We start from the raw sequence: 72,089 nt of genomic DNA on the forward strand, positions 1-72,089 counted from the left end.
GAGAAGTGTTCAGCTACATGAACTCTTGATGAGGTAGACATCTTGCTTGGGTCAACAGCACCGAGACCTAGCCCCGCCCAAGTGTCTGTAGCCTCCAATGCTGGGATGCCTTAAGTGAAGCAACCAATGGGGCAGGTATATAGACCCACTCATCAGCAGACAGGTTGCCTAAAGACTTCCTGGGCCCACAGATGCCTCTAGACACAACACTCGACATGACCCTGCCCACCAGAGGGAAAGGAACCAACTCCAGCCTCCAGTAGGCAGGCACTGGTCCCTCCCACCAGGAAGCCTGCACAAGCCTCTAGACCAACTTCACCTACAAGGGAGCAGAAACCAGAAGGAAGAGTAGCACAGTATGGCAGCCTGCAGAAGTTAGTCTACAAATGCAGAAATTTAGACAAAATGAGAGAGCAGAGGAATATGTTTCAGATGAAGGGACAAGATAAAACCCCAGGAGAACAACTGAATGCAGTAGAAATAGTCAATCTACAAGAGAAAGTCATCAGAGTAATGATCGTAAAGATGATCCAAGGTCTCAGAAAAAGAATAAATGCATAGTACAAGAAGTTACAAGAAATTTTTTACAAAGAATTATAAAATATAAAGAACAACACAACAGAGTTAACTAACACAATAACTGAAAAGTACACTAGAAGGAATCAATAGCAGAATAAACGAGGCAGAGAAATAGCTAAGTGAGCTGGAAGACAGAATGGTGGAAATGACTGCCAGGGAATAGAAGAAAGAAAAAAGAATGAAAAGAAATGAAGACAGTTAAAAGACCTCTGGGACAACATTAAACACACCAACATTCACATTATAGGGGTTCCAGAAGGAGAGAGAGAGAGAAAGGGCCTGAGAAAATATTTGAAGAGATAATAGCTGAAAACTACTCTAACATGGGAAAGGAAACAGTCACCAAAGTCCAGAAAGCACAGAGTCCAGGCAAGGATTGACCCAAGGAGGAACATATTGAGAAATATAGTGATCAAATTCACAGAAATTAAAGACAAAGAGAAAATATTAAAAGCAACAAGCAAAAAGCAACAAATAACATACAAGGGACTCTCCATAAGGTTATAAGCTGGTTTTTCAGCAGAAACTCTGCCAACAAGAAGGAAGTGGCACTATATATTTAAAGTCATGAAACGAAAAAACAACTACAACCAAAAATACTCTACTCAGCAAGGCTCTTGTTCAAATTTGACAGAGAAATCAAAAGCTTTACAGACAAGCAAAAGCTAAAATAATTCAGCACCACCAAACCAGTTTTACAACAAATGCTAAAGGAGCTTCTCTAGGTGGAAAAGAAAAGATAACAACTAGAAACAAAAAAAATACAGAATTGGAAAACTCACTGGTAAAGGCAAATTTATAGTAAAGGTAGAAAACATCCACACAAAAATATGATATTAAAACCAGTAATCCTGAGAAGAGGAGAGTACAGATACAGGATATTGGAAATGTATTTGAAATTAATTGATCAGGAACTTAAAACAATCATGTATTTATATAGACTACTATATAAAGACGTCTTGTTAATGGCAAACCAAAACTCTATAATAGATATACACACAAAAAAGAAAAAGGAATCCAAACACAACCCTAAAAATTGTCATCAAATCAAAAGAGGAGAATAAAAGAGGAAAGAAAGAATAAAGACCTAAAAGAACAAATGCAAAACAAAATGGCAATAAGAACATACATATCAATAATTACCTTAAAGATAAAGGGATTAAATGCTCCAACCAAAAGACATAGACGGGCTGATGTATACAAAAAGACTCATATATATGCAGTCTACCAGAGACCCGCTTCAGGGACTTCCCTGGTGGAGCAGTGGTTAAGAATCCGCCTGCGAGTGCACAGGACATGGGTTCAAGCCCTGGTCCAGGAAGATACCACATGTCACTGAGCAGCTAAGCCCATGTGCCACAACAACTGAGCCTGTGTTCTAGAGCATATGAGCCACAACTACTGAACCCACATGACACAACTACTGAAGTCCGTGCTCCTAGAGCCCATGCTCCACAACAAGAGAAGCCACCTCAATGAGAAGCCCACACACCACAACAAAGAGTAGTTTCCATTTGCTGCAACTAGAGAAAGCCTGCACACAGGAACAAAGACCCAATGCAGCCATAAATAAATAAATAAATAAATAAATATCAAATAAAGAGAGACCCATTTCAAATCTAGAGACACATAAAGACTGAAAGTGAGGGGATGGAAAAAAGTTTTAAGTGCAAGTAAAAACCAAAGAAAGCTGGAATAGCAATACTCATATCATACAAAATGGACTTAAAATAAAGACTGTTACAAGAGACTAAGAAGGATGCTACATAATGATCAATCCAAGAAGATATAACAATTGTAAACATATATGCAACCAACACAGGAGCACCTCAATATATAAGAAAAATGTTAAGAAATATAAAAGGAGAAATCGACAGTAAAACAACAATACTGGAGAACTTTAACACCCTACTTTCATCAATAGACAGATCATCCAGACAGAAGATCAATAAGGAAACCCATGCCTTAAATGACACATTAAACCAGATGACTTAATTAATATTTATAGAGCATTTTATCTGAAACAAGCAGAATACACAGTCTTCTCAAGTGCACGTGCAACATTCTCCATGATTGTTCACAAGCTGGGCCACAAAGCAAGCCTCAGTAAGTTTAAGAAAATTGAAATCATATGAAATATATTTTCCAACCACAACACTATGAAATTAGAAATCAACTACAAGAAAAAAATTCAAGAAACACAAACACACGGACACTAAGCAACATGCTACTATACAACCAATGGATCACTGAGGAAATATAAAATACCAACAGACAAATGAAAATGAAGCACAATGACTCAAAACCTATGGGACTCAACAAAAGCAGTTCTAAGAGAGAAGAACGAAGAAGAACAAACAAAACCCAAATTTAGTAGAAGGAAATAAATCATAAAAATCAAAGCAGAAATAAATGAAATAGAGACAAGAACACAATAGAAAAGATCAAAGAAACAAAATCTGATTCATTGAAAAGATAAACAAAATTGATAAATCTTAACCAAACTCATCAAGAAAAAAATGGAGAGCATCCAAATCAATAAAATTAGAAATTAAAAAGAATTCACAATGGACACCATGGAAATACAAGGGACCATAAGAGACCAAAACAGGCAGCTGTGTGCCAATAAAATAGACAACCTAGAATAAATGGACATATTCTTTAAAAGGTATGGTCTCCCAAGGCTGAACCAAGATGAAATAGAAAATATGACCAGACCAATTACAAGAATTGAAATTTAATCTTTGATTTAAAAACTCCTAACAAACAAAACTCCAGGACCAGATGACTTAAAAGGCAAATTCTACCAAACATTTAGAGAAGACTTAACACTAAAGGAACTTCTCTAGGTGGGAAAGAAAAGGTCACAACTAGAAACAACAACAACAAAAATTATGAAATAGGAAAGCTCACCAGTAAAGACAAACATACAGTAAAGACAGGAAATCTTCCATACACAAATATTATATGAAAATCAGTAATCCTATGGAGATGAGAGTACAAAAGTAGAATATTGGAAATGTATCTGAAATTAAGAGTCCAGCAGCTTAATCATGTGTTTGTATAGACTGCTATATCAATACCTCATGGTAACTGCAAACCAAACTAGTCTAAAAAACTGGACGAGTCCAAAAAATTGTAGAGGAAGGGATACATCCAAACCCATTCTATGAATCCACTATCACCCTGATACCACAAAAAAGAATATTACAGGCCAATATTACTGATAACCATAAATGCAAAAATCCTTAACAAAATACTAGCAAACCAAATCAAAAAATACATTAAAAGGATCATACAGTATAATCCACTGGGATTTTTTCCAGGGTTATACTCCAATAAAAAAACAAAAGAATGAGTCAACATCTGCAGATCAATCAATGTGATATACCACATTAACAAATTGAGGGAAAAAAAACCATATGATCATCTCATCTCAATAGATGCAGAAAAATCTTTTTACAAAATTCAACATCTATTTATGATAAAAACTCTCTAGAAAGTGGGGATAGAGGGAACATACCTCAACATAATAAAGGCCATATATGACCCACAGCAACCATCATTCTCAATGGTGAAATACTTAGAGCATTTCCTGTAAAATCAGGAACAAGACTTCCCACTCATGCCACTTTTATTCAACATAGTTTTGGAAGTCCTAGCCACAGCAGAGAGGAAAAAGAAATAAAAGGAATTCAAATTGGAAAAGAAGAAGTAAAACTATCACTGTTTGCAGATAACATGATACTATACATAGAAAATCCTACAAGTGCTACCAGAAAACTACTAGAGTTAATCAATGAATTTGGTAAAGTTGCAACATACAAAATTAATACCCATAAACCTATTGCACTTCTATATATTAATACAAAAGATCATAAAGAGAAATTAAGGAAACAATTCCATTTACCATTGCATCAAAAAGAATAAAATACCTAGGAATAAACCTACCTAAGGAGACAAAAGACCTGTACTCTGAAAGAAATCGGAGATGATACAAACAGATGGAAAGCTATACCAAGTTCTTGGATTGGAAGAATCAATATTGTCAAAATGACTGTACTACCCAAGGTAATCTACACGTTCAATGCAATCCCTATCAAATTGCCAATGACATTTTTCACAGAATAGAACAAAATATTTTAAATTTTGTATGGAAACACATAAGACCTCAAATAGCCAAAGCTATCTTGAAAAAGAAAAATGGAGCTGAAAGAATCAGGCTCCCTAACTTTAGATTATACTAGAAAGCTACAGTAATCAAAACAGTATGATATTGGCACAAAAACAGAAATATAGAGCAATGGGAACAGGATAGAAAGCCCAGAAACAAACCCATGCATCTCAGGTCAATTAATCTATGACAAATAATGCAAGAATATACAATGGAGAAAAAATAGTCTCTTAAATAAGTGATGCTGGGAAAACTGGACAGCTAAATGTAAAAGAATGAAGTGAGAACATTCTCTAACACCATACATAAAAATAACTCAAACTGGATTAAAGACCTAAATGTAAGACTGGATACTATAAAACTCCTAGAGGAAAACATAGGCAGAACACTCTTTGACATAAATCACAGCAATCTTTTTGGATTCACCTCCTAGAGTAATGAAAATAAAAACAAAGATAAACAAATAGGACCTAATTAAACGTAAAAGCTTTTGCACAGCAAAAGAAACCATAAACAAAATTAAAAGACAACCTACAGAATGGGAGAATAATATTTCCAATGATGCCACTGACAAGGTATTAGTCTCTAAAATATACAGACAGCTCATACAGTTCAATATCAAGAAAATAACCCAATTAAAAAATGTGCAGAAGATCTAAATAGATATTTCTCCAAAGAAGACAGATAGCCAAAAGGCACATGAAACATGCCTCAAAGTCACTAATTATTAGATAAATGCAAATCAAAACTATCAATACAATGAGGTTTCACTTTACTCAAGTCTGAATGGCCACCATCAAAAAGTCTACAAATAATAAATTCTGGAGACAGTGTGGAGAAAAGGGAAACCTCCTACACTGTTGGTGGGAATGTAAATTGCCATAGCCACTATGGAGAATAGTATGGAGGTTCCTTTAAAAATCTAAAAATAGAACTACCATATCCTACAATCCCACTCCTGGGCATATGTCTGGAGAAAAACATAATATGAAAAGATAAATGTACACCAATGTTCATAGCAGCACTATGTACAGTAGCTAACAGATGGAAACAATCTAAATGCCCATTGACAGATGAATGGATAAAGAAGGTGTGATATATATATATATATATATATATATATATATATATATATATATACACACAATGGATATTACTCAGCCATAAAAAAGAATGAAATAATACCATTTGCAGCAAAATGGATGGGCCTAGAGATTTTCAGTTAAGTGAAGTAAGTCAGACAAAGAAAGATAAATATCATATGATATCACTTACATGTGGAATCTTAAAAAAATGATACAAATGAACTTACTTACAAAACAGAAACAGACTCACAGGCATAGAAAACAAACTTATGGTTACCAAAAAGGAAAGGTGGTGGTGGGGATAAATTAGGAATTTGGGAATTACATATACACACTATTGTATATAAAATATATAAGAAACAAGGGCCTTGTATATAGTCCAGGGAACTATACTCAATATTTTGTAATAGCCTATATGGGAAAAGAATCTGAAAAAGTATATATTATATATATATATATATATATATATATATATATATGTGTATATATATATATACTTTTATATAAGGCTGAATCACTTTGCTGTACACTTGAAACTAACTATAATTCAACTTAAAAAAAAATTTAAGAAGAGAAATACCAGGAGCCTCTATAGTTGTTGAAACTTGAATTCACCAAACAAAAGAAAATAGCCATTTGCTTAATGAGAACTTTTAAAAACATTTATGATGAAAAATGAACATGAAGTTTAAAGCATGAAAACAGTTCATTTGTCTTGTTAGTACAAACTATGATACTTTCCATAGAATCTTATGTGAAGATGAAACTATTCCATTAGTATTCCAAAAGTGAATGAGATTATTGCTTTTATATTAACACACAGACATTATTTTCATTAAAATTCATAACTATAGAGCCACATAATCTTTTCATTGTATTGTCTCAAATAAATATTTTCCTCTTTAACCAAGTGCTACTGAATAAAAGGCAGATCTGAGTAAATAGAATGTTAGCCAGGTCATACTCATCAATAGATTATATGGAGAGCAATCACAACATTTCAATGGAAAGGAAAGCTAAATTGGAAAACAAAAGAAAACAAAGCATTAAAGGAAGATACATATAAAAAGAATGTGATAATGATGGGGGTGTGTTGCAGTGAGCAGAGATGGGTGGAGGAGAGGAAGAAAAGTAAGAGGAAGGAAGGAAGAAGGGAGGGAAAGGCAGTGGGGGTGGGGGAAGATTGGTAATTTTAAATCAATCCCAAATATAATACCTAAAAGAATAGTTCATTAGAGAGTTATAAGATCCCACAGCCTATCAATATTTCTCTCTTCTCATTCATGTTTATTTGTCAGCTACCCACATAAATCACAAAGATTATGCAGTCATATATCTGGTATAGCACATTGGGATAGGGAAATCAAAGTAAAACAAAACAGTGCATGACAAATTATATGATAAGTTTCTCATTGTGGTTCTGAAATAATCTCTTTATGTCATTGGATCAGTAACATGATATTTTGGGGCCTTTATTTCCTGTGTATTAAATAAAATCAGTAGCATAAATATATGTAGAGACTTTTTAAAGATTTTAGATTATTTTTAAGGTCTCTCTCTCTCTCTCTCACTTTAGGAAAATTCTCACAAAGAAACAGAAATATACTGTGAGACACTAAGTCTTTGGGTGTCTATGGTATACTCTGCTAGTTATCTTATTAACCTGACACACTCACACATACACACACATGCACACAAACACACACACACACACACGTTTCAGAGCCTTCTGGCACAGCAAGCTGCATTAACCATCCAGGATTGACTTAAATATGATTATGCAAGGAAGTCTGCCTTCAGCACTTCTTCATTCTTCTTTACTGCTCATGAAATGAACTACTGCATTCCATGGAGCCCCTTACTGCCCTGAATTTCTACTGTATGTGTGAAGCATTTTATCCCTGACAGCTCTTTTCCTCAAATTGATATTCTCAGGTCACTTTTACACCCATAAGACCCTGCTATTCACTAGTTGATGAATCAAGTAATCCAAAAATCTCATTACTTTGGAATTTTTTAACAAACTTGTAAATTAGCCAATCCGTATATGTAGCATTAGCATGAATATGAAGGAACCCAGACGTGTGCCCTTCTTTGAATACTCTGGGATTTTTTTTCTACCAAAGAATCAGAACACACAACTGAAAGTGAGGGTGAAGTATTCTTCTGAAGAAAATCAACTACAGAACTATCGATTATTTTGAGAGTTTCAACATTTGACCAGAAAGTAAGTATGTAGAGAACTGAAATTTAAGAAAAATTTTCTTCTTTCAAACTGAAGTTTCATTGAACTAGGTGCTGAAACTTTAGGGTTATGATGAAAAGTATTTGATAAACACTTCTAAAAACTTATCTCCTAGGTTTTTATATTCCAACATGAATACTGAATGGATTCACAATTTACATAAAGGACTTATAGAAAGCCCAGTTGTATCCTTCACTTAAAATTGTCTTCCAAGTTAGCATAACAAGTAGTCTAATGTAAACTTATTCTATAAAGCCCATAGTCTACCATAGGTATTCTTTAAATTTCTTAGGCCACATTAACTTTAAACCAGAAAAATAAAGGGTAGCCTTTTAAACGTAGCTTACCAAGGAAACAAACATGTTGTTCTATTAAACATGTTTTTTTGGATCCTAAATTATTTTTAATTTAAATTTTTATAGCGTTAAATGCAGTGCATAATTACTTTCTTAAGTTATGGTAAGTAAGCATAATATAACATTATTCTTGAGTCAATATTTATTACAATACTTTCAATTGCACTATAATAATGTTTTCAGGATCTCATGAAATATATAGGCTATATCTCGCTGCAAGAAATAGCTATACACAGATTTTTTGAATCCCTTCTGAGTATTAATTTAACATTCTCTGTCTCCTTTCATGTGATCAGTTATAATTTTGTGTTACTCTATGCTGTTTCGTCTTATAACTTGTTTAAAAATTGGAAAATTTTTCCAAATTTCTGCATTTTATCTATTATAGTCTTGCAAACATAAACTTAGTGGCAAATAGTTATAATTGTGTTCAAAACAACTTCATAACTAAATTTTGAGCATTGCATGAGGGGCATGCTAATTGACACTTGTTTGGGGACTTCTATTTTTTGTTCACTTGTAAATGTTTCAGATTTTATTTCTTTCCCAGACTTGTCTGCATCCTGTGTGTTTAAAATTGCTAGATAACTAAATTGCAGTTTGTTAAGAAATCAAGAAGACAAAAGATGGTTTGCTGTTGGATCATAATTTCATGGTAGATTAGATGGATTTTGTCATTATTGTTAATAATGCAATCTTTCACTTCTCTGTCATTCTTTCCCTGACAAATTGCTAACTGTTTCTTTTGCCCTATTCTTCATTTATTTGCTGTATTCTACTGTCTTTCTATTTTATGGAAATGTGTGATAACTTTTTACTGCAGCCAACACTTAAATCATTAAGTGAACTGAGTTTAATCAACTTAAAAACAACAACAAAAACAACAACAACAACATCAACAACAACTAGCTTTTAAATTTACATAGGACAAAGTATTGCTTCAGTAGAAGAAGAAAATCTGTGTGTGCCTGGCAACAGATGGTCTTGGTAGTATAACTTAATTCTGATTTTAATGCTGTCTTGATTAATTAAAAGATTTTTGTTTGGATAATAAATTATTCCTCTTAATTGCAGGTTAAGGTTTGAAACAGCTTGATGATCATTTGTTTTTTCAAAGTAGAGACTTAAGATCCAAATTAACTGCCATATGCTAGTTTTGAAACTTTTTTGAAACTCTTAAAAATATACTTTAGGAGATGAATGGCCTGGTCAAGGGCTCTGGGTGAAATTAGTCAATGTTGCTTGAGAACGCTTAGGCTCTGTCAGCTATCTTAGAAGGAAGAATGATCCTGCTGCAATAACCAGGGACATACTAATCAAGAAAGTACTGTAGGGGCTTCCCTGGTGGCACAGTGGTTGAGAGTCCACCTGCCGATGCAGGGGACACAGGTTCGTGCCCCGGTCTGGGAGGATCCCACATGCCGCGGAGCAGCTGGGCCCGTGAGCCATGGCCGCTGAGCCTGTGCGTCCAGAGCCTGTGCTCCGCAACGGGAGAGGCCACAGCAGTGAGAGGCCCGCGTACAGCAAAAAAAAAAAAAAAAAAAAAAAAAAAGTACTGTAGGTTCTATAAGGAATATTTGGTCTGGTTGTCTGTAGTGTAAATGATAGACACTGGAAAAATGGTAAATAAAACACCAAGTTCTTGATAAGGTGATAAATGATCAATTCCATCTGCTCCTTAAGATGAGCTTGGTTACAACTGCCACAATTTAACATCAGTTTATGCTATATATCTTTATGCTTGGATCAGATTGTTTGCAACTAATGACTTGACACCACTAAAGCAACAATGGGATATTTGCTGCAATGGAGACAGACTCAGAAAATGGCAAAATAATTAGGAGTTACTATACTCTCCTTAAGTCTGTATATAAAGCCTTACCATTTCTAGGTGATGGAGAGATAAAAATTACCCCGTGGAAGAGAATTAAATCTGACTTATACATAAAACATATTTAAAAACAAGTAACACAAAACAAAGAACCTCAAATAGCACTAAAGACTGCAAAGGGAAATAAAAGGGCATGAAGGGTATGAGTATTACGTTTCTACAGTCATTTTTTCCATCCATTTTAGCCTATCAAAAATGTTCACACTTTATTTATAGAGAAGGTAGCATTTGTGATTCCCATGACCCCTTCCCAAGACCCCCATCTTGTTTTGGCCACAATAAAAGTGTCCCTGACCTATAGCCTGTTTCTTCATTAACAAAGTTTTCAAAAGCACTAATCTGCTTCTGTGGTCAGATCCTCCAAGTGCTAACAGATCAGGAAAATCTGAACTTCACCAATCTGGATGTCCATTGCTGAGCCTGAAAACAGAGCTTCTGGTGTCAACACTCAGCCCACACAGGAATAAAATAACCATTAGTGTTTATTAATGTTTATTCAGTGCTCACACTTAAATGAACACTATTTCAAGCACTTTTTCTTTATTAACTCATTTAACTCCACAACAACTTTATCAGCTATGCAGTGTAATAATCCCATAACACAGATGAGGAAGCTAATGCACAGACACAATAAGTATCTTTACTAGACAACCTTGATGTAAACATCAAGTACATAGATGTGGGAGAATGATCATTAGAGATAAGCATATTGACAGCAGAAAAAGCAACTGCTGATAGTCTCATACAAGGAAAGGGCATGTAAAAGCCAATAATAATTTCCCATTCCCATTGTCCTTGCTCTTCCCATCTTCTTTTCCCTTCTCTTCACAGAGCACAGCTGTTGAGGGGTACCAGAGAGCTTGCTGAATAGTGGTGAGAGTGGGGAGAGGAGATGTTCTGAGACACAATAGCACTGTGCCTGCCAGTGTCCAAACATGTGAGGTGCTGCACAGGGTATAAAACACCAGACAAAAGCTCTGTAAAATACTCACTAGCACCTGATTACCAAACACTCTATAACAGGGGAAGCTACACAAAGCATGTTGGCAGCCTGGGACACAGCATGCTGAAGGGGTTGTGTGCAGATATAGCAGATGGCAGAGATGGAGGAAATAAAGAGCACAGTTGTGACACTGGTTATATTGAGTAAATAAATAAATACACTGAAGGAATGAAAACCAGTTTTCTCATTGGAGAAAGCACTTCAAAATAGTCAAAGGGTAGAGCAAGAAATTATTCCTGATGTTAGAATCCATACATATAAGTATGTATATTACATAGCTCATTTTCTAAAAGACCTAAAAGTAATGACACCCCATAGTGAATACATCCAGTACCCAGATCTTGGTTTCTAAATACCATCAAGGTTCTTTAAAGAAATGCAACATTCTAGGACTATGAGAGGGAAAGAACAAGAAGAGCTGAGAACAACTTATTGTGGCATATGCTGAATGAATGTCAGAAACATGTTGAGAAGACACAAGAGGCAGGTTCAAAGGAACCCCTTCTGTCCAAATATGGGAAGATTAGAGTATCACAATAAGTAATAATGGCAACATATTCAAAACATTGAATAAAATAGAAATCCATGAGTTCATACTGATATAAATAAATTATGAATAAATGTATAAGTAGTGGGGAAATGGAAAGCTCTACTTTGCAGTAGAATGCCCATAATAGATGTAGAAAAAAATGATGAAAATTGAAAGTCACAGTATGACAATCATCTTAGTGTTAATTGTTTCACGTAGGAGTGGAAAAAGGAAGCTAAGGCTTATGGGCAACAGTTTAATGAAGAACAGAACATCGGTGTACTCTAGGAAAATACTCATCATTTGCAAAGGAAAAAATGTGAATTTATAGTGTAGCAGACAATAACAGGATAAAGCATTTATGGTTAACATTATTAGTGGTGGGTGGGATGTAAGGATATTCAATGCACCCGTTATGAATCACTAAGAAGAACACAGAATCTCTCTCTCTCTCTTTGAATTTCTGCCATGAGGTAATGGTGAACAATCCAGTTAAAAGTCATCCTACAGAATTTAAGACCTATAGACTAAATATCTAAGATACTAAAGACAAAGAAAGGCTCAGAAACTATTGCAGGTTGGAGAGGTCTGTATTAACATAATAATTAAATTAATGGGTGTTTCTGAATGAGAAATTCAACAAGAAAGAAAAAATAGACATAGTTGGACAGCAATACTGTTTTCATGTTGATTTCTTGATTTAGAAGGTTGTATAGTGGTTAGATAGAAGGGCATTTCTTTATTTGGGTGTAATAAACACTAGAATATTTAGAGGGGTTAGGGAAGCAGGTTATGGAACAAATGCAGTAGAATGGAATTTTAATAGTTGGATAACCTGTGTGGAAATGGGAAGTTTTCTGAACTGTACTTACTTTTTTAAAGATTGAAATTATTTCAAAATAAACTATTAAAACAACTATAATAATACAACCCTTAAATTGTGATTTTACTACCAGCAAGGGTCATTTTAAGCATATAGATAAATTTTACTGTATGCCTTAATAACACTGAGGAACATTATTGCATCAACTCATGGTAAAGTTAATAACCATAGGAATAAAACTGAATATGGAAGTTCAGTAAGAAGACCAAATATTAATACTATATTTTTTAAAATACTCACTAAATTTTTAAAACAAAGGAGAGTCCCATTTTTAAAAGGATGATTCAATTTTCTGGAAAATAATTGTACAGAGTAGTTCACCTTTGGTAATGATAGTGAATTAATGAGACATCATTGTAAAAGTTTATAGTTAATTGTTTATACATCAAGACTACAGATTGGATACACATGCTTCTCAAAGTGCAATCCTTGGACTACCCACAATAGAATTATTTGGAGTGCTCTTTAAAAATACACATTTTAGTTCCATCCCAAAATTACTGAATCAGCCCTTAAAGATGAGCCTTAAATATTGGTATTTTAACAAGTGTTGCCTCCTGCCCCAGCCCCAGTTATTTCTTAGAGACCTGAAATTCAAAGAATCCCTGTTATGGTGGCTTACCTAAAACTCGTATTATTAGAAAAGCCTCAGTCTGTGTATCTTAGACAATCCAATTGTGAGAACTAGATTAATTGTAATGCCCAATGTGCCTATTAACGGTTTTATTCTGCTGTGGAGACTAGGTTCTCCATCCGTTTCTCACTATCTTTGGGGGAAGTTAAAATCCATATAAATCCATTTGCTGGTGGACGCAGCAAATATTTTCCACTAATTTTCCCAGTTAAGAAATAGAGGCTAAATAACTTGCCTTGGGCTACACATCTAGTGAAATAAAGAAATCCAGTCATCAGGTGAAGTATTCACCTCTTAGTGAAGTATTCTTCCCACATGAAACACTGCTTTGAATTTTGGAAATAAGTAGTACCTATACACACAAAATAGATCATCCATATATTTTGGACTCTGTCCACCAAAATATTTCTGGACAATATGCAGGGTGTCTACTTCATAATGAGTTATGCTGTCCCTACTTCCACTCCACTGACAAATAAATGCCTCCTGGGTCCCTCCAGCTCTAGCAATTTCTCAACTGACTCCAGTAGGAAACGGTGGAATGGAATTCACCTCATTATGTAAATCAGTCACTTTCCTTTCATGTTTATTTAACCAATGCTAGTTTTTAGCTAGTTTTGCCAAATCAAGCCAGTAGCCAGATCTCCTGAACACTCTATTGATTTTATCCAGTGGTACTGAGGGGTGGCCTTCCTTCATGTCTTATCCCCTTAATCCATATTGTCAAGACTCAATACTGTTCCAGCTTTAAAGACTCAAGATCTGAACACCATGGTAGTAACGTTCGGTTGCCCATTATCTGACGTTCAGTAAGTAACAAATGTTGTTCAGAAGTATCAATACATTTTATAAAAATAAAATTAATATGTTTCTTTGACAAAATTCTCCTTTTTAATTGCTCTTATTCACATTATCTTCTTAAATCCTCATGAAGTGCCTATGGTGTAGGTAAAACATTTTTTTCAAAAATTTATTTTGTTAGGAAATGAAGAGATGGTGACCATGATTATAAAACATTTTATTATAGACTCAAGATTAAAACCAATATCTCTGAACTTCTAACTTGTTGTATTTATAATACAGATAGAGTATAATGATAGGACTTAACTCTCATTCACATATTTATTTGATCTGTAAAAACTGATTACTTGTAATCTGCTAGGATGTAACAGGTGCTGATTATACAATTATTCTGTTAAGGAGATAGACAAATAAATGGTCAGTATGATAAAGAGCCACATTAGAGGGAATGTGCAGAGGGCTGTGACAGACAGAAGAAAGTCTGAGTGGCTAACCCAGACTCAGAGAAAAATATTCCAAAATGGAACAATCTTTCCAAAATTCTGAAAATTTAGTAAATTAGTCAGGCAAAAAGCATGAACAGAGAGAGAGAGAGACCATCAAGATGGTGAAGGAGTAAGACATGGAAATCACCTTCCTCTCCAAAAATACATCAGAAATATATCTACATGTGGAACAACTCCTAAAGAACACCTACTGAACACGGGCAGAAGACCTCAGACTTCCCAAAAGGCAAGAAACTCACCATGTACCTGGGTAGGGCAAAAGAAAAAAGAAAAAACAGAGACAAAAGAATAAGGATGGGACCTGCACTGCTGGGAAGGAGCTGTGAAGGAGGAAAAGTTTCCACACACCAGGAAGTCCCTTCACTGGCAGAGACGGGGGCTGGACAGGGTGAGGAAGCTTCAGAGCCATGGAGGAGAGTGTAGCCACAGGGGTGCAGAGGGCAAAGCAGACAGATTCCCACACAGAGTATCAGTACCCACTAGCACTCACCAGCCTGAAAGGCTTGTCTGCTCGCCTGTCAGGGCTGGTGGGGGCTGGAAGCTGAGGCTTTGGCCTTGGAGGTCAGATCCCAGGGAGAGGACTGGGGTTGGTTGTGTGAACACAGCCTGAAGGGGGCTAGTGTGCCTCAGCTAGCTGGGAAGGATTCTGGGAAAAGTCTGGACCTGTCTAAGAGGCAAGAGACCATTGTTTTGGGATACACGAGGAGAGGGGATTCAAAGCACTGCCTAAATAAGCTCCAGAGATGGGCGTGAGTCACAGCTACCAGTGCAGACACCAGAGACAGACATGAAACACTAAGGCTATTTCTGCAGCCATCAAGAAGCCTGTGTGCACGCACAGGTCACTATCTACACCTCCCCTCCTGGGAGGCTGTGCAGCCCGCCACTGCCAGGGTCCCGTGATCCAGGGACAACTTTCCCAGGAGGAGACACAGTGCCCTTCAAGCTGTTGCAACATCACACAGGCCTCTGCTGCCACAAGCTTGCCCTGCATTCCATACCCCTCCCTCCCCCCAGCCTGAGTGAGCCAGTGCCCCCTAACAGCTGCTACCTTAACCCCATATTGTCTGAGTGAAGAACAGATGTCCTCAGGCAACCTAAACACAGAGGCAGGGCAAATTTGAAACCTGTGTCCCAGGAGCTAGGCAAACATAGAGAGAAAGGGAAATTTCTCCTAGCAACCTCAGAAGCAGGAGACTAAATGTCCACAATCAACTTAATGTACCCTGCATCTGTGGAATACCTGAACAGACAATGAATCATCCCAAAATTGAGGCATTGGACTTTGGCAGAAACCATAGACTTTGGGTTTGCTTTCTACATCTAATTTGTTCCTGGATTTATCTTTATCTTAGTTCAGTATTTAGAGTTTATTATTATTGGTAGATTTGTTTATTGATTTGGCTGCTCTCTGCCTCCTTTTTTAAAATATATATATATTTTTTTCCTTTTTCTGCTTTTGTATATGTTTGCTTCGTTGTGTGATTTTATCTGTATAGCTTTGCTTTTACCATTTGTCCTAGGGTTCTATCTGTCCTTTATTTTTATTATTTTTTTAGTATATTTTTTAGTGCTTCCTATCATTGTTTTCTGTTTTCTTCGCTCCCATCTATGTTTCTTTCTTCTTTTCTTTTTTTTAACATACATTTTAATTTTAATAATTATTTTTTGTTTTTATTTTATTTTACTTTTTTTCTTTCTTCCTTCCTTTTTTTCTCCCTTTTCTCCTGAGCCATGTGGCTGACAGGGTCTTGGTGCTCTGGGTGGGTGTCAGGTCTGTACCTCTGAGGTGGGAGAGCTGAGTTCAGGACTTTGGTCCAAGAGAGACCTCACAGCTCAGCATAATATAAAATGGTGAAAGATCTCCCAGAGATCTCCATCTCAATGCTAAGACCCAGCTCCACACAACGACCAGCAAGCTACATTGCTGGACACCCTATGCCAAACAACTAGCAAGACAGGAACACAACCACATCCATTAGCAGAGAGGCGGCATAAAATCATAATAAGGCCACAGACACCCCAAAACACACCACAGGATGTGGTCCTGCCCACCAGAAAGACAAGATCCAGCCTCATCCACCAGAACACAGGCACTAGTCCCCTCCACCAGAAAGCCTACACAACTGATGGAACCAACCTTAGCCACTGGGGGAAGACACCAAAAACAATGGGAACTATGAACCTGCAGCCTGTGAAAAGGAGACCACAAACACAGTAAGTGAAACAAAATAAGACAGAGAAACACACAGCAGATGAAGGAGCAAAGTAAAATTCCACCAGACTAAACAAATGAAGAGGAAAGAGGCGGACTACCTGAAAAAGAATTCAGAATAATGATAATAAAGATGATCCAAAATCTTGGAAATAGAATGCAGAAAATACAAGAAACGTTTAACAAAGACCTCGAAGAATGAAAGAGCAAACAAACAATGATGAACAACACAATAAATTAACAATTCTCCAGAAGTAATCAGTAGCAGAATAACTGAGGCAGAAGAACAGATAAGGGACCTGGAAGATGAAATAGTGGAAATAGCTACTGAAGACCACAATAAAGAAAACATAATGTAAAGAATTGAGGATAGTCTTAGAGACCACTGGGAAAACATTAAACATACCAACTTTCGAATTATAGGGGTCCCAGAAGAAGAAGAGAAAAACAAAGAGACTGAAAAAATATTTGAAGAGATTAGAGTTGAAAACTTCCCTACTATGGGAGAGGAAATAGTTAGTCAAGTCCAGGAAGAGCAGAGAGTCCCCTACAGGATAAATCCAAGGAGAAACATACCAAGACATATATTAATCAAACTATCAAAAATTAAATACAAAGAAAAATATTAAAAGCAGCAAGGGAAAATCAACAAATAACACACAAGGAAATCTCCATAAGGTTAACAGCTGATATTTCAGCAGAAACTCTGAAAGCCAGAAGGGAATGGCAGGGCATATTTAAAGTGACAAAAGGGAAAAACCTACAACCAAGATTACTCTACCCAGAAATGACTTCATTAAGACTAGACAGAGAAACTAAAACCTTCACAAAGAAGCAAAGCTAAGAGAATTCAGCATCACCAAGCCAGCTTCACAAGAAATGCTAAAGGAACTTCTCTAGGCAGAAAATATAAGAGAAGGAAAAGACCTACAATAGGAAACACAAAACAATTAAGAAAATTGGAACATACATATCGATAATGACCTTAAATGTAAATGGATAAAATGTTTCAACCAAAAGACATAGACTGGTTCAATGGATACAAAAAGAAGACCCATATATATGCTATCTACAAGGGACTGAATTCAGACCTAGGGACACATACAGACTGAAAGGGAAGGGATGGAAAAAAAGATATTCCATGAAACTGGAAATCAAAAGAAAGCTGGAGTAGCAATTCTCACTTCAGACAAAATACACTGTAAAATAAAGACTATTAAAAGAGACAAAAAAGGCCACTACATAATAATCAAGGGATCAATCCAAGAGGAAGATATAACAACTGTAAATATTTATGCACCCAACATAGGAGCACCTCAATACATAAGGCAAATGCTAACAGCCATAAAAGGGGAAATCAACAGTAACACAATCATAGTAGGGGATATTAACACCCTACTTTCACCAATGGACAGATCATCCAAAATGAAAATAAATAAGTAAATATAAGTTTGGGTTTTTTTGTTTTTTTGTTTTTGCGTTACGCGGGCCTCTCACTGTTGTGGCCTCTCCCCTTGCGGAGTGCAGGATCTGGACGCACAGGCTCAGCGGCCATGGCTCACGGGCCTAGCCGCTCCGCAGCATGTGGGATCCTCCTGGACCGGGGCACGAACCTGTGTCCCCTGTATCGGCAGGCAGACTCTCAAGCACTGTGCAAACAGGGAAGCCCCAGTAAATATAAGTTTTAAATGATACATTAAAATAGATGGACTTAATTGATATTTATATTCCAACCAAAAGCAACAGAATACACTTTCTTCTTAAGTGCTCATGGAACATTCTCCAGGATACATCATATCTTGGGTCGCAAATCAAGTATTGGTAAATTTAAGAATATTGAAATCATATCAAGTATCCTTTCCAACCACAACACTATGAGACTAGATATAAGTTAAAGGAAAAAAAATCTGGAAAAAATACAGACACATGGAGGCTAAACAATACATTGCTAAATAACCAAGAGATCACTGAGGAAATCAGAAAATACATAGAAACAAATGACAATAAAAATACAATGACCCAAAACCTATGGGATGCAGCAAAAGCAGTTCTAAGAGGGAAGTTTATAGCAATATGATCTTACCTCAAGCAACTATAAGCATGTCAAATAAACAACCTAACCATACACATAAATCAATTACAGAAAGAAGAATAAAAAAACCCAAAGTTAGCAGAAGGAAATGATTCATAAAGATCAGATCAGACATAAATGAAAAAGAAATGAAGTAAACAATAGCAAAGATCAATAAAACTAAAAGCTGGTTCTTTGAGAAGATAAACATAATAGATAAACAGTAAGCCAGACTCATCAAGAAAAAAAGGGAGCAGATGCAAATCAATAGAATTAGAAATGAATAAGCAGAAGTAAAAAGTGACACTGCAGAAATACAAAAGATAATGAGAGATTACTACAAGAAACTATATGCTAAAAAAATGGACAACCTGGAAGAAATGGACAAATTCTTAGAAAAGCACAACCTTCCGAGACTGAACCAGGAAGAAATAGAAAATAGGAACAGACCAATCACAAGCACTGAAATGGAGACTGGGATTAAAAATCTTGCAACAAACTAAAGCCCAGGAGCAGATAGCTTCACAGGCGAATTCTATCAAATATTTAGAGAAGAGCTAATACCTATCCTTCTCAAATTCTTCCACAATAGAGCAGAGGGAGGAACACTCCCAAACTCATTCTATCAGGCCACCATCACACTGCTACCAAAACCAGAAAATGATGTCACAAAGAAAGAAAACTACAGGCCAATATCACTGATGAACATAGATGCAAAAATCCTCAACAAAATACTAGTAAAGAGTGTACAAGAGTACATTAAAAGGATCATACACCATGATCAAGTGGGGTTTATCCCAGGAATGAAAGGATTGTTCAATATATGCAAAACAATCAATGTGATAAACCATACGAAAAAATTGAAGGAGAAAAACCGTAAAGCTTTGAAAAATTCAACACTCATTTATGATAAAAAAATCACTCCAGAAAGTAGGCATAGAGGAAGCACCTCAATATAATAAAGGCCACATATGAAAAAATCCGCAGCCAACATCTGTCTCAATGGTGAAAAACTGAAACCATTTCCTCTAAGATCAGGAACAGGACAAGGTTGTCCACTCTCTCCACTATTATTCAACATAGTTTTGGAAGCTTTACCCACAGGAATCAGAGAAGAAAAAGAAATAAAAGGAATCCAAATCAGAAAAGAGGAAGTAAAGGTGTCACTGTTTGCAGATGACATGATACTATAAATAGAGAATCTTAAAGATGTTACCAGAAAACTACTAGAGTGAATCAACGAATCTGGTAAAGTAGCAGGATAAAAATTAATGCAGAGAAGTCTCTTGCATTCCTATACACTAATGATGAAAAATCTGAAATACAAATTAAGGAAACACTCCCATTTACCATTGCAACAAAAAGAATAAAATACTTAGGAATAAACCTACCTAAGGAGACAGAAAAACTGTATGTAGAAAACTATAAGACACTGAAGAAAGAAATTAAAGATGATACAAACAGATGGAGAGATATACCATGTTCTTTTGTTGGAAGAATCAACATTCTGAAAATGACTATACTACCCAAAGCAATCTGCAGATTCAATGCAATCCCTATCAAAAAACGAATGGCATTTTTCATAGAACTAGAGGGAAACTTTTCACAATTTGTATGGAAACACAAAGACCCCAAATAGCCAAAGCAACCTTGAGAAAGAATAATGGAGCTGGATTAATCAGTCTCCTGGACTTCAGACTATACTACAAAGCTACCGTAATCAAGACAGTATGGTACTGGCACAAAAACAGAAATATAGATCAATGGAACAGGATAGAAAGCCCAGAGATAAACCCACAAACATATGGTTACCTTATTTTTTGTAAAGGAGGCAGGAATATACAATGGAGAAAGACAGCTTCTTCAATAAGTGGTGTTGGGAAAACTGGACAGCTACATATAAAAGAATGAAATTAGAACAATTCCTAATGTCATACACAAAAATAAACTCAAAGTGGATTAAAGACCTAAATATAAGGCCAGAAATTATAAAACTCTTAGAGGAAAACATAGGCTGAACACTCTATGAGATAAATCACAACAAGATCGTTTTTGACCACCTCCTAGAGAAATGGAATTAAAGACAAAAATAAACAAATGGAACCCAGTGAAACTTAAAAGCTTTTGCATAGCAAAGGAAACCATAAACAAGACAAAAAGGCAACCCTCAGAATGGGAGACAATATTTTCAAATGAAGCAACTGACAAAGGATTAACCTCCAAAATTTACAAGCAGCTCATGAAACTCAATATCAAAAAAACAAAAAACCCAATCCAAAAATGGGCAGAAGACCTAAATAGACATTTATACGAAGGAGATATACCAATTGCCAACAAACAGATGAAACGATGCTCAACATCACTAATCATTAGGGAAATGCAAATCAAAACTACAATGAAGTATCACATCCCACCCGTCAGAATGACCATGATAAAAAAAATCTACAAACAATAAATGCTGGAGCAGGTGTGGAGAAAAGGCAACCCTCTTGCACTGTTGGTGGGAATGTAAACTGATACATCCACTATGGAGAACTGTATGGAGGTTCCTTAAAAAAACTAAAAATAGAACTACCATACCACCCATCAATCCCACTACTGGACAAATACCCTGAGAAAAGCATAATTCAAAGAGTCATGTACCACAATGTTCATTGCAGCTCTATTTACAATAGCCAAGGCATGGAAGCAACCTAAGTGTCCATCGACAGATGAATGGATAAAGATGTGGCACATATATACAGTGGAATATTACTCAGCCAAAGAAACGAAATTGAGTTATTTGTAGTCAAGTGGATGGATCTAGAGTCTGTCATACAGAGTGAAGTAATCAGAAAGGGAAAAACAAATACCATATGCTAACACATATATATGGTGTTTAAAAAAAAAGCAAAACAAAAAAAAAAAACAAATGGTTCTGAAGAACCTAGGGGTAGGACAGGAATAAAAACGCAGACAAAGAGAATGGACTTGAGGACAAGCAAAGGGGGAAGCATAAGCTGGGACGAAGTGAAAGAGTGGCCTGGACTTATAAATACTACCAAATGTAAAATAGATAGCTAGTGGGAAGCAGCCTCATAGCACAGGGAGATCAGCTCGGTGCTTTGTGTCCACCTAAAGGGGTGGGATAGGCAGGGTGGGAAGTAGATGCAAGAGGGAGGAGATGTGAGGATATATGTATATATATAGCTGATTCACTTTGTTATAAAGCAGAAACTAACACAACATTGTAAAGCAATTATATTCTAATAAAGATGTTTAAAAAAAATGAACAGAAAGAGAACCCCAGAGGACCAAGCCAATATCTAACAGGTAGGTTATATGTCCTGCCTACTATAAAGGTTATTATGAAGATCAAATGAGATAGAGAAATATCAATAACTTTAAAATTGTGTGCTTTGTGGGGAAGGGTTGTATATGGGTTTTAACCTGTCTGTAGTGTGGAATATGTGAGTTAGGAAACCAATATCTAATGCCTGATTTCTATCTGTGACCTGCAACAAATCTGTTAATTTTGTGGATTTTAAACCCCTTATCTCCTAATTTGGAAAGTAGAAGTTGGAGTAAAATGTTCTTAAATTTTTTTTTCAGCTTTAGCATTTGGTAGCTATGATTTTAATATGTGATGAAGCCCTTCTAAGTAGGAACAAAGAACAATAAACAAGAGATTTCACTGTGGAGTTAAAGACCTAAAAGGAGAGAGTGAACAGAGCAATCTAAGCATGGAGGAGCAACTTATATCTGTTTTTCCCATTAGCCTTGAGTAGCTTGTTTTAGGCTTTAACTTAGCAAGAGCTAGAAGCCTCTAAGTAACTTTTAGTCAGTCTTTAAAGTCAAACTAATTTTTTCTATACATTTATTATCCTGAGTCAGAGAAAACTGAATTTTACTTAAAATTCATACTTTGAATATTTGTTGTAGAATAAAATTATTAAAACTCTTTAAAATGAATAATTATGAGCACATTAATGAAGAGTTAAAAATTGCACAAAATTTTGAGTTCGGAAGAAGTTTGGTGCATAACATTAAGAGGTATGAGCAATTGGTATATGCTCATTTAAGGATGGCGGTGCTAGTCCTGCCTACCATAAAGGTTATTATGAAGATCAAATGAGATAAGGTACTTGAAATAATGTTTTCACTCTGATCTCACATATTTGAAATCTTGGAAAACTAAGTATTAAGTAAGCAGGAGCTCAAGATATTATCCTGTCTTAAATGTATTTTCCTTATACTTTCTAATAACTGGCATTTCCTTCATATTAACAAAATGAAAATGTTCTGTGGGAAAATTATGTTCCCTCCAACCTTACTCTAAATTATTTAATTAGATAATCAGATCAATTCTATAAGGCAGATAGTAATAATGAAGGCTTGGGATTATCATAGAAATTGAGAAAAGAGAAATTGTAGAACAACTTTTGGTAAGAAGTGGGTAGTGTGAGAAAAATTGTTGTCCTGAAGATCAGAGAAAGGAGACAGATGATGATTTGAAAGGGTCTCAGAATAAGCCTTGGGAGAATAATGAAAACGAACTGAGTATAAAATTTGGCCTAGATTTGTGGTCACTTCTGGTGGATAATATAACCTCTGAGTTTCTTTTAACTGAATTAAGGACTAGTTTGACAACTTGTGAGACTTAGCTTTCCCAGTTTCACCCTATTTTCTTTCTTATAACAAGAAAGCAAAACCAAGGAAGAGGAAGAATTAACTGAATTTGTCTGAAATTATATATTTTTCTTTATAGGAAATATTTACCTGACATGTAACCATAATCTGAGGTAGGCAAGTCAGGTCCATTTCTTTATTTTACAAAGCTTGGTGACAAATTTGGTACAACTGTTCTATTGATTGGCAGGCCAAAAAAGACCTGTCGTTCCAGGGATTTCCTGGCATCTCACTCCCCTGGGATTTCACCTAGCTTCTGAGAGATATCAGTAGTTGTGTTGGTAGTATGCTCTGTCATAAAGTCACATAGCCTGGTGCAAAGACAGCACCATCCCAGGCTTCATAATGTCCCTCAGGTAGGCTTATCCTATGTCATTCTTGGGCCAACCCAATAGGCTCTAGTTTGCCTCCTTAAGCTCCAATCAGTCTCTGGGCATTTCTGCCTCCTCAGCGGAGATGCCAGGAAGAAAAGAATAGACTATTCCCAATAACAGCCCCTCTACTAGCTCCAGATGCCTCTTCCTCATCTATGGGAAATAATCTCTTCAGGTAATTTCAAAGCAGTCTGTCTGCACCTGGGAATCACCAAGGGTCTTTGGCTTTTCAAAAGTCAAAACAGGTGACTTTAATGTTCTATTTTGCCACATGCTTTCTTCTGAGAAAAAGAAGTACATAGCCATGAACCTTCTGCAATATGGATACCTGCACCCATGATGCCTACATATAAAAACATAGTTTGACCCTAAATAAATTGATAATAATACCAACACCCATCCACCAATATGTGGATCAATAAACTATCAAATAACTAGTGGATGAAGCTTTCTGACAAAAATGAAGACTAGACAATATATAGAATCAATAATTTCCAGGAAAAAATCTCCAAAACTTTTACATGTACTGACTCAATACACCATAATACGCTGTTAAGGGAGTAATGTTATTATGACCATTTTATAGACGAGAAACCAAGTTTCAGGTTGGTTGAATAACTTGCCCAAGGTCACAGAACGTGTAAGTGCAGGTGCTCAATCAACATCCAGAGCCTGCCTCCAGAATATGTTCCTATAAATAGAATACACTATTTCTTTATATTACTCTCCAACTGCAGTAAAAGAATTTCTCTTTACTCCCTCTTTATCCTGCATCTTATGAAAAGTAAAGAATTGAATACAAATCTTCAGACTTCCCTGGTGGCACAGTGGTTAAGAATCTGCCTGCCAGGGTAGGAGGGAGGGAGATGCATGAGGGATGGGATGTGGGAACAGATGTATATGTATGACTGATTCACTTTGTTATAAAGCAGAAACTAATAAAAAAAATTTAGAAGAAAAAAAAAAAAAAGAATCTGCCTGCCAATGCAAGGGACATAGGTTTGAGCCCTGGCACGGGAAGATCCGATATGCCACGGAGCAATTAAGCCCGTGCGCCACAACTACTGAGCTCGAGAGCCCGCAATACACAACTACTGAAGCCTGTGTGCCTAGAGCCTGTGCTATGCACAAAAGAAGCCACAACAATGAGAAATCTGCACACTGAAATGAAGAGTAGCACCCGCTCACTGCAACTAGAGAAAGCCCGCGCACAGCAACGCAGACCCAACACAGACAAAAGTAAATAAATAAATAAATTTTAAAATAAATAAATACAAATCTTTAAGTCCTTTGCCACGACAGAATAGAAAAAATAACTACATTCTATTTTCCTTTGCTTGTCTCTCGGACAACTGTTTTTTAAATGAGCAATGTCCTTTCATCCTTCCAGCTACATTCTCATGCAGCTTCCTCTATCCATATGCTTTCCCATGGTTTTCCTTACTAATAAGGTACTTGTTCTTCAAGTTCAGTTCCGTATATCCCACATTTTATTAAGCCAATCTTTTCCCACTCTCCCCTGGGTGAGTATTCTCACATTAGTTTTCTTATACCTTTGTTACAATGGTTATCATTTTCAATTAGTAATGTACATAACTGGATGCCTGGTCCCACAAAATGTACATTTCTTAAGGTAAAGGATATGACATGCCATCATTTTAAATTTCAGTACCTAACAGTATCTTAACAAATACTAGGTATTCTATGTATGATTTTTTTAAATCTTTATTGGAGTATAATTGCTTTACAATGTTGTGTTAGTTTCTGCTGTATGAAAAAGTAAACCAGCTATACACATATATCCTCATAACCCCTCTATCTTGTGCCTCCCTTCCACCCTCCCTATCCAACCCCTCTAGGTGGTCACAAAGCACTTAGTTGATCTCCCTGTGCTATGCAGCTGCTTCCAACTAGCTATCTATTTTACATTTGGTAGTGTATATATGCCTATGCTACTGTCTCACTTCGTCCCAGCTTAAACTTACCCCTCCCTGTGTCCTCAAGTCCATTATCTACGTCTGTGTCTTTATTCCTGTCCTTCCCTTAGGTTCATCACAATCATTTTTTTTAGACGCCATATATATGTGTTAGCATACAGTATTTGTTTTACTCTTTCTGACTTACTTCACTCTGTATGACAGACTCTAGGTCCATCCACCTCATTACAAATAACTCAATTTCGTTTCATTTTATGACTGAGTAATATTCCATTGTATATATGTGCCACATCTTCTTTATCCATTCATCTGTTGATGGACACTTAAGTTGCTTCCGTGTCCTGGCTATTGTAAATAGTACTAATGCATATTGTTGTACATGTCTCTTTTTGAATTACAATTTTCTCAGAGTATATGCCCAGTAGTGGGATTGCTGGGTCATATGGTAGTTCTACTTTAGTTTTTTAGGAACGTCCATACACTGTTCTCCATAGTGGCTGTATTAATTTACATTACCAGCAACAGTGCAAGAGGCTTCCCTTTTCTCCACACCTGCTCCAGCATTTATTTTTTGTAGATTTTTCCCCAGATACTTACTTTATTAATTGTGTGAATTTTAATAGTTTCTGCTTTATAACAAACTGAATCAGTCATACATATACATCTGTTCCCATATCCCTTCCCTCTTCCGTCTCCCTCCCTCCCACCCTCCCTATCCCACCACTCCAGGCGGTCACAAAGCACCCAGCTGATCTCCCTGTGCTATGAGGCTGCTTCCCGCTATTTATCTACCTTACGTTTGGTAATGTATATATGTCCATGCCTCTCTCTCGCTTTGTCACAGCTTACCCTTCCCCCTCCCCATATCCTCAAGTCCATTCTCAAGTAGGTCTGTGTCTTTATTCCCGTTTTACCCCTAGGCTCTTCATGACATTTTTTTCTTGAATTCCATATATATGTGTTAGCATACGGTATTTGTCTTTCTCTTTCTGACTTACTTCACTCTGTATGACAGACTCTAGGTCTATCCACCTCATTACAAATAGCTCAATTTCGTTTCTTTTTATGGCTGAGTAATATTCCATTGTATATATGTGTCACATCTTCTTTATCCATTCATCCGATGATGGACACTTAGGTTGTTTCCATCTCTGGGCTATTGTGAATAGAGCTGCAATGAACATTTTGGTACATGTTTCTTTTTGAATTATGGTTTTCTCAGGGTATATGCCTAGTAGTGGGATTGCTGGGTCATATGGTAGTTCTATTTTTAGTTTTTTAAGGAACCTCCATGCTGTTCTCCATAGTGGTTGTACCAATTCACATTCCCACCAGCAGTGCAAGAGTGTTCCCTTTTCTCCACACCCTCTCCAACATTCATTGTTTCTAGATTTTTTGATGATGGCCATTCTGACTGGTGTAAGATGATATCTCATTGTGGTTTTGATTTGCATGTCTCTAATGATTAATGATGTTGAGCATTCTTTCATGTGTTTGTTGGCAGTCTGTATATCTTCTTTGGAGAAATGTCTATTTAGATCTTCTGCCTATTTTTGGAATGGGTTGTTTGTTTTTTTGCTATTGAGCTGCATGAGCTGCTTACAAATTTTGGAGATTAATCCTTTGTCAGTTGCTTCATTTGCAAATATTTTCTCCCATTCCGAGGGTTGTCTTTTGGTCTTGTTTATGCTTTCCTTTGCTGTGCAAAAGCTTTGAAGTTTCATTAGGTCCCATTAGTTTATTTTTGGTTTTATTTCCATTTCTCTAGGAAGTGCGTGCACAAGGATCTTGCTGTGATTTATGTCATAGAGTGTTCTGCCTATGTTTTCCTCTAAGAGTTTGATAGTTTCTGACCTACATTTAGGTCTTTAATCGATTTTGAGCTTATTTTTGTGTATGGTGTTAGGGAATGATCTAATCTCATACTTTTACATGTCCCTGTCCAGTTTTCCCAGCACCACTTATTGAAGAGGCTGTCCTTTTTCCACTGTACATTCCTGCCTCCTTTATCAAAGATAAGTTGACCATATGTGTGTGGGTTTATCTCTGGAAATTCTGTCCTGTTCCATTGATCTATCTTTCTGTTTTTGTGCCAGTACCACACTGTCTTGATTACTGTAGCTTTGTAGTATAGTCTGAAGTCAGGGAGCCTGATTCCTCCAGCTCCGTTTTTCGTTCTCAAGATTGCTTTGGCTATTTGGGGTCTTTTGTTTTTCCAAACAAATTTTGAAATTTTTTGTTCTAGTTCTGTGAAAAATGCCAGTGGTAGTTTGATAGGGATTGCATTGAATCTGTAGATTGCTTTGGGTAGTAGAGTCATTTTCACAATATTGATTCTTCCAATCCAGGAGCATGGTATATCTCTCCATCTATTTGTATCATCTTTAATTTCTTTCATCAGTGTCTTATAATTTTCTGCATACAGGTCTTTTGTCTCCTTAGGTAGGTTGATTCCTAGATATATTATTGTTTTTGTTGCAATGGTAAATGGGAGTGTTTTCTTGATTTCACTTTAGATTTTTCATCATTAGTGTACAGGAATGCCAGAGATTTTGGTGCATTAATTTTGTATCCTTCTACTTTACCAAATTCATTGATTAGTTTTAGTGGTTTTCTGGTAGCATCTTTAGGGTTCTCTATGTATAGTATCATGTCATATGTAAACAGTGACAGCTTTACTTCTTTTCCAATTTGGATTCCTTTCATTTCCTTTTCCTCTCTGATTGCTGTGGCTAAAACTTCCAAAACTATTTTGAATAAGAGTGGTGAGAGTGGGCAGCCTTGTCTTGTTCCTGATCTTAGTGGAAATGGTTTCAGTTTTTCACCATTGAGGACGATGTTGGCTGTGGGTTTGTCAAATATGGCCTTTATTATGTTGAGGAAAGTTCCCTCTATGCCTACTTTCTGCAGGGTTTTTATCATAAATGGGTGTTGAATTTTGTCAAAAGCTTTCGCTGCATCTATTGAGATGATCATATGGTTTTTCTCCTTCAATTTGTTAATATGGTGTATCACTTTGATTGATTTGCATATATTGAAGAATCCTTGCCTTCCTGGAATAAACCCCACTTGATCATGGTGTATGATCCTTTTAATGTGATGTTGGATTCTGTTTTCTTGTATTTTGTTGAGGATTTTTGCATCTATGTTCATCAGTGATATTGGCCTGTAGTTTTCTTTCTTTGTGACATCCTTGCCTGGTTTTGGTATCAAGGTGATGGTGGCCTCATAGAATGAGTTTGGGAGTTTTCCTCCCTCTACTATATTTTGGAAGAGTTTGAGAAGGATGGGTATTAGTTCTTCTCTAAATGTTTGATAGAATTCACCTGTGAAGTCATCTGTCCTGGGCTGTTGTTTGTTGTAAGATTTTTAATCACAGTTTCAATTTCAGTGCTTGTGATTCGTCTATTCATATTTTCTATTTCTTCCTTATTCAGTCTAGGCATGTTGTACATTTCTAAGAATTTGTCCATTTTCTCCAGGTTGTCCATTTTATTGGCATAGAATTGCTTGTGGTAATCTCTCATGATCTTTTGTATTTCTGTAGTGTCAGTTGTTACTTCTCCTTTTTCATTTCTAATTCTATTGAATTGAGTCTTCTCCCTTTTTTTCTTGATGATTCTGGCTAATGGTTTATCAATTTTGTTTATCTTCTCAAAGAACCAGCTTTTAGTTTTATTGATCTTTGCTGTCATTTCCTTCATTTCATTTTCATTTATTTCTGATCTGTTCTTTATGATTCCTTTCCTTCTGCTAACTTTGGGGGTTTTTTGTTCTTCTTTCTCTAATTGCCTTATATGCAGGTTCAGGTTGTTTACTCGTGATGTTTCCTGTTTCTTAAGGTGGGATTGTATTGCTATAAACTTCCCCCTTAGAACTGCTTTTGCTGCATCCCATAGGTTTTGGGTCATCGTGTCTCTCTTGTCATTTGTTTCTTGGTATTTTTTAATTTCCTCTTTGATTTCTTCAGTGATCACTTCGTCATTAAGTAATGTACTGTTTATCCTCTATGTGTTTGTATTTTTTACAGATCTTTTCCTGTAATTGATGTCTAGTCTCACAGCATTGTGGTCGGAAAAGATACTTGATACAATTTCAATTTTCTTAAATTTACCAAGGCTTGATTTGTGACCCAAGATATGATCTATCCTGGAGAATGTTCCATGAGCACTTGAGAAAAATGTATATTCTGTTGCTTTGGGATGGAATGTCCTAATGGTCATTCTAACCAGTGTGAGGTGATACCTCATAGTGGTTTCGATTTGCATTTCTCCAATGATTAGTGATGTTGAGCATCCCTTTGTGTGTTTCTTGGCAATCTGTATGTCTTCTTTGGAGAAATGTCTATTAAGTTCTTCCCCCTAGTTTGGATTTGGTTGTTTGTTTTTTTGATATTGAGTTGCATGGGCTGCTTGTATATTTTGGAGATTAATCCTTTGTCAGTTGCTTCATTTGCAAATATTTTCTCCCATTCTGAGGTTTGGCTTTTCGTCTTGTTTATGGTTTCCTTTACTGTGCAAAAGGTTTTAAATTCCATTGGTCCCATTTGTTTATTTTTGTTTTTATTTCCATTTCTCTTGGGGTTGAGTCAACAATGAACTTGCTGTGATTTATGTCACAGGGTGTTCTGCCTATGTTTTCCTCTAAGAGTTTTATAGTTTCTGGCCCTACATTTAGGTCTTTAATCCATTTTGAGCTTATTCTTGTGTATGGTGTTAAGAAGTGTTCTAATTTCATTCTTTTACATGTCCCTGTCCAGTTTTCCCAGCACCACTTATTGAAGAGGCTGTCTTTTCTCCATTGTATATTCTTGCCTCCTTTGTCAAACATAAGGTGACCATACGTGCATGGGTATATCTCTGGGCTTTCTATCCTGTTCCATTTGCCTATGTTCTGTTCTCATGCCAATACGATACTGTCTTGATTAGTGTAGCTTTTAATATAGTCTGATGTCTGGGAGCCTGATTCCTCCAGCTCTATTTTTCTTTCTCAAGTGTGCTTTGGCTATTCGGGTTCTTTTGTGTTTCCATACATATTCTGAAATTTTTTGTTCTAGTTCTATGAAAAATGCCATTGGCAGTTTGATAGGGATTACACTGAATCTGTCGATTGTTTGGCATGCTATAGTCATTTTCACAATGTTGATCCTTCCAATCCAAGAGCATGGTATATCTCTCCATCTGTATCATATTTAATATCTTTCATCAGTGCCTTAATGTTTTCTATATATAGGTCTTTTGTCTCCTTAGATACATTTATTCCAAGGTATTTTATTGTTTTTATTGCAATGGGAAATGGGAGTGTTTCTTTAATTTCTCTATCAGATTTTTCATCATTAGTGTATAGGAATGCAAGAGTTTTCCATGAAATAAGTTTGTATCCTGCTGCTTTACCAAATTCACTGATGAGCTCTCATAGTTTTCTGGTAACATCTTTAAGATTCCCTATGTATAGTATCATGTAATCTGCAAATAGTGACAAATTTACTTCTTTTCTGATTTAGCTTTCTTTTATTTCTTTTTCTTCTCTGATTGCTGTAGATAAATCTTCCAAAACATGTTGAATAATATTGGTGAAAGTGGGCTACCTTGTCTTGCTCCTGATCTTAGAAGAAATGATATCAGTTATTCACCATTGAGAATGATGTTGGCTGTTGGTTTTGTCATATATGGCCTTTATTATGTTGAGGTTGGTTCCCCTTATGCCTACTTTCTGGAGAGCTTTTGTCATAACTGGGTGTTGAATTTTGTTGAAAGCTTTTTCTGCATCTGTTGAGATGATCATATGTTTTTGCCTTCAGTTTGTGAATATGGTTTATTACATTGATTTGCATATATTGAAGAATCCTTGCATTCTTGGGATAAACCCATCTTGATCGTGGTGTTTGATCCTTTTAATGTGCTGTTGGATTCTGTTTGCTAGTATTTAGTTGAGGATTTTTGCATCTATGTTCATCAGTAACATTTGCCTGTAGTTTGCTTTTTTTGGTGACATCTTTGGTTTTCATAGCAGGGTGAAGATGGCCTTGTAGAATTAGTTTGGGTGTGTTCCTTGCTCTGCTGTATTTGGAAGAGTTTGAAAAGGATAGGTGTTAGCTCTTTTGTAAATGTTTGATAGAATTCACCTGTGAAGCCATCTGGTCCTGGACTTTTGCTGTTGGAGGATTTTTAATCACAGTTTCAATTTCAGTGCTTGTGATTTCTCTGTTCTTATTTTCTGTTTCTTCCTGGTTCACTCTTGGAAGGTTGTGCTTTCCTAAGAATTTGTCCATTTTTTCCAGATGTCCATTTTATTGACCTATAGTTGCATGCAGTAATCTCTCATGATCCTTTGTATTTCTGCAGCATCAGTTGTTACTTCTGCTTATTAATTTCTAAATCTATTGATTTGAGTATTCTCCCTTTTTGCTTTGATGAGTCTGGCTAATGCTTAATCAATTTTGTTTATCTTCTCAAAGAATGAGCTTTTAGTTCTACTGAGCTTTGCTATTGTTTCCTTTATTTCTTTTTCATTTATGTCTGATCTGATCTTTATGAATTTTTTCCTTCTGCTAACTTTGGGTTTTTTTTTGTTGTTGTTGTTCTTCTTTCTCTAATTGCTTTAGGTGTAAGGTTAGGTTGTTGATTTGAGATTTTTCTTGTTTCTTGAGTTAGGGTTCTATTGCTATAAACTTCCCTTTTAGAACTGCTTTTGCTGCATCCCATAGGTTTGGGGTCATCGTGTTTTCATTGTCATTTGTTTCTAGGTATTTTGTGATTTCCTTTTTGATTTCTTCAGTGATTTCTTGGTTATTTAGTAGCATATTGTTTAGCCTCCATGTGTTTTATTTTTTACAGTTTTTTTTCTGTAATTGATATCTAGTCTCATAGCATTATTGTCAGAAAAGATACTTGGTACAATTACAATTTTCTTAAATTTATGAAGGTGTGATTTGTGAACCAAGATATGATCTATGCTAGAGAGTGTTCCATGAGCACTTGCGAAGTGTATCCTGTTGTTTTTGGATGGAATGTCATAAAAATATCAATTAAGTCCAACTTGTTTAATGTCATTTAAAGCTTGTGTTTCCTTATTTATTTTCATTTTGGATGATCTGTCCATTGGTGAAAGTGGGCTGTTATATTCCACTACTATGATTGTGTTACTGTTGATTTCCTCTTTTATGGTTGCTAACATTTGCCTTATGTATTGAGGTGCTTCTATGTTGGGTGCATAATTGTTTACAATTGTTATATCTTCTTCTTGGATTGATCCTTTGGTCATTGTGTTGTGTCCTTCTTTGTCTCCTGTAATAATCTTGATATTAAAGTCTATTTTGTGTGATATGAGAATTGCTACTCCAGCTTTCTTTTGTTTTCCATTTTCATGGAATATCTTTTTCCATACCCTCCTTCTCAGTCTCTATGTGTCCCTAGGTCTGAAGTTGGTCTCTTGTAGACAGAATATATATGGGTTTTGTTTTTGTATCCATTCAGCTGGTCTATGTCTTTTGGTTGGAGCATTTAATCCATTTACATTTAAGGTAATTATTCATATGTATGTTCCTATTACCATTTTTTTAATTGTTTGGGGTTTGTTTTTGTAGGTCTTTTCCTTCTATCATGTTTCCTGCCTGGAGAAGTTCCTTTAGCATTTGTTGTAAAACTGGTTTGGTGTTGTTGAATTCTCTTAATTTTTGCTTGCCTGTAAAGTTTTTAATTTCTTCATCAAATCTGAATGAGATTCTTGCTATGTAGAGTAATCTTTGTTGTAGGTTTTTCCCTTTCAGCACTTTAAATATGTCCTGCCACTCCCTTTTGGCTTTCAGAATTTCTGCTGAAAAATAAGCTGTTAACCTTATGGAGATTTCCTTGTATGTTATTGATTTTCCCTTGCTGCTTTTAATATTTTTTCTTTGTATTTAGTTTTTTATGGTTTGATTAATATGTGTCTTGACATGTTCCTCCTTGGATTATCCTGTATGTGATTCTCTGTGTTTCCTGGACTTGACTTATTATTTCCTTTGGCATATTAGGGAAGTTTTCAACTATAATTGCTTCAAATATTTTCTCAGGCCCCTTCTCTTTCTCTCCTTCTCCTGGAACCCCTATAATTTGAATGCTGGTGTGTTTAGTTTTATTCCCAGATGTCTCTGAGACTGTCCTCAATTATTTTTATTATTTTTTCTTTATTCTGCTCTGTGACTGTTATTTCCACTATTTTATCTTCCAGGTCACTTATCCATTCTTCTGCCTCAGTTATTCTGCTATTGTTTCCTTTTTGAGAATTTTAAATTTCATTTATTGTGTTGTTCATCATTGTTTGTTTGCTCTTTAGTTCTTCTAGGTCCTTGTTAATTGTTTCTTCTATTTTCTCCATTCTACCTTCAAGATTTTTGATAATCTTTACTACCATTATTCTCAATTCTTTTTCAGGTAGACTGTGTATTTTCTCTTCATTTATTTGGTCTGGTTGGTTTTTACCTTGCTCCCTCATCTGCTGCATATTTCTCTGTCTTCTTTCTTTGTTTAATTTCCTGTGATTGTGGTCTCCTTTTTTCAGGCTGCAGATTCATAGTTCCCATTGTTTTTGGTGTCTGACCCCGGTGGATAAGGTTGGTTCAGTGGCCTGTCTAAGCTTCTTGGTGGAGGGGACTTGTGCCTGTGTTCTGGTGGCTGGGACTGGATCTTGTCTTTCTGGTGGGCAAGGCCATATCTGGTGGTGTGTTTTGGGGTGTCTTTGAACTTATTATTATTTTAGGCAGCCTCTCTGCTAATGCGTGGTTTTGTGTTTCTGTTGTGGTAGTTGTTGTCATGGGATGTCCAGCACTGGAGCTTGCTGGCCATTGGGTGGAGCTTGCTGGCCGTTGGGTGGAGCTGGGTCTTAGTGTTGAGGCATATATCTCTGGGAGAGTTATTGCCGATTGATATTACATGGGGCTGGGAGGTCTCTGGTGGTCCAGTGTCCTGCACTCAGCTCTCCCACTTCTGAGGCTCCAGCCTGACACCCTGCCAGAGCACCAAGATGCTGTCAGCCACGAGGCCCAGAAGAAAAGTAAGAAAAAAACAGAAGGAAAAAGAATTAAATCATATCAAACCAGTTAAATAAATAAATAATAATAAAATAAAAAGTAATAAAATAAAGAAAATAAAATAAATAAAAGAAGAAAGCAATCAAACCAATAAACTAATCCACTAATGTTAAAAAGCACTAAAAACTAAACTAAGATAAACATAAAAATCAGAAACATATTATTTACAGACAGAAAAACCCAAGTCTACATTTGCTGTCAAATTCCACTGCCTCAATTTTGGGAACGTTTTTTGTCTATTCAGGTATTCCACAGATGCAGGGTTTATCAACTTGATTTTGGAGATTTAATCCACTGCTCCTGAGGCTGTACAGAGAAATTTCCCTTTCTCTTCTATGTTCGTACAGCTCCTGGGGTTCAGCTTTGGTGTGGCCCTGCCTCTGCGGAAGGTCGTTCTCAGGCGTCTTTTCCCCACCCAGACATGAAGGGGTTAAAGCAGTGCTGAGTAGGGTTCTCTTGCTCTCTCAGGCTGGGGAGAGGGAGGCGTATTGTAGTCATAATTGGAATGCAGGGTGACCCTGAATCAGCAGAGACCATCATGACACTGCAACAGCATGAGGTGCACCATGTGTTCTTCCAGGGAAGTTGTCCCTAGATTGCTGGAACCCGTCAGTGGTGTGCTGCAAAAGTTCCCAGGGGGAGTGTGGGTAGTGACTTGTGTTTGCACACAAGATTCTTAGTGGCAGCAGCAGCAGCCTTAGTATTTCATACAAGTATCTGAGGGCCGAGCTGATAGCAGCAACTAAAGCCCAACTCTGGAGCTCACTTAGGTGGTGCTCTGTCTTCTGTGGGCACACACAGAAGGAATCCTTTCTCCTCACATACCCTGAGACAATGGTCTCTTGCCTTTAAGCAGGTCCAGACTTTTTCTCTGACTCCCAGCTAACTGTGACACACTAGCCCCCTTCAGGCTATCTTAATGCAGCCAACCCCAGTCCTCTTCCTGGGATCTGACCTCCGAAGCCCTAGCCTCAACTCCTAGCACCCACCTACCCTGGTGGGTGAGCAGACAAGTGTCTAAGGCTGGTGAGTGCTGGTTGGCACCAATCCTCTGTGTGGAAATCTCTCCACTTTGCTCTCTGCACCCCTGTTGCTGTGCTCTCCTCCATGACTCCAAAGTTTCCCCCCTGCCCACCCTCCATCTCCGTCAGTGAAGGGGCTTCCTAGTCTGTGGAAACTTTTCATCCTTCACAGCTCCCTCCCAGAGTTGCACGTCCCATCCTTATTCTTTTGTCTGTTTTTTCTTTTTTCTTTTGCCCTACTTTTGCCTCAGCACTGCTTTAACCCCTTCATGTCTGGGTGGGGAAAAGACGCCTGAGAACGACCTTCCGCAGAGGCAGGGCCACACCAAAGCTGAACCCCAGGAGCTGTACGAACATAGAAGAGAAAGGGAAATTTCTCTGTACAGCCTCAGGAGCAGTGGATTAAATCTCCAAAATCAAGTTGATAAACCCTGCATCTGTGGAATACCTGAATAGACAAAAAACGTTCCCAAAATTGAGGCAGTGGAATTTGACAGCAAATGTAGGGATTTTCTTGCCTTTGGGGAAGTCTGAGGTCTGCCAGCATACAGTAGGTGTTAGGTAGGAGTTGTTTCACACGTAATCTTGATGTATTTGTGGGGAGGAAGGTGATCTCCATGTCTTACTCTTCTGCCATCTTCAAGGTCCCCCCCCCCCGCGTGTATGCTTTTTTGAAAAGACTGAGCCATTGTTATAGAGATCTGTAGGGAAGAAAATATTAGAGTCTCCTGCTGTTGGAATTGTTGAACTTTAAAGGGGGTTTGTAGCACATAATTTGAAATTTACATACTTCTTATCTTTTTCCAAATAGAAGCTATTGTCACTTAAATTTAAGATAGAATCTTGCTCTGAAAATGTCTGCAGATGTCTTCAAGTACAGCTTGTGGGGGTGCAGTTGCACCTGACAGTGAATATTGAAGTTTTGTCTGCTTCATTTCTTACTTTCAAAAAGAATCATATTTTAAAAAATCCTATCTCACCAAATAATGATCTCATCCCTACTTTGCTAAATATCACAGTTTCTTTAGAGAGAATTACTGACTAACAAAGTGGCTAAGGATTAGGTGACATAGAGCCCTTCTTCCTTTCTCCAAACTACTAGACTCATACTGCAAATTGTCTCAGGGAGCAATTACCTAGTCAGCATAAACCCCATTCTTCCACTCCTATTTACTTAGAAGGTGCTAGTCAAGCAGGCCTGGCTAAGTTTTCCTTTGAATCAGCAAATGTAGACTAACTCCTTGCATTCAAATGCTGATATAGACTTGCTTTACTTGGTAGTTACAACTTTAGCTGCAAACCCTCTCCTTTGTTAGCTGCAAATGCTATGTTTAATGGGGGGTTGGGGTCATCCTAGAGAAACAAACTCATAGACTGCTAGAAACCGTACTACTGTTTGGTCAAGTCTCTTAGTGCAAGGGTTTGGACAGAGTTGTTACATGCTGAGAATTCTGCAGTTCTTATCAGCACAACACAACACAACACCTACTTAGAGTAGACACTCAGTTAACACTTGTTGAATGATTGAATGAACTGTGAGTTCCTCAAAGAGCTTACTCAGAGCACTTACTATTGAGGAAAGGAAGTTTGGTATGATATAGTATCCCAATTCTTTTCAAACACCTTACTCCTATACTCCTATTGTCATCTGTATTTCTAGTTCATTCAGTTGTTACTATACTTATTAAGGAAGAATAGTGGCATATTTAACATGATAGGCTAAACAAAGTGAGTTTCTGGTTTACTTCCAATTATTTTGTCATTTCAATGTAGTCTTTTCCACCACACCCATATCCCACTATTGGGTAAAGTCAGGACACTTCGGGTTGCAGGTACAAAAATCTGATACAAACCACTTAATTAAGAGAGAGTTTATTGGCTGACATAACTGAAATATCTAGCGAGAGAATTAACTCCAGCATTGTTGTACTGGAATATTAGGTAAAGTTTTCAGGGCTTAATTTTTTCTCTATTTCTTGCTCGGCCATGTGCTGTGTTGGCTTCAGTCTCTGGTCTCAACTGGTAACAAGATGACAGGAACAGGTGTAGTTACTCCATCCACTCAAGTTTATATTGTGTAAGAGAAAGTAAATCTACTCTCACAATGGCTCAAACAAAAGTAGTGGCATTGAGGACTTCCAAGATGGTGGAGTCGGAAGACCCTGAGCTCACCTCCACTCATGGGCACAGGAAAATTATAACCATTTACAGAACTATCAATGAAAAAGGCTATGTTGACTGAAAAAATGCACAACCTAAAAGTTGAGAATTATGACTTAATGGCAGATTTGCTGAGGACTTAAGTCCAAGAGACAGTCTCTTATATAACTCTGAGTGACTGCTGCAAAGAGGTAAGGGAGTAGCAAGGATATAAATAGGAGTTTTGCAACAAAAAATTAGGTAGTTAGAACATCAAAAGTTTACTGTAATTAAGAAAACCAGATATCTCAAGTTAATAAATGTAGTGTGTTTCTATGTATGAGAAGATGCAAGAGTCTGGGTTCATTGAAATCATTCCTTTGATATGCATCTTAACTATCCAGGGCCAGCTCCATTTGAATACCTTCAGGGTGCCCAGTCAGGGGCAGCTGCAACAGCTGATGTCTTGATGGCTGCAACATCAGCATGTTTACTGATATGGTAGGTGACATTTTTCATCCACAATGAGGACCTACCTGAAAAGATCTTCTACACCTGATGATATAAAGAAGAAACCACAGTGAGATGAATAGGAGTGGTGGAGTTATGCTATAGCCAAGACTCATGCTCCCAGATGGCGGACCCACAAATTGGAGAATAATTACAATTGCAAAGGTTCACCTTAAGGAGCAAGGGGTCTGAGCCCCATCAAGCTCCCTAGACTGAGGATCCTATGCTGGGAAGATGAACCCCCAGAAAGTTTGGCTTTGGAGGCCAGTGGGGCTTATCTTTGGAGACCCGGAGTGCTGTGGGAAATAAAGACTCCACTCTTAAAGGAAGCATACAAAATATCACATGATCCAGGGCGTGGGACAGAAACAGTAATTTGAAAGGACCCTGGGTCAGAAGTACCTGCTGTTCATAGTCTCCCAGAGAGGAAGGAGGTAACTGTAGCTCACCCTGTGGAGATAAACACTGGAGATAGCCATTTTGGAAAGCTTGTTCTACCATGTGGACACAAGCTAGCAAACTCCATTTGGGAATCATCCCTCTAGCTTATAAGCCTCAGGATTTATGCCCTGCCCATGCACATAGCATATAGGCACTGGTATTGGGATGCCTCAGGTTAAGCAATGAAAACCACCCCATCTACCAGCATACAGGCTGCCTTAAGTACCCCTGAGTGCACAGCCACCCATGGACATGGCCCTGTCTACTGGAAGACACAGGACATGACCCCAACAACAGTGTGCAGGCACTAGACCTGGAACCCTCAGGGCACTGCAGCCAGAGATCCCAGGATTCAGGTCCACCCACCAGTGGAAAGGCACTAGTCCCAGAATCTCCTGGGCCCAAGATGTGTCCACCTACAAGCCTGTTCTAGCCTCAGGACCAGACTCACATATCAGCAGGTGAACACCACCCCATAGAAATCTGCATCACTGCAGCCTTCAATGGCAACACCCAGCTCACTCACCAGTAGGCCAACACCAGCTCTGTGACACCATGGGCTCTTCAGCCAACCACCATAGATCTAGCCCCATTCACCAGCTGGCCAACACAAGACCCTAAAACCAGCTGTGTCAGGAGGTGGATCCAGCTACCAGTGGTCAGATGCCAGTTCTGGGGTCCCTGTGCCTTGCAGGCAGACCACAGGATTCTGCCTGTCAGTGGGGCAGCACTATTGCTAGGACCTGGCTTCACCCATTGGTTGGTGAGCATCAGCCTTGGAATCTCCTGGACCTTGAGTCTGCCCACTAGTGATCCAGCACTAGTATCAGGACCACCCAATTTTCCATATCCAGCTGTCTCATGACCCAAACCCATGAACCAGCAGTCAGCAGCCTCCAACCAAGGCAGGGCCTGGAAACCAATTGGTTGGCCAGGGGCCAGACACAACTACAGGACCACCCACAGTCATAGTCTACCACAACAGAAGGACCCACACAGCCCACATAAGGCAACCCTAAAGCATATGTCTCTAGTGGCCAGAGGGGAGAGTGATGCTGGGACACATAGGACAACTCCTACAAAAGGTCATTTCTACAAGGTCAGGAAACTTAACCAAATTACCAGATACATAGAAATAAGAACAGCAAATTAGGGAAACTGAGGTGACAGAGGAACATGTTCCAAATGAAGGAACAGATAAAACCATAGAAGAACTAAGTGCAGTGGAGAAAAGCATTCTACCTGAGAAAGAATTCAAGGTAATGATTATAAAAATGATCAAAGAACTTGGGAGAAGAATGGATGAACAAAGAAAAAAGAAGTTTTTTTTTTAAAAAAAGAGCATAAAAAGAACAACCAAAGAGAGAAGAAAAATGCAAAAATGGAAAAATACACTAGAAGAAATCAACAGTAGACTAAATGATACAGAGGAACAGATCAGGAAGCTGGAAGACAAAACAGTGGAAATAACTGAAGCTGAACAGAGAAAAGAATTAAAATAAATTAAAACAGTTTAAGAGACCTCTGGAACAATATCAAGCATACTAGCATTCACATTATAGGTGTCCAAGAAAGAGAGAAAAGGCAAAGAAAATATTTGAATACACAATAGCTGAAAAATTCCCAAACATGGGGAAGGAAAAGGACATCTAAGTCCAGGAAGCAAAGAGAGTCCCAAAGAGGATCAACTCACAGAGGACAACATCAAGATACATTGTAATTAAAATGACAAAAATTTAAGATAAAGAGAAAATATTAAAAGCAGCAAGGTACATATGTGGAAACTCTCATAAGATTATCAGTTGATTTTTCAGCAGAAACTTTGCTGGCCAGAAGGGAATGGCACAATATATTTAGTGATGAAAGGGAAAAACCTACAAACAAGAATACTCCACCAAGAAAGATTATCATTCAGATTTGATGGAAAGTCAAAAGTTTTACAGAGAAGTAAAAGATGAAAGATTTTAGCACCAGCAAACCAGCTTTACAAGGAATGTTAAAGGGACTTCTCTAAGTGAAAAAGGCCACAACTAGAAACATGAAATTACAAAAGGAAAAAGTTCATCAGTGAAGACATACAGTAAAGGTAGTAAAAACAACCACATTCAAAGCTAGTAAAAAAACAAAAGTAGTAAAACCATCTGTATCACAATAAGCAGTTAAGAGATACACAAAACAAGTAGATGTAAACTGTGATGTCAAAAACAGTAATTGTGAAAGGAAGGGAGTAAAAATGCAGGGTTGTAAAAATGCATTTGAAATTAAGAGGTAAGCAACTAAAACAATGAAATATATCTATATACATAAAACTCATGGTAACAACAAACCAAAATAGATACACACACAAAAAAGAGAAAGGAATTCAAACATAACATTAAAGACAGTCATCAAATCGTAAGGGAAGAGAAGAGCAGAAGAAAGGAACAAGAAAGAACTACAAAGACAAGCCCAAAACAATTAAGAAAATGGCAATAAGTACATATGTATCAATACTTAATTCACATGTAAATGGTATAATTCTTTAATCAAAAGACATAGAGTGGATGAATGGATACAAAAACAAGAACCATATATGTGCTGCCTTCAAGAAAGTCAACTCAGGGCTTCCCTGGTGGCGCAGTGGTTGAAAGTCCGCCTGCCGATGCAGGGGACACGGGTTCGTGCCCCGGTCTGGGAAGATCCCACATGCCGCGGAGCGGCTGGGCCCGTGAGCCATGGCCACTGAGCCTGTGCTCCGGAGCCTGTGCTCCGCAAGGGGAGAGGCCACAACAGTGAGAGGCCCGCCTACCGCAAAAAAAAAAAAAAAAAAAAGAAAGTCAACTCAGATCTAGAGACACACATAGACTGAAAGTGAGTGGACAGGAAAAGGTATTCCATGCAAATGGAAATAAAATGAAAGCCAGGGTAGCAATACTTATATCAGACAAAATAGACGTTATTACAAGGACTAAAAGAAGAGACAAAGAAAGACACTACATAATGATCAAGGGATCAATTCAAGAAGAAGTTTGAACAATTGTAAATATATATGTACCCAACATTTAGACCTGAATACCTAAAGCAAATATTATCATACATAAGGGGAGAAATTGACAATAACACAAAAATAATAGGGGACTTTAACACCCAACTTAAATCAATGGACAAATCTTCCAGACAGAAAATCAATAAGGAAACACAGGCCTTAAATGACACCTTAGACAATATGGACTTAATTGATATATAAAGAAGATTTCATCCAAAAGCAGCAGAGTACACATTTTTTTTCAAGTGCACATGGAAGATTCTTCAGGGAAGATGACATGTTAGACCACAAAACAAACTTCAGTAAATTTAAGAAATTTGAAATCATATCAACTATCTTTTTCTGACCACACTATGAAACCAGAAATCAACTATAAGAAAAAAAAAACTGCGAAAAACACATAGAGACTAAACAATATGCTGTTAAGCAAGCAATGGATCACCGGAAAAAATAATAGAAGAAATTAAATATATACCTGGAGACAAATGAAAACAAAAACACTATGATCCAAAATCTATGGGAAGTGGGCTTCCCTGGTGGTGCAGTGGTTGAGAGTCCGCCTGCCGATGCAGGGGACATGGGTTCGTGCCCCAGTACGGGAGGATCCCACATGCCATGGAGCGGCTGGGCCCATGAGCCATGGCCGCTGAGCCTGCGCGTCCGGAGCCTGTGCTCCGCAATGGGAGAGGCCACAGTGGTGAAAGGCCCGCGTACTGCAAAAATAAATAAATAAATAAATAAATAAATAAATAAATAAATAAACAAAATCTATGGGAAGAAACAAATGCAGTTCTACAAGGGAAGTTTATAGCAATACTATCCTACCCCAGAAAACAAGAAAAATCTCAAAGAAACAACCTAACCTTACACCTAAAGGAACTAGAAAAGGAATAATAAATAAAACCCAAAGGTAGTAGAAGAAATCATAAGGATAAAGGAGCTGATCCTCAGAGGATCAATGAAACTAAGAGCTGTTTCTTTGACAAGATAGACAAAATTGATAAACCTCAGGAAGAATCACCAACAAAAAAAGAGAGAGGACCCAAATGAGTAAAGTCAGAAATGAAAAAGGAAAAGTTACAACTGACATTACAGATATACAAAGGATTATAAGATATTACTACAAAAAATGTCCAAAAAAATGGATGTCCTAGAAGAAATGAATACATTCCTAGAAATGTACAATCTTTTGAGACTGAACTGGGAAGAAATAGAAGATATGAACAGACTAATTTCCAGTACTGGAATTGAATCAGTAACAACAAAACTCCCAACAAACAAAAGTCTAGGATCAGGTGGCTTAACAGGTGAATTCTACCAAACGTTTAGAGAAGAGTTAACACCTATCCTTATCAAACTGTACCAAAAAAATTGCAGAAAGAAGGCTTTCAAAATCATTCTACAAGGCCAGAATCACCCTGATACCAAAACCATACAAAAAATATTACAGTAAAAGAAAATCACAGGTCAATATGACTGATGAACATAGATGAAAAAAATCCTCAATAAAATATTAGCAAACCAAATTAACAATATATTAAAAGGGTCATACACCATGATCAAGTGGGATTTATCCCAGGAATACAAGGATGGGTCAATATACACAAATCAACCTATTTGATACACCACATTAACAAATTGAAGAACAAAAACCATATGATCATCTCAAAGGATGCAGAAAAAGTTTGTGACAAACTTCAACATCCATTCATGTTAAAAAACAAAAAACCTCAACAAAATGGGCATAAAGGGAACAGACCTCAATATAATAAAGGCCATATATGGTAAGCCCACAGCTAACATCATATTCAACATAGAAAACCTGAAAGCATTTCCTCTAAGATCAGGAACAAGACAAGGGTGCCCATTCTCTCCACTTCTATTCAACATAGTAATGGAAGCCATAGCCACATCAATCAGAAATGAGAAATTCAAATTAGAAAGGATGAAGTGAAACTGTCACTGTTTTCAGAACATATGATACTCACATAGAAAATCCTAAAGATGCTACTAAAAAACTACCAGAGCTTATCAATAAATTTGCTAAAGTTGCAGGATACAAAATTAATATACAGAAATTTGTTGCATTTCTATACACTAAAAATGAAATGCCAAAAAGAGAAATTAAAAGAGCAAAGCCATTTACCATCACATCAAAAAGAATAAAATACCTAGGAATAATCCTACCTAAGGAGGTAAAAGACCTGTATTTGGAAAATTGTAAGATACTGATGAAAAAAGATGACACAAGTAGATGCAAAGTATACTGTGTTCATGGGTTGGAAGAATTAATATTGTAAATGACCAAACTACCCAAAGCAATTTACAGATTAAAAGCAATTCCTATCAAAGAACCAATGATATTTTTCAGAGAACTACAACAATTAATTAAAATTTTTTGTGGAAACACAAAAGACTCCAGATAGCTGAGAAAACCATGAGAAAGAAGAATAGATGGAGGAATCACACTCCCTGACTTCAGACTATACCACAAAACTACAGCAATCAGAACAGTATGGTACTGTCACAAAAACAGGCACATAGATCAAAGAAAGAGAATAGAGGGCCCAGAAATCCACACATTTATGGTCAGTTGATCTACAACAAAGCAGGCAAGAATATACAATGGAGAAAAGACAGTCTTGTCAATAAGTGGTGCTGGGAAAACTGGACAGCCACATGTAAAAGAATGAAATTAGAGTATTCTCTAACATCATATACAAAAATAAATTTAAAGTGGATTAAAAATCTAAATATAAGACTCCTAAAAGACCTAAATATAAGACTCCATAAAACTCCTAGAAGAAAACATAGGTAGAATGCTCTTTGACATAAATGGTCACAATACTGTTTTGGATCTCTCTCCTAAGGTGAAGGAGACAAAAGCAAAAGTAAACAAATGGGACCTAATTAAACTTAAAAGCTTTTGCATCGCAAAGGAAACCACTGACAAAATGAAAAGATAACCTGCTGGGAGAAATTATTTGCAAATGACAGAGTGATAAGGGGTTAATATCTAAAATATATCAAGAACCCATAAAAAACAATATCAAAAAACAACCCAATTAAAATATGGGCAGTATACCTGAATAGACACATTTCCAAAGAAGACATACAGATGGCCAACAGGCACATGAAAAGAAGCCCAATGTTGCTAACTGGAGAAATGTAAATCAAAACTAAAAGGAGATATCACCTCACAACTTTGAAATTGACTGTCATCAAAAATACCACAAATAACAAATGTTGGTGAAGATGTGAAGAAAAGGACCCCTAGTACGCTCTTGGTGGGATTACAAATTGATGCAGCCACTATGGAAAACATTATGGAGTTTCCTCAAAAAATTAAAAATAGAACTACCATATGAACAACAATCCAAATGCTGGGGATATATCCTAGGAAAATGAAAACACTAATTTGAATATATACAAGCACTCCAACATTCATAGCAGCATTATTTACAATAGGCAAGATATGGAAACAACCCAAGTGTCCATCAACAAATAATCATCTGTTTAAAAAGATGTGGTATATATACATACAATGGAACACTACTCAGCCATAAAAGTGAATTAAATATTGCCACTTGCAACAACCATGGATGGAACTGGAAGGTAGTATGCTTAGTGAAATGAGTCAGACAGACAAAAGTAAATAATATATATTACCAACTATATGTGGACTCTAAAAGATAAAACAAACTAATGAATAAAACAAAAATGAAGCAGACTCACAGATATAAAGTACAAACTAGTGGTTACGAATGGGGAGAGGGAAGGGGGAAAGTGAAATTAAGGAGGGGATTAGAGGTACAAACTACTATGTATAAAATAAATAAGCTACAAGGACATATTGTAGAGGACAGTGAATATAGCCAATATTTTATAATAACTGTAAATAGGGAATAATGTATAAAAAGTTTGAATCACTTTGTTATATACCCAAAGCTAATAGAACGTTGTAAATAAAATATACCTCAGAAAAATTTTGAAGTACTTGCATTGAGGCTTTGGAGCTCTGACTGACCTCATAGAAACGTGTGTGCATCCTCAAGTCATCTAGTGTCAAGGAATAGAATGAGCTGATTTGTTAATAATCATTGCCCACATGTTCCACTACTGGGTCTGGGTTAGTCAACTTTCTAGGAACTTTATACATTCTGAGAATAAGGGAAGGGGGTGGAAAGCCCTAAACAGACAAGGGAGCTCTTTCTCAAAGTGTGTGATGGAAAGTCTTATAGCTCAAAATATAAAGCATATACACTATATTGACTTTTTGCATTCTCTAGGTACCTAAGTTTCTTGTCTCTACACATATTGAGGGTAGAAATGATGAATAAACTCATAAATAAATAAAGCTTTATTATCTCTAGAATTATAAATGTATGTGACAAATCTATATAGCCATTTGTCAGAAGGAAATTCAATCTTTATATAAGACCTTAAATAAAGTAAGTGATTATTTTAAGGCTGTGAGTAAAAGGTTCAGAACTCCAAAAGTCAATATCTGTTTCTTTTTAAAGTGGTATGTTTAACAAAGTAATTTTTACTAACTAAATTAATAATATATTTGTAAGTAATAGATACCATATAGGTTTCTCAGCTCTCTACTGTAGATATTTTTTTAATAGTTTCAAAGGTAAAAATGGCCATGGACTCCCACACACCACCTCCATCTTAGGAATAATGAAAAACTAGAGGTTATCATTGATTAAGTTCACTGGGAAAAACGTGGTCATTGTGTAGTGTCCTCAGTTTATGAGTGACATTTTCCCCTGGTATCATATATATTTCTCTTTGTGAAAGAGCTTGAGAAAGAGAGACACATGGTCTTACCCATTAGGATTTCTGACTGCATGAATATAGGGTGTTCAGTTTGAGATGAGACTTCAATAGAGGGAGTAGACATTTATTCTTCTACTCTGGGACATAGAGAGTCATTTTGTGTCCTAAATAGTATTTCTGAACCTAATAGTACCTGCCAAAATAGCACATTTTTAACCAGAACATTATTCACCTATCGGAGGCACTTTCAAATATAATTAGAATTCTGCTGCTTCAACCCTGTGCTCTAAAGGCAAAATTATTTCTGGCTCTGTCCTGTAATCTCTATTCTATTTAGTATACAAGGTTTTCTTGAGTGTTTAGTTCTGGGAATCACTTAACATTGATTTGTGTCCAGGTGCATTTATCATGTTAGCCTAGCATAGTAATTAAATGGCTGAAGTTGTTCAGTGTATGAATACACTATGCTCATTATTACCAGTCAGCATCATATACAGATAGACTTCTAAATATTGCTTCTACATAATCATCTGGTCCGTGCTCAATAACATTCTTGCAATTTCAATGTCTTTTATTTCCAGCTGTGATTTTGGCTCTTAAAATTTCATCAACTGCAGATCACAATATCAATTTGTAAAGTAATGGAATTGCAGTTCTGAGAAAAACTTAAATAGCTCATATAGTTTGTCCCTTGCCTATAAAATGAATCTCATTTCAAAAGATCTGATTTCACTTTATTTTCACATATTACTGAGAAAAATCCTCAATCTACCTCCAGTGTTTATTTGTCCTTATATTTCAAATATGAAAATGAGTTGTTTATTTCTCTTGTTGCAGGAAGTGCAATTGACTGACAGCTGCAGCTGCTATCCCTTTGGATCTACTACATTTTCACCAAGGTCATGCTTCCTGTGGCTGCTCCCAGGCAATGACTGAGAATGGTGGAAACTGAAAGCAAGCCCATTCCAGCAAGACATGTTACTCCTCCAGGTGACTTGGGCTTGGGTCTTCCCATGAGCTTTGCCAAAACTTTCTTGTAACTGTACTGCAGTCAGAGATTCTTCCTACCCCAATCCATCTTCTTTGCCTCTCTCTTTATATAGGTGATATAGCTACACCACAGTCTTAAGGTTCTTTCCTTCTTCCCCTACTCTGTCCCCCAATACACCTCTGTCATTTCTAATCCCACCTTGACGGGATGTCTGCTTCTTGAAGGACACATACTAATGCAACTTCCTAGTAGAAAACCTTCCTTAGGTTCAATTATAACTCTACATACTAGCAAAAAATTACCACTCCAGTTTGTTGTTTGGTGGAGATGGAAAAAAGCCATAGAAAGAATAAAGTATTTCTATACCTGAAGAGTTGAACCAAGGTGTTTGATACATTCTGTCTTCTTTAATTTGGTATCCATGTAACTTAAAATGACATTATTAACCCATATACTTAATTCATTGTATCCTTTATTTCTACCATATTTTATTGATTCTAAGGTAAATGTTTTCACATTTTAGCATCTCTGTGATGTCTTTTATAAGTAGAGATATGTCATAATTTAAGCAGCATCCTTTCTTCCTTACTGATAAGTAAATTAATGGAGTATCTTACAATCATTGACATCTAAATTCTACCAAATTTCCTATCTTTGCTTTATATATGTTCCCTATATTTTTTTGTGTATGTATTTGTGCGTGTGTGTGTGTGTAGAACCCTGAACCAAACAATTTATGTTTTCTCCATCTCCATTTTATTGGTTATTTGTGTAATAGAAGGGGATCTTTTAATTTTTCCATATTTCAGCTTGATTTAGCCATTCTGTTACAACATTTCTTTCTTAGTTATCTGAAAGAAAATCTTAAAATTATGTTTATAAATGAAATGTTTGAATACCATGAGACTCTTCTCTATTGAATCTTTAGTCAGTTTTGTGAATATGTTGAAGACATGATAAGAATGCTCTTTTGGAACTCAGATTCCATATATTTTCATTAAATCAAGCCCTCATTTGCATTTTTGGTGTATTTGCTTTCAAGAAGAAGCAAATATCATGTTAGAAATCAAAACAAATGTCACCACCATAGATCAAAGTTGTAGTATAATATGTTGATATTAAAGATCAACATCAAGAGAGAAAAAAATAAATTTTATTGATACTAATTTGTAACGTAAGGGAGTGAATAAGAATATATTGTATGGAGCCTGATTTACTTGAATGTATATATTAGTATATATACTAATTAAGTAGCCTTAGATATTTTATACTTTTTAATAATTACCTAAGTGACCTTGTATCTCACTAAAAATCTATGCCACCATCTCTCAGTTCCAAACCTACCCTTCTATATTATGCTTTGTGATACTGGGCCTGGGACCCTACAAACCATATTTCTGCTTTGCCAGTGATTCCCTGTTGTGCCCTGCACTTCAGGGAGATTGCACAGGTGGAGGAGGGAAAAGAGACTCCTCCTTTCTCTCTGTTTGCTTTTCCTGTCAGTAGCACCATAGCAACATTTCTTCATTCCAGCAACAGCAATTCCGTCTTGTGGCAGCTGGTGAATCCAATTTGTGGTTTGTAGACCAGCTTTAATGTACCCTCTTAGAGACAGCAGAATCTGTCAGTTGGTGCTTATGTTCTCTTTTCAGAGATTTGGGTCCTAGTCCTATAAGATTCCTCCTCCAAGATCAAAGACTCTAGCACTAGTCAAGCAGCACTTCTTCCTCAGAGGTCAGAGTTTCAGTTCCTTGGGGCCCTCTTCTAAGCTTCTAAGTGTTCATAATTCCAATCTCACCTCTTTGTTTTTTCAACTGTAGGCTTGGTAACTGCTTCCTACAGTTGCTACCTTTGTGTACCTCAGTGTGTGTGGTGTGCTGAATGAAGCTCCTGATATCAGTTTGTGTAAGTTGATTGTGTTCTCCTCACTCCAACTTTGCATCTAATAATATCAAGTGTTAGCTTTACATCAGCCAGGGTGAGAGTATGTTCATCATTCTTACACCCACATCACAAAGCCAGTTTGCTAGCCCACGGCACCTTAGAGCTCTTTTTTTAACTTTTTAGTAACACTGTTAATAACTTGATACCTAGTTGAGATGTCTTTAGCTTAAAATCTATATGTTTAAATAACTAACGAGATTTCTGTCTTCTGACTGAATCATAAATGACACAGTATCATTTTTCTCAACTGTAAAATGAAGACATTTTTCATGTGAGTGTAAAATGAGACAACATATTTAAGATGATTAACTTAGTACATATTATAAATGACTTTGCAACCAATTTATTAAATTCAATTCTATCTCTTTTTTGGCAAATCTTTTCTCTTTCCTCCATTTTAAGCCATTAGATAGAAAATTCTCAAAAGGGATAAATTTGCCATCAAAGGAACATTTAGTATATGATAATGTCTGAAGACATTTTTGGTCATCACAACTTGTGAAGAAGGCTGCTATGGGCATTTAATGGATAGAGTGAAAGGATGTTGCTAAATATGCAATGCACAGTTCAGCCCCACATGGCAAAAAATGTCACAAATGTCAATACAGCTGAGATGGAGAAACCCTGAATTAGATTCTTAGTATTTCTTTTCTTCAAGATTTTTGTCTAAGCTGAAAACAGAAAAATTTCAAAGTCATTAGGTTCTTCCCAATTTTGTAAAAGCCTGAACTCATTGAAGAATTGATACTAAGGGAGAGGGAGAGACACTAATGAGAACCTACTGTATAGCTCAGGGAACTCTACTCAATGTTCTGTGATGATCTAAATGGGAAGGAAACTCCAAAAAATAGGGAGTAAATGTATACATATAGATGATTCACTTTGCTCTAGAACAGAAATTAACACAATATTGTAAAGCAACTATACACCAATAAAATTAATTTAAAAAAGAGAGAGAGAGATGAAGATGCCATGTTCCTGTGTGGATTCCTTCAGCAGGATAAGGGGAGCTAAAACAAGTGAGTAGGCTTTGTATGTAACAGGCAAATACCAGAAACAACACAAATGCACATAAACAGGAAAATAGATAAATTCCTTACAATGGAATATTGATCATTAATAAAAAGTAGGAAACTGTTGATGCACGCAACTATTTGATCAACTCTCAGAATGATTATAATGAGTCAAAGAAATCAGAAAACAATACTATTTTGTTATTACATTTATTTAAAACTCTAGAAAATGCAAACTAATTTATAGTGACTGAAATAGATCAGTGGACATATGGGAAGTTGGAGGGGGAGAAAGGCAGGAGCTTCGAATTACAAGGGTGCATGAGGAAAGTTTTGTGGGTAATATGTTCACTATTTTGATTGTGGTGATGGCTTTATGGTTGTATACCTATGGCAAATGTATTAAATATTACAATTTAAGTATGTGCAGTTCAGGGTTGACAGTGACCAAGATGATGCAATAGGAAGACCCAGAGCTCACCTCTTCCCATGGACACACCAAAATTATAACTATTCACAGAGTAACTATCAATTAGAATGACCTGAAGACTACTATAAAAGATTCTCTACAAATAAAAATATAAATAAGGAACCACAATGAGATGGGTAGGAGAGACAGAGATGTGGTATAAATAAGACCCACACCCTGGGTAGGCAACCTACAAATGAAAGGATAATCACACTTGCAGAGGTTCTCCACAAGGAGAGAGTGATTGGAAACCCACATTGGGCTTTCCAGCATGGGACATCTACACAAGGATATGAGCCAGAAGAATGTCTGATTTTGAAGGCTAGTCAGGCTTATGTACAGGAGAGCCATAGGGCTGTATGAAATAGAACCTCCACTTTTTTTTTTTTTTTTTTTGGTACGTGGGCCTCTCACTCTTGTGGCCTCTCCCGTTGCAGAGCACAGGCTCCGGATGCGCAGGCTCAGTGGTCATGGCTCACGGGCCTAGCTGCTCCATGGCATGTGGGATCTTCCTGGACCGGGGCACGAACCCGTGTTCCCTGCATTGGCAGGCGGACTCTCAACCACTGCACCACGAGGGAAGCCCCAGAAACTCCACTTTTAAAAGGAATCTCACACATTCTGACACCCAGAACAAAGACAGTCATTTGAAAAGAGTCTGATCTTGGAGACGCTCCTGGAAAGGCAGGACACACCTAGGACTCACCCTTGGGAGATAGAAACTGGCAGCAGCCATTTTGAGGAGCTTATTATACCATGAGAGCACTGGTGCTGGAAAATGTCATTTTGGAGCACTCCTTCTAGCCTATTAGAGTGGGGGGCTTACCCGCCACCAGCCAGTTAAGTACAAGGCAAGAAGCTAGGCTTATGGGCATACAGTCCCACCTACCAGTGGGCCAGCACCAGCCATGAACACCTCCAGGTCTCCAATCAGTTGCCTCAGGACAGTATTCCGCCCATAAGTGGGTCCAGGATCAAACCCCATTACCAGTGGGTGGACACCAGCCCTGAGACCGCTAGGATTCTCATCCAGCAGCCCTTGGACCTTGCATTGCCCACCAGGGGCCAGCAGCAACCCCAAGACCCTCAGATCTTGCAGCCAGGTGCCCTAGGAAATGACCCTGACCTGCAGGCTTGCACCAGGCCTGGGACTATCAGGCTGTAAAACCGTCATGACAGGACTCTGAGCAAGACAACGGGAGCTGACAGCCACCACACAAGGCAGGGTCTGGCAGTCAACTGGATCAGGAGCCAGCCCTTCTTCCCAGCGCACCCATAGTAACCAGCCCTGCCACAACAGAAGGGCTTACTCAGCCTACATAGGAGGCAACCTTAAAGCATATGACTCTGATGACCAGAAGACAGTGTGCTACTGGGCCCAATTGGACAACTCCTATGTAAAGTACTTCTCAAAGTTCAGGAAATGTAACCAACCTACTTAATACATTGAAATAAACACAGAAATCAGGCAACATGAGGCAACAAAGAAATATGTTCCAAATGAAGGAACAAGGTAAAATCCCATAAGAAAAGCTAAGCAAAGTGTAGATAAGCAATCTACCTAATAAAGAGCTCAAGGTAATGATAAAGATGCTTAATGCACTCAGAGAAGAATGTACACAGTGGAAAGATTAACAAAGAGAAAATATAAAGAAGAACCATATGGAGCTAAAGAATACAGTAATTGAAATAAAATATATATATACACTAGAAGGAATCAAGAGCAGATTAGATAATACAGAGGAGTAGATCATTGAACTGGAAGACAGAATAAAGGAAACAACACAAACCAAAGAGGAAAAAAAAATTGTTTTTTAAATGAGGAGTTTTTAAGAGATCTCTGGGACAACATCAAGCATGCTAACTTTTGCATTATAAGGGTCCCAGGAGGAGAAGAGAGAGAGAAAGGAGCATAAAAATTATTTTTAGAGATAATAGCTGAAACTTTTCTAATCTGGTAAAGGAAACAGACACCCAGGTCTAGGAAGCACAGAGAATCACAAATAATATGAACCCAAAGAGATTCGCACCAAGACATATTTTAATTAAAATGGAAAAAAAATAAGAGAGAACCTTAAAAGCAGTAAGGGAAAAGCAACTGGTTGTGTATATATATGTGTATATTTATACATGTATGTATATACATATATACATGTATATATGTATATATACATATATATGTATATATATACATACATACATACGTATATATGTATATATGTATGTATACATATACATAACCATATGTATATAACCATATACCATATACATATACATATAACCATATGTATACATATGAAACTCCCATAAGACTGTCAGCTGACTTTTCAGCATAAACTCTGCAGGTTAGAAGGGAGAGGCACAATATATTTAAAGTGATGAAAGGAAAAAAAACCCTACAAACAAAAATACTGTATCCAATTTGGCTATCTTTCAGATTTAAATAGAGATAAAAAGTTTTACAGACAAGCAAAACCTAAACTAGATCAGTGTCACTAAATCAACTTTACAAGAAATATTAAAGGGATTTCTCTAAGTAGAAGAGAAAGACCAGAACTGTAAATATGAAAATAAAGAGAAAAAATCTAATTGGTAAAGCAAATATATACAGTAAATGTAGTAGACCAACCACTTATAAAGCTAATAAGAGTGTTAAAAGACAAAAGTAGTAAATGCAAAGCACCATAAGAGATTACTGCAAGCAAGTATAGGCCAATAAAATGGACAACATAGAAGAAATGGATACATTGTAGATTCCTAGAAATGTAAAATCTCCCAAGTCTAACCCAGGAAGAAATATAAAACAAACAGACAAATTACCTGTACTGAATTTGAATCAGTAATTAAAAAAAAAAAAAAAAAACTCCTAACCAGCTAAAAGTCCAGATCCAGATAGATTCAGAGGTGAAGTCTACCAAACATTTAAAGATGAGTTAACAGCTATCTGTTTCACCTATTCCAAAAAATTGAAATGGAAGTTGCCCTTCCAAATTCATTCTACAAGGCCAGCATCATCCTGCTACCCAAACCAAAAAAAAAGACACAGCCAAAAAAAAAATCCCTATATCCCAATATCCCTAATTAACATGGGTGCAAAAATTTTTAATAAAACATTAGTAAATAAAATTAACAATACATCAAAAGGATCATACAACATGATCAAGTGGGATTTATCCCAGGAATTCAGGGATGGTTCAATATTCACAAAACAATCAACATGATACACCACATTAACCAGGTGAATAATTAAAATCATATGATTATGCCAATAGATATGGAAAATTTTTCTGACAAAATTCAGCAACCATTTATAAAAACTCTCAATAAAGGTCATATAAAAGAAACATACCTCAAACTAATGAAGGCAATATATGGCAAACCTTCAGCCAATATCCCTCTAAGATCAGGAATAGGACAAGGAATGCTCACTCTTACCAGTTTTATTCAAACATAGTGTTGGAAGTCTTGGCCACAGCAATCAGACAGAAAAAAAAAAAAAAAAAAGAAAGAAAATGAAAGCCATCCAAACTGGGAAGGATGAAGTAAAACTGTCACTCTTTGCGGATAACATGATACCATATAGAGAAAATCTTAAAGCTACCACCAAAATACTATAAGAAATAATAAATCTATTTAGTTGTTTCAGGATACAAATTTACTATATGGAAATCTATTGCATTTCTATACACTAATAATGAACTATCAGAAAAAGAAATTAAGAAAACAATACCATTTACAATCACATCAAAAAATAATAAAATACTGGGACTTTCCTGGCAGTCCAGTTGTTAAGACTCTGTGATTCCACTGCAGGGGGTGTGTGTTTGATCCCTGGTTGGGGAACTAAGATCCCACAAACTGTGCAGTGCTGCCCCCCCAAAAAAAATCCCACATGCTGCGGCTAAATATAATAATAATAATATTAACAATAATAATAAATACTTAAGAATAAAACTACCAAAGGATGTATTTAAAAGATACAGGGCCCGGAGGAAGATGGCGGAAGAGTAAGACGCGGAGATCACCTTCCTCCCCACAGATACATCAGAAATTCATCTACACGTGGAACAACTCCTACAGAACACCTACTGAACGCTGACAGAAGACCTCAGACCCCCCAAAAGGAAAGAAACTCCCCACATACCTGGGTAGGACAAAAGAAAAAAAGAATAAACAGAGACAATAGGATAGGGACGGGACCTGCACCAGTGGGAGGGAGCCGTGAAGGAGGGAAGGTTTCTACACACTACAAGCTACTTCGCGGGCGGAGACTGCAGGTGGCGGAGGGGGAAAGCTTCGGAGTGGCGGAGGACAGCACAGCAACAGGGGCGCGGAGGGCAAAGCGGAGAGATTCTGGCACAGAGGATCGGTGCCCTCAGGCACACACCAGCCCGAGAGGCTTGTCTGCTCGGCCGCCGGTGCGGGCGGGGCTGGGAGCTGAGGCTCGGGTATCGGCTTTCAGTCGGAGCGCAGGGAGAGGACTGGGGCTGGCGGCAGGAAGAGAGCCTGAAGGGGTTAGTGCACCACGGCTAGCCCGGAGGGAGTCCGGGGAAAGGGTCTGGAGCTACCAAAGAGGCAAGAGACTTTTTTCCCTTTTGTTTCCTGGTGCGCGAGGAGAGGGCATTAAGAGGGCTGCTTGGGGAAGCGCCGGAGACAGGCGCGAGCCGCGGGTAAGGCGCGGACCTCGGAGACGGGCGTGGGACGCTGGGGCTGCTGCCGCCGCCGCCGCCGCCGCCGCCGCCGCCGCCGCCACCGCCGCGGGGCCTGTGAGCGAGCGCGGGTCACTGTCCGCCCCACCTTCCGGGGGGCCTGTGCACCCCGCCACTGCCGGGGTCCCGGGACCCGGGGACGGCTTTCCCGGGAAAGCGCACGGAGCGCCACGGGCAGCTGCAACGTCACGCCGGCCTCTGCCGCCGCAGGCCCTCCCCACACTGTGCGCCCCTCCTTCCCCTCTGCCTGAGTGAGCCAGAGCCCCCGAATCAGCGGCTCCTTTAAACCCGTCCTGTCTGAGCGAAGAACGGACGCCCTCCGGCGACCTACGCACAGAGGCGGGGCCAGGTCCAGGGCTGAGACCCGGGAGTTATGAGAGCAGAGACAGGGAAATCTCTCTGTGCAGCCTCGGAGGCAGCGGATTAAAGCTCCACGGTCCATTTGATGTGCCCCGCGTCTGTGGAGTGCATGAATGGACAGCGAATCATCCCAAATTGAGGAAGTGGACTTTGAGGACAAGATTTAAGACTTTCCCCCCTTTTTTCTCTTTTTACAATGAATTATCCCAAATTAAGGAGGTGGACTTAGCAAGATTTCAGACTTCTCGCCCTTTTCCTCTTTTTACAACGAATTATCCCAAATTGAGGAGGTGGACTTGGAGAGCAAGATTTTTGATTTTTCCCCCTGCTCTCTTTTTGTGAATGTGTATGTGTAATCTTCTGTGTAAGATTCTCTCTGTATAGCTTTGCTTCCACCATATGTCCCAGGGTTCTATCGGTCCGTGTTTTTTTTTTTTCAATAATTACTTTTTAATTTTAATAACGCTACTATATTTCATACTTTATTCTATTTTACTTTACCTGCTCTTTCTTTTTTTCCTACCTTCCCTTCCTCCCTCCCTCCGCTCCTCCTTTCCTTCTTTTTTTTTCTTTCCTCCCTCCCTCCCTCCCACCCTTCTTCTTTCCACTTTCTTTTTCCTTCCTTCCTCCCTCCCTCCCTCCTGTCTTTCTTTCTTTCCTTCCTCCCTCCCTCTCTCCCTTCTTCCATTCACTCTTCCTTTTGCTTTCATTCCTCCCTCCCTCCCTCCCCCCTTTCTTTCCTTCTTTCTTTCCATCCTTCCTCCCTCCCTCCCTCCTTTCTTTCTTTCTTCCTTCCTTCCTTCCTTTCTTCCCTTCTTCCTTTCTTTCCCTTTCTCTTTCTTTCTTCTACTAATTCTTTCTTTCTACTTTTTCTCACTGTTATTCTGAGCCAGGTGGATGAAAGGCTCTTGGTGCTGCAGCCAGGAGCCAGTGCTGTGCCTCTGAAGTGGAAGAGCCAACTTCAGGACACGGTTCCACAAGAGACTTCCCAGCTCCACATAATATCAAGCAGCGAAAATCTCCCAGAGATCTCCATCTCAACACCAGCACCCAGCTTCAGTCAATGACCAGCAAGCTACAGTGCTGGTCACCCTATGCCAAGCAACTAGCAAGGCAGGAACACAACCCCACCCATTAGCAGAGAGGCTACCTAAAAACATAATAAGGCCATAGGCACCCCAAAACACACCACCAGACGTGGACCTGTCCACCAGAAAGACAAGATCGAGCCTCAACCACCAGAACACAGGCACTAGTCCCCCCAACCAGGAAGCCTACACAACCTACTGAAACAACCTTAGCCACTGGGGACAGACACCAAAAACAACGGGAACTACGAATCTGCAGCCTGCAAAAAGGAGACCCCAAACACAGTAACATAAGCAAAATGAGAAGACAGAAAAACACACAGCAGGTGAAGGAACAAGATAAAAACCTACCAGACTTAACAAACGAAGAGGTAATAGGCAGTCTACCTGAAAAAGAATTCAGAATAATGATAGTAAAGCTGATCCAAGATTCTATTTCCAAGATCCATAATCTTGGAAATAGAATAGACAAAATGCAAGAAACAGTTAACAAGGACCTAGAAGAACTAAAGATGAATCAAGCATCAATTAAAAACACAATAAATGAAATGAAAAATACTCTAGATGGGATCAATAGCAGAATAACTGAGGCAGAAGAACGGATAAGTGAGGTGGAAGATAAAATAGTGGAAATAACTGATGCAGAGCAAAATAAAGAAAAAAGAATGAAAAGAACAGAGGACAGTCTCAGAGACCTCTGGGACAACATTAAACGCACCAACATTCGAATTATAGGGGTTCCAGAAGAAGAAGAGAAAAAGGAAGGGACTGAGAAAATATTTGAAGAGATTATAGTTGAAAACTTCGCTAATATGGGAAAGGAAATAGTTAATCAAGTCCAGGAGGCACAGAGAGTCCCATACTGAATAAATCCAAGGAGAAATACGCCAAGACACATAGTAATCAAACTGTCAAAAATTAAACAGAAAGAAGTCATATTAAAAGCAGCAAGGGAAAAACAACAAATAACACGCAAGGGAATCCCCATCAGGTTAACAGCTGATCTCTCAGCAGAAACTCTACAAACCAGAAGGGAGTGGCAGGACATAATTAAAGTGAAGAAGGAGAGAAACCTGCAACCAAGATTACTCTAACCAGCAAGGATCTCATTCAGATTTGATGGAGAAATTAAAACGTTTACAGACAAGCAGAAGCTGAGAGAGTTCAGCACCACCAAACCAGCTTTACAACAAATGCTAAAGGAATTTCTCTAGGCAAGAAACACAACAGAAGGAATATACCTACAATAACGAACCCAAAGCAATTAAGGAAATGGGAATAAGAACATACATATCAATAATTACCTTAAATATAAATGGACTAAATGCTCCCACCAAAAGACACAGAGTGGCTGAATGGATACAAAAACAAGACCCATATATATGCTGCCTACAAGAGACCCACTTCAGACCTAGAGACACATACAGATTGAAAGTAAGGGGATGGAAAAAGATATTCCATGCAAATGGAAATCAACAGAAAGCTGGAGTAGCAATTCTTATATCAGACAAAATAGACTTTAAAATAAAGACTATTAGAAGAGACAAAGAAGGGCACTACATAACGATAAAGGGATTGATCCAAGAAGAAGATATAACAATTGTAAATATTTATGCACCCAACATAGGAGCACCTCAATACATAATGCAAATACTAACAGCCATAAAAGTGGAAATCGACAGTAACACAATCATAGTAGGGGACTTTAACAGCCCACTTTCACCAATGGGCAGATCATCCAAAGTGAAAATAAATAAGGAAACACAAGCTTTAAATGATACATTAAACAAGATGGACTTAATTGATATTTATAGGACATTCCATCCAAAAACAACAGAATACACATTTTTCTCAAGTACTCATGGAACATTCTCCAGGATAGATCATATCTTGGGTCACAAATCAAGCCTTGGTAAATTTAAGAAAATTGAAATTGTATCAAGTATCTTTTCTGACCACAATGCTATGAGACTAGACATCAATTACAGGAAAAGATCTGTAAAAAATACAAACACATGGAGGCTAAGCAATACACTACTCAATAACGAAGTGATCACTGAAGAAATCAAAGAGGAAATTAAAAAATACCTAGAAACAAATGACAATGGAGACACGACGACCCAAAACCTATGGGACGCAGCAAAAGCAGTTTTAAGGGGGAAGTTTATAGCAATACAATCCCACCTTAAGAAACAGGAAACATTTCGAGTAAACAACCTGACCCTGCACCTAAAGCAATTAGAGAAAGAAGAACAAAAAAACCCCAAAGTTAGCAGAAGGAAAGAAATCATAAAGATCAGATCAGAAATAAATGAAAAAGAAATCAAGGAAATGATAGCAAAGATCAACAAAACTAAAAGCTGGTTCTTTGAGAAGATAAACAAAATTGACAAACCATTATCCAGACTCATCAAGAAAAGAAGGGAGAAGACTCAAATCAATAGAATTAGAAATGAAAAAGGAGAAGTAACAACTGACACTGCAGAAATACAAAAGATCATGAGAGATTACTAGAAGCAACTCTATGCCAATAAAATGGACAACCTGGAAGAAATGCACAAATTCTTAGAAATGCACAACCTGCCAAGACTGAATAAGGAAGAAATAGAAAATATGAATAGACCAATCACAAGCACTGAAATTGAAACTGTGATTAAAAATCTTACAACAAACAACAGCCCAGGACCAGATGGCTTCACAGGCAAATTCTATCAAACATTTAGAGAAGAGCTGACACCCATCCTTCTCAAAATCTTCCAAACAATATCAGAGGAAAGAACACTCCCAAACTCATTCTACGAGGCCACCATCACCTTGATACCAAAACCAGGCAAGGATGTCTCAAAGAAAGAAAACTACAGGCCAATATCACTGATGAACATAGATGCAAAAATCCTTAACAAAATTCTAGCAAACAGAATCCAACAGCACATTAAAAGGATCATACACCATGATCAAGTGGGGTTTATTCCAGGAATGCAAGGATTCTTCAATATATGCAAATCAATCAATGTGATACACCATATTAACAAGTTGAAGGAGAAAAACCATATGATCATCTCAATAAATGCAGAGAAAGCTTTCGACAAAATTCAACACCCATTTATGATAAAAACCCTGAAGAAACTAGGCATAGAGGGAACTTTCCTCAACTTAATAAAGGCCATATATGACAAACCCACAGCCAACATTGTCCTCAATGGTGAAAAACTGAAACCATTTCCACTAAGATCAGAACAAGACAAGGCTGCCCACTCTCACCACTCTTATTCAACCTAGTTTTGGAAGTTCTAGCCACAGCAATCAGAGAAGAAAAGGAAATAAAAGGAATCCAAATTGGAAAAGAAGAGGTAAAGCTGTCACTGTTTACAGATGACATGATACTATACATAGAGAATCCTAAAGATGCTACCAGAAAACTACTAGAGCTAATCAATGAATTTGGTAAAGTAGCAGGATACAAAATTAATGTACAGAAATCTCTGGCATTCCTGTACACTACTTATGAAAAACCTGAAAGTGAAATCAAGAAAACACTCCCATTTACCACTGCAGCAAAAAGAATAAAATATCTAGGAATAAACCTACCTAAGGAGACAAAAGACCTGTATGCAGAAAATTATAAGACACTGATGAAAGAAATTAAAGATGATACAAATAGATGGAGAGATATAGCATGCTCCTGGATTGGAAGAATCAATATTGTGAAAATGACTCTACTACCCAAAGCAATCTACAGATTCAATACAATCCCTATCAAACTACCACTGGCATTTTTCACAGAACTAGAACAAAAAATTTCAAAATTTGTTTGGAAAAACAAAAGACCCCGAATAGCCAAAGCAATCTTGAGAACGAAAAACGGAGCTGGAGGAATCAGGCTCCCTGACTTCAGACTATACTACAAAGATACAGTAATTAAGACAGTGTGGTACTGGCATAAAAACAGAAATATAGATCAGTGGATCAGGATAGAAAGCCCAGAGATAAACCCACGCACATATGGCCAACTTATCTTTGATAAAGGAGGCAGGAATGTACAGTGGAGAAAGGACAGCCTCTTCAATAAGTGGTGCTGGGAAAACTGGACAGGGACATGTAAACGTTTGAGATTAGATCATTCCCTAACACCATACACAAAAATAAGCTCAAAATGGATTAAAGACCTAAATGTAAGGCCAGAAACTATCAAACTCTTAGAGGAAAACATAGGTAGAACACTCTATGACATAAATCACAGCAAGATCCTTTTGGACCCACCTCCTAGAGAAATGGAAATAAAAACAAAGATAAACAAATGGGACCTAATGAAACTTCAAAGCTTTTGCACAGCAAAGGAAACCATAAACAAGACCAAAAGACAACCCTCAGAATGGGAGAAAATATTTGCAAATGAAGCAACTGACAGAGGATTAATCTCCAAAATTTATAAACAGCTCATGCAGCTCAATAGCAAAAAAACAAACAACCCAATCCAAAAATGGGCAGAAGACTTAAATAGGCATTTCTCCAAAGACGATATACAGACTTCCAACAAACATATGAAAGAATGCTCAACATCATTAATCATTAGAGAAATGCAAATCAAAACTACAATGAGATATCATCTCACACCAGTCAGAATGGCCATCATCAAGAAATCTAGAAACAATAAATGCTGGAGAGGGTGTGGAGAAAAGGGAACACTCTTGCACTGCTGGTGGGAATGTGAATTGGTACAGCCACTATGGAGAACAGTATGGAGGTTCCTTAAAAAATTAAAAATAGAACTGCCATATGACCCAGCAATCCCACTACTAGGCATATACCCTGAGAAAACCATAATTCAAAAAGAGACATGTACCAAAATGTTCATTGCAGCTCTATTCACAATAGCCCAGAGCTGGAAACAACCTAAGTGTCCATCATCGGATGAATGGATAAAGAAGATGTGGCACATATATACAATGGAATATTACTCAGCCATAAAAAGAAACGAAACTGAGCTATTTGTAATGAGGTGGATAGACCTAGAGTCTGTCATACAGAGTGAAGTAAGTCAGAAAGAGAAAGACAAATACCGTATGCTAACACATATATATGGAATTAAAAAAAAAATGTTATGAAGAACCTAGGGGTAAAACGGGAATAAAGACACAGACCTACTTGAGAATGGACTTGAGGATATGGGGAGGGGGAAGGGTAAGCTGTGACAAAGCGAAAGAGAGGCATGGGCATATATACACTACCAAACGTAAGTTAGATAGATAGTGGGAAGCAGCCGCAGAGCACAGGGAGATCAGCTCGGTGCTTTGTGACCACCTGGAGGGGTGGGATGGGTGGGTGGGAGGGAGGGAGATGCATGAGGGAAGGGATGGGGGAACAGATGTATATGTATGACTGATTCACTTTGTTATAAAGCAGAAACTAATAAAAAAAATTACAGTGATAGAAAGAAGGTCAATGGTTGTCATAGTCCTAAGGTTTTGGGGGAGGGGACTTGACTGCAAGGGAGCAAAGGAAACTTTTTGAGGTTATAGAAATGTTATATATCTTGCTTGTGGTGGTGGCTACACGAATGTAGACATGTGTTCAGAAATCAAATTGTACACTTAAAGTTAGTGAATTTTATTGCCTGATAATTACAGTTCAATTTATAAAATGTGTCTCAAAACAAAAAAGTAAATAAATAAATAAAAAATAAAAGATACATACTCAGAAAACCATAAGACACTGATGAAAAGTTGAAGATGACACAGATAGAAAGATATATCATCATCTGAAAACAACAAAAACACTAATTCAAGAAAATCATTGCAACATTATTTATAATAGCCAAGATATAGAAGCAACCTATGTGACCATCAAATAGATGATTGGATAAAGAAGATACGGTATATAAATACAGTGAAATATTACTCAGCCACCAAAAAGAATGAAAATTTGCCATTTGTGACAACATGGAAGGACCAAAAGGGTATTATGTTACATGAAATAAGTGAGATAGAAAAAGAAAACTACCATAAGAATTTGCTTATATGTGGAACTTAAAAACCAAATGAACAACAGAAACTGAGTTACAGATTCAGAAAACAAATAGGCAATTGCCAGAAAGGAGGAGATGTGGGGAGAAAAGAAATAGGTGGGAGAGATTTAGAGGTACAAATTTCCAGTTGCAAAATGAATGAGTCATGGGGATGAAATCAACTGAGTAGGAAAAATAGTTAATAACTATATACTATCTTTGTATGGTGACTGATTGGAACAAGATTGTTGTGGCGATTATTTTGAAATGTATAGAAATATTGAATTACTCTGCTGTGTAATAAGAACTAACAGTGTTGTAGGTCATTATACTTCAAAAACAAACAGAAAAATTCATAGAAAAAAAGATCAGATTTGTGGTTACCAGAGGCAAGGGATAGGACAAGAGGAATTGTATGAAGGTAGGCAAAAGGTACAAAATTCCAGTTTAAAATAAATTAGTCCTAAGGATGTAATATACATGATAAATATAATTAACACTGCTGTATGTTATATATTAAAGTTGAGAGAGTAAATCCTAAGAGTTCTCAAAACAAGGAAAAAAATGTTTTCTGTTCTTTTAATTTGGTATCTATATGAGTTGATGGATGCTCACTAAACTTATTGTGGTAATTATTTCATAATGCATGTAAGTCAAATCATTTGTTTATACACCTTAGACTTTTATATACACAGTGCTTTATGTCAATTGCTTCTCAATAAAACTGAGAGGTAACTGAGAACTCAATTTAAAAAAAAAAGGAATTGAAGATGACACAAACAAATAGAATGATATGCTGTGCTCATAGATTGGGAGAATTAATGTTAAAATAACAATATTCCCCACATCCATTTATTGCCTATATACTCACTAGAATCAATGCACTCCCTATCAAAATACCAATGACATTTTCCACAGAACTAGAACAAATAATTCTAAAATTTGTATGGAAATACAAAACATCTTGAAGAGCCAAAACAATCTCAAGAAAGAATAACAAAGCTGGAGGTATTGCCTTCCTAATTTTAAACTATACTACAAAACTACAATCATCAAAACAACATGGTATCGACACAAAAACAGACACATGGATTAATGGAACAGATTGAGAGCTTGGAAATTAACCCATATTTATATGGGCAATTAATATATGATAAAGGAGGCAAGACTGTACAATGGATAAAATACAGCTTTTCAATAAATGACGTTGGGAAAACTGGACAGCAACATGCAAAGGAATCAAACTGGACTCCTTTCTCACACCATATACAAAATAAACTCAAGATGAGTTAAAGAGTTAAATGTAAGACCAGAAACCATAAAAATTCTAGAAGGTAATATAAGAATTTTACTCTTTGACCTTTGTCTAGGTAATATTTAATTTTTTTGGGAGGGGGGTATGTTTCCTCAGGCAACAGAAACAAAAGCTAAAATGAACAAATGAAACTACATCAAGCTAAAAAGCTTTTTCACAGTGAAGGAAACTTCTAACAAAATGAAAAGGCAACCTACTGCCTGGGATAAGATATTTCCAAACAGTATATTGGATATTAAAAATAAGGGATTAACACCCAAAATATACAAAAAGTCATGTAACTCAACTACAACAACATCCAAAAAGAAAAAAAAAACCTGATTTTAAAAAGGACAAAGGATCTGAATAGACATATTTCTGAAGAATACATACAGATGGCCAACAAACACATGAAAAGATGCTCTACATCACTAATCATCAGGGACATACAAATCAAAACCCAGATGAAATATCACCTTACACCTGTCAGAATGGCCATTATCAAAAAGACAAGAAATATGTGTTGGTGAGGATGTGAAGAAAATGGAACTCTCATGCATTGTCTGTGGAAATGTAAATTGGTGCAGCCACTTTGGAAAACAGTATGAAGTTTCCTCAAACAAATAAAAATAGAACTACTATTTTAAATCCAGCAATTCCACTTCTGGGTATTTTTCCAAAGAAAACAAAAATGTTAATTCCAAAAGATATGTGCACCTCTATGTTCATTGCAGCATTATTTACAATAGCCAAGATATGGAAGCAATCTAGTACCCACACACACAAAGAAATATTACTCAGCCACAGAAAAAGAATGAAATCTTGGCATTTGTGGATGGATAGACCTAAGGGTATTGTGCTCGGTGAAAAAAGTCAGACAGTGAAAGACAAACACCATATGACTTCACTTACATGTGGAATCTAAAAAACAAAACAAATAAACATAAAGCAGAAACAGAGACATAGATACAGAGAACAAATAAGTGACTGCCAGAAGGAAGGGATGGGTGGGATGATAGGATAGAGAGATTAAGAGGCAAAAACTTCCAGTTACAAAATAAATGAGTCATGGGAATAAAACATACAGCATGGGGAATATAATAGTAATGATATAATATCTCTGGATGGTGACAGATGGTATTTAGACTTATTATGGTGCTCGTTTTGTAATGCATAGAAATATCAATCACCATGCTCTACACCAGGAATTAATGTAGGTCAATTATACTTCAAAAACAAAACAAAAACAAACAAAAACAAACTCATAGAAAAGGAGATCATATTTGTGGTTACCAGAGGTAGGAGTTAGGGGCAAGGGAATTAGATGAAGGTGGTCAAAAGGTGGGCAAACTTCCAGTTTAAGATAAATACTAGGGTTATGATGTTCACATGATTAATGTAATTAATGCTGCAATATATTATATAAGAAAGATATTAAGAGAGTAAAACCTAAGAGTTCTCATCACAAGGAAAATTGTTTTTCTTTTTCTTTTATTTTCTGCCTTTATGAGATGATGGATGTTCACTAAACTTATTGTGTATGCAACTCAAATTATTATGTTGTACAACTTACATTTTTACAGTGCTATATTTCAATTTCATCTCTGTAAATGTGGAAGAACAATTTTTATCCTTTAAAAATTTTTTAAATAAATAAATATGTGCAGTGTATCATGTGTGAATTAAACTTCAATAAGACTATTTTTTAAAAGTGTCTCAGTTTGATTCATAAACTCTATGGTAACCCTATCTAGCATATGCCAAAGAAATTTTTGTTGAATTGAAATGCTGTTTCTTTTTCATTACCACAGAAAACAAAGGCATGAGATTAGATGGATAAGAAGACAAAAAAGCAATTAGAAAAAGGAAAATATCTGTAATAGAGGCCCTCAAGTTTAGTTAAAACTGTTTATTTTGACTAAATTTGCCTTTAGTAGACAAATTGTAAGAAGAATCTCTGAGATTCTGAAATGGCTAGCTCTGCTACCAGATTAACTTCACTTAAGTTATTGACTGAAAACAGATATGATTGCTCAGAAGTAGTTTATTTTCCTCTAATTGTTCTCTCAATGTGTCAATGAAAACAAATTGACCATTACAGTGGTGAAACTTGTTGGATATATCTGCATAGCTAGATGTGTAAAGACCTCTATTCTTACTCTGTTATATGTGCTCAAGCACTTTACATTACATTTGGGTTCTTCATTTCCCTGTCTGGAAAGAATTAGAGTAACTCACCTCAATTTTTTTTTCAATTCTAGTAAGAATCTGTTATACTTTTATCCAAATCTACTTGCACCATTGCTGCTTTGGTAAGACATTCCCTTTTCTTTTCTTTTCTTTTTTTCTTTCTTTGTGTCCATCTTCCTTGTCTCCTTTTCATTAGTTTTTTTCCCTAATTTTCCTTTCTTCTCTGTCCTCTGTGTATTAAGGACCCACATTTGACAGGGTTTTCATTATAAATATTCTGTACCTCAGAGTAGTGCACTTTTACTGCTAATTGTACTGATAGAATGGTCTACATAATTCTTAAAACAAAACCTTATTACTTAAGTGAGTCTGAATCAGTTGTGTTACAGCATGTTTCTGACAAGGTGTAGACTTGTCTTTATTTTAGAAAAATCAAGCCTTTATGCCACCTGGTGTCTATCAAGGAAAATATAGTTAGAAATATTAAAAGTGTACCTTCAATGAAATCAGAGTGGCATATCCACATTTACTGAGGTTACTGTGATTTATATTAATCATATGATACATCGTTCCATGATGACATGTTATCCCTCATTTGAACCTCACCACTGAGAAATCCTAGCATCAGCCTAGAGAGGCATTTGGTACTCTTCATTCACACTCTTTAATTCCCCATTTCCTAGAAAAAAAAAGTTATTTTCCTCATTTCCTCACTTTTCTGCTCATTGGTGTAATTTCTAGAGTGGGAAGGGACTTCAAAATAACCTAATGCAAACTTTTCATGAAATTCAGCCAAGAAGTTAGTGGTAGATTCATCAGAAGAACACAGGCCTCTATCCTCTCAATAAAATGCTTTTGACATTATGTTCACCATGCCTTAACTCATAGAGTTTACAATCAATTAAGGAGACAAAACATAACTAAGAAAAATAACTAAGAAGTGTAATTAAAGAAAGAAAATACTGTAAAATGTATGAAGGACAATGTAGTACTTTTTATAGTTTCTGTCCTTTAAAATAAAGATTACTGGAGTAATTATATGTTCATTTAGTTGAACAGAACAAATATAGGGCAGGATTTGTTTGCCATAACTTAGTACAACTGGACTAATAGGCAGGACATCAATTGGGCAAGAATGAGGAAGAGGAAGAAAGGGGCTGAAGAAAGAGACTGAACTGTGGAGAGTAGTAGGGGTCCACTAATAAGAGTCCAAAGATGTCATAAATTAGTATACTACCAAATATCTAAAGAGTTCCAGTTTTCTGTTAAGAGTTGCGCATCAGAAGTGTAAATGGGGAGTAATGCTTATAATCAGGTGAGGCACCTATATCAGTTTTCTAGTTGGGGCTTGAATGACAAAGTTGCTTCTAATTCTGGGGGATGGACTACTGGGAAGAATTAGGATACCAGTATATTAGGCTCTTGATTTTCTTGATAGAAGACTTGCGTCCCAGGTGTTAATTATGCTGCAGACCAAACAAATGAAAGCAGTGGGTCAATATTTCGGTGTAGGACAACACAATGCTTAGAACCAAGCTGAGTCACTCTGAGCACACAGGAGCCGGGGAACTTGCCTGGTCATTCCAAACACTGGACCTATTTGTGATAGCTAAATTGTCTGTAGTGGTCTTATATGAGAAAGAGACCTTCTATTTCACACTCTGCGGTGACAAATATTCTTCATTTAACATTATGTACTGACGGCCTATCCTGTGTTGAGCAAAGCGTTGGTTTCTAACACAATAGTTAAAAACAAATGCATTTCCTGCCAACACGGAACTGGAATTTCCTTGCCAACTAGATGCAGCTACAGGATGAACTAAGATGAAACTACAGGTTAATATCTTAACTGTCTGCTAGTAGGTGTGGCTTGAAATTCTTATATTAAATGTGTCACCTAAAATTATTTTTACAATTGATACTTTGTAGAAGTAGAGTAAAATAATACCCCCAAATTCAATCCCTTTACCATAATATTTTAAAATTAAAGTAGCTTTGGACAATTGCAGACACTAAGTTAACAATTAAGTGGGAAACGTTACCTGTAGCAACACAGCTACCATAAAAAGAGATTCCATCAAACATGTAAAATTGCACCAAGAATGGTAAAGGAGCAGGCAAAATTGGAGCATCACAATTTAATTCAGTGCATTTTATTCAGAGCCTGTGGAGAAATTGAGGCTAATGAACTTCTGCTTTTCTCTGAACATATTAATGTCTTATTTCAAAAGATATTGACTGGGTCACAGCAGGCATACCATTAAGATCTACGGGATGAATAAATGAATGTCAACAATGTTTATTACGAACTGTACACGATTCTCTTTGGCTTGTGATGACAAGTTAAGTAGACAGCCAAACGAATTTTTTGTCCTCTTTCATTAGCAATTTTTATCCTAAGTATATTCTTTTCACTACCAGCTTTCATTTTACTTTTTAGTTATAAACATTGGAAAGTAAAAAGTATCTTTTCATCGAAAAGAAAAAAGGTTGGGGAACTTCAGACTAGAGGTTTAATCAAGACTTTAAGTTCTATTAAATCTGATGAGGCAGTTTGCAGTATACACCAGTCCATCTCATTGACAATGCAACAGACTAATTGTTCAAAATGACTGACAGCTCCATTTGCCAGGCAGCCATTTTGAGTGGCAGTTTCACTTGCGTGATGTCGATTTTGAGTGGCATCTCTACACCAAGAACACCTAGATTGGTGATTGACAACTTTACATACAAAGAAGGGAAGCCAGGACATCTCTGAGGGGCTGAGAAGCAGGTGTAGAAGAGATAGGATCTTTGGGTTTTTTGTCCTTTACCACCCTGTTTACTGTGAACATTTCATCATCACTATTAAAAGAGTATAAGATACACACATGTAAATAAGACAGCACTTATGAGAGATTTATCATAGCTTCACTTCAAGTCGACATAATTTTGTACCGTGCCACATGTAAATGTTTGCATCCTCTAAATGATACAAAACATAATCATTCTAAATTATTATTGAAATTTTAGCCGTGCCTCCTAATTGGCCTTATTGTTCCATTAATCACCAGGAAAACTGATAAGACTCAATGCTTTCTATTTTTCATGTTTGGGGCATACTTTTCATACTATTTTAGCAAACATCTTTGACTTTAGATATTAGTTCACTGCAAAGTACAAGAGGAGTCAATTACAGGGTTACTTAAAGTAACGAGATTAGACCCCATGACCTTATCATCTCTTCCAACACTAAGAACATGTAAATTATCTATCGATCTAGAGCTCTATAATTTTTAAAGCACTTTGTCAACAGTTTTCTTATTTGTTCCCAACAAACATTCTGTGAAAGGAAAATGACCAATGACTAAAACAGTAAGTCCCCTACATACAAACCTTCAATTTGTTAATTTTCAAAGATGCAAATATGTGTTCCATCAACATCAGGCATGAGTGAAATTGCAGCTTGCTCTCCATCTCCTGTTGCTGATATCCTTCTGCTCTGCCATCTCCAACCTCCTCTCGCTTCTCCAGTCAGTAACTCTTCTTGCCTGTTCATGCAATGAAAACCCCTGTATGCCAGCTGTTGTACTGTACTACTGTACTTTTCAAAGTACTGTACTAGAAGATTCAAAATGTTTTCTTTATTTTTTATGTTTGCTTTTTATGTATTATTTGTGTGAAAAGTATTATAAACCTATTACAGTACTGTATAGCTGATTGTGTTAGTTGGATACCTAGGCTAACTTGGTTAGACTTACAAACAAACTGGACTTATGAACACGCTCTTGAAATGGAACTTGTTCATATGTAGGAGACTTACTGTATTTCTGCATTGCAGACAATGAAACAGCAGCCCCATGAGGTCAAGGACCTTTTGAAAATTCACCAAGAACTTGAATTAGAGGGCATACATTGGTCATGACCTCCTGGCTGCTGATCTAGAGTGCCTTCTACTAAACCTTGTCACTGTAATTCCACTTATTCCATTTTTAATTTGAAACTAGTGTTAAAAATCCTCTCCATTTTTGCTTCTTTTCCTGCCATATCTTTAATTTCAAGGATTCAAGCTGCTGGGTGGGTGCTGACAAGAGTGTCCCTTTCTCAAGCTCATAATATGTGATAGTTTCTTACTGAACACCAACTCAAATGTATACTTTCTATCTCAGTCTTATAGAACTCTATAGAATGATCACACATTACTTTTCCAGGCTTATTTTATAATAGACTCTTTGTTAGTTTGTTAGGGCTGCCATAACAAAGCACTACAGACTGGTTGGCTTAAACAACGGAAATTAATTTTCTCACAGTTGTGGAAGCTAGATGTCTAAGATCAAGGTGTCAGCAGTTTGGGTTTCTTCTGAGGCCTCTCTCCTTCGTTTGCAGATGGTTGTCTTCTCATTGTGTCCTTACATGGTCTTTATTCTATGCACATGCATCCCCTGGTGTCTCTTTTGCATGTCTAAATAACACTTGGTGTTGTTTTAGGGACACCAGTCAGGTTGAATTAGAGCTTGCTCTAATGGCTTCGTTCAGGTTTAATTGCCTCTCTAAAGGTCCTATCTCCAAATACAGTTACTTTTCGAGATACTCTGGGTTAGGGTTTCAACATATGAAAGTTAAGGTGTGCATGATTCAGGCTGTAACAGTCTCTAACCAGACTTTATACTTTAGCCAGAAAGGCAGAATTCCCATTATCTAAATAAAACCTATACATATTTCCCCACCACCTCACTTTTGAGCTATGTTGGAGAAGAGACATAATTACACATATCTATTCAATCATTAATGGAGAAGAAACCTGGGACTTTCTGAAAAGAAAAATTAACTGACTTACTCGAGGAATGAGAGCTGGTCAGTCAATAGCACTGTTAGAATTGGATAAAGTCTTTGAAACAGGCCAGGGGCCTTATGCCGATTGTAATGTTTCCTCCCAGTTATTCCTCTGGCTGAAGTAAGATTTCTAGTCATTTTTGCTGAATCTTATTTATTCTAAAAATATGTCTTACACAGAACTTCTCAGATGAAGACGTTCTTGATTCCCCTAGCTAGAAATTAACTTTCTCTCTTCAGAAACTTTGTCTTCATCTTATAGTATTTCCCAT

Source organism: Hyperoodon ampullatus (assembly GCF_949752795.1).
Source record: "Hyperoodon ampullatus genome assembly, chromosome: 13".
NCBI classification, from domain to species: domain Eukaryota; kingdom Metazoa; phylum Chordata; class Mammalia; order Artiodactyla; family Ziphiidae; genus Hyperoodon; species Hyperoodon ampullatus.